We start from the raw sequence: 72,089 nt of genomic DNA on the forward strand, positions 1-72,089 counted from the left end.
AAGTATAGACAAGCCATGAGGGCACCTATGAGAGTCAAGAAAAATCTGGAGAACAAGCTAAGAAAACAGGTGGAACTTGAACACCTCAAGGGATACAAGTAGCAGGAATTATTGGCCAGGCTGTTTAGGCTTTGTATGGACGTTCAAAGGAAATAGAAAGAGGCTGATTATTTGAGTCAGGAGTCCATCCTTGGCCTGGAGAGAGAACCCACCAAGAAGACTATGGCCAATGGCTGGCAGATCGCTCTGCAGAGCAGGCACTAAGTAGTATTGCAATTAGTAAGGTTATTTCAAGCCTCCATTCACTGGTTTACCTTTCTAGCCTTGTTTATTTATTAGAAAGCCCAATGCCCTAGGAAAGCCTAGGCAAGCTGGGACATGTGGTCACCATTAGAAGCAACAGGGTGGTAGGCTAGAATTGGTCAGTAAAAATCACCAAAAGTATTACTCACAAGTAATACTCACAAGTGTCTAATATTCCATTTTAAGATGTTTGATCTGCTGAGCTGGAATTAATTACCTTTCTGGTTTCTTTAAACAGTTACTTTGGTGTTCAACCTAAAGAGGAGGCCAGAATGTGAAGTAAATTGAACTGACTGAATTTGAACTAAATCTACTGGATGAAGTCAGAAGGGCTTGGTGTCTTGTCAAATGCCATACAGACAAGTCAGAGGGTAGAGCAAGGGGTTGGAACTAAAGTCTAAGTCATTCAATACCTGTGCTATCCACCATCCTTGTCCTGCTCTGTCCTAATACTGACAAGACCCTTGATACTACAAAAGTCTGTGGAACTTGATTTCCCAGAGAGTACTTCAGGAGTACTTCTATACCAGGGAGAAGGGAAAGTTTTCAGAAGCCAGAAAGAGCTATCTTTCAATCCTGCTGACATCAATCCATGACCACTCTGAGAACATGAGACAGAGATGTTCAGAGTACAAAGCTTCTACTGGCAAACTTCCTTTACTTCCCCCACTCCTCAATAGAGATTTCCTGGGATGGGCTGAATGAGGCCCCATAATTCTCCCTTAGATGTTGGCTGTGGTTTAGTAAGTGTCCACACTTTCAAGGACCATGTGTTAAAAGTCTTTGTCCTTAGCTTGTGGCACTTTTGGAAGTGATAGAACTTTTAAGGGGCAGGGTCTAGTTAGAAGTCTGATAGTCATTTTGGAGTGTGGCTTTTGAAAAGGATATTGAGACTCTAGCCCCCCCTTTTCCTCTCTTTTGGACCTGGCCATGAAGCAGTAGTAATCCTTTGCCTTTTGCTTCCTCTGTGGTATACTGGGCACCACAGGCCTTAAACAAGAGCCAATTGATCATGGGTTGAAACCTCCAAAACTGGGCCACTGTGAATCATTTCTCTTCATCTTATGGAGCCTTGTAAGTTGGAAGACTTCCTTCCTACTTAGGAAATGTGACTGTAATGAGGCCAAGAGCCAGGTCAGATCATCCATAGAGCTTTTTCCTCTGTCACGTTTGGCTCTGAGAGGCCACCTTTGCCATAACCAAGAAAATACGTCACCAGAATGAGCCAATGGACAGATCAATGGAGCTGGTCTTTAGCTAAGGCCCAAAAACTCTGGGAGGATGGCTGGCGGGACTCTTGAATTGGAAAGAGGGAGTAGGCAGTGAGTTGTTCCATGATATGGCACAGATATGGCAAGGATGGTTATTGTCTGACTCTGGTGCTCTGGAACATTCAACGTGGCCTTTAGAGTAGGTTCACTAGAGGAATTCACTTGTTAAAAGGTCCCTTTAGCACCCTTATGTGCTGGTCCGGTTCTACATTGTACTCAGGTAGGCATTTTCTTTCAGTAAGAATCCAGTCCCCCTCTGAAACATCCAAGGACTCAGGGCTGCACTGAGTCTGACCTGGGAATTGTTCCCGGGCTCCACACTTGAGCCAGGCCCCCCTGAAGAGAAGCAATCAGCCTCCCATTGACCTCTTCCTCTTTGGTTAGCTATTAGTGACACAGTCACTAGACTGGCCCCTAACTTGCTGGAGGAGTCTGATACGGAAGTTGGGAAGCTAAATAGGTCACTTCTCAGACCAGTTTGAGTGTCTGGAAGGTGCCTGGCAGAAAGTTTGTATCTTGCTAGAAAGAGCTTTCATCAGGTAGTACCAAACCTTCGGAGAGCACCTTTACCCAGAGGCTCAGGCTTCAGCCCCAGCACAGGAAATACGATCCAGGAGAAAAGGCCCAGGACAAAAATAAGGCTGTGTGTGGGAGGGCTGGGGGAGGCTGTCAAGGCTAAATCCAGAACTACCAAGGTGAAAACTTTACAACCTTCCTCCACTTGGAAGAATCTTTGTGGCAGTTGTTTCAAGACTTGGCAGGATAACATTCCACATGACCTTCCTTGTAGTCCCCTGCTTCCTCTACCCTCCCACTCCCAAATGTTTTAATTTGTGAACAGTATTCATATGAGTGGACTGTAAGCCATCAGAGCTCATGTGGTGGTATGCATCTATAATCCCAACTAGAGAAGCAGAGGGCAAGAGGGTCACAGTTCAAGGCTTGAAAGGTTCTCCTTGAAAAGTTTTGTGCTTGTGTTGAAACACATGATTTGTGAAACTCTGTACTCAGGTGCATGTCTGTAGTAGTCTAGCTACTCGAACAGGAGGGTTGAGACAAAGTGTATCATTTGAGCCTAGGGATTTGAGGCCACCCTGCCCAATATAGTGAGAGCTTGTCTCCAACAAGAAAGAAAAGAAAAGAAAAAGAAGAAAAGTGATTTGGTAAATTCAAGCTTTCCAACTGGTTGGCACCAAACCTCTTTGGCGGGGAAGGGGAACAGGGATATAATGGCACCCGCAGGAAATGGGAGAACACGAGAGAAATCATAGGTCCACATGGTGCAGTGCCTGGCTGCAGTAAGTACCTGTGGCTATAGTACTAGCAATGGAAGAAGCCATGGCTGCTGTTAAAGAAAGACCTAGCTCCTTGGACCTCAGATTAGTGGCTTCCTTTTGCTGTTCCTGTTTCCCTGCCATCAAAAAGACAGTCTAAGCTGGGTACCAATGGCTCACACCTGTAATCCTAGCTATTCAGGAGGCTTAGAGCTGAGGATCTTGGTTCAAAGCCAGTCAGGATAGGAAAGTCTGTGAGACTCCTATCTTCAATTAATCACCAGAGAACCAGAAGTGGCACTGTGGCTCAAAGGGATAGAGTGCTAGCCTTGAGCGAAAAAGCTCAAAGATAGTACCAAGGCCCTAAGTTCAAGCTCCACAGCCGACAGAGAGAGAGAGAGAGAGAGAGAGAGAGAGAGAGAGAGAGAGAGAGAGAGAGAGAGAGAACAAACAAAAAAAGACAGTCTATTTGTTCCTTGCATGTATCAGAGCACAGTGCACCCTTTTGAGATGCCTACCCCAGAAAGTCAAGGCTATGGTCCTTTCTTCACTCTTGTTAAACATTAGGGCTTGGTAAAGACTAGGTAGATTTCAGAAGATACAGACCCTTGCCCTTAGCTCTCTTGGGGCATTTATCTCAGTGCCTTATCCTTGGAAGGTCTCTGGACTTGGTGAGGGAGAGGTAGAAAAGGAGTGGAAGAGAACCATCAAGAAAGAAAGGGTTGGGGATATGGCCTAGTGGCAAGAGTGCTTTCCTCGTATACATGAGGCCCTGGGTTCAATTTCCCAGCACCACATATACAGAAAATGGCCAGAAGTGGCGCTGTGGCTCAAGTGGTAGAGTGCTAGCCTTGAGCGGGGAGAAGCCAGGGACAGTGCTCAGGCCCTGAGTCCAAGCCCCAGGACTGGCCAAAAAAAAAAAAAAAAAGAAAGAAAGAAAGAAAGAAAGACACCTACTTACTGGTTAATTAAGAAGTTCTGGGGGGGGGGGGGCTGGGGATATAGCCTAGTGGCAAGAGTGCCTGCCTTGGATACACGAGGCCCTAGGTTCGATTCCCCAGCACCACATATACAGAAAACGGCCAGAAGCGGCACTGTGGCCCAAGTGGCGGAGTGCTAGCCTTGAGCGGGAAGAAGCCAGGGACAGTGCTCAGGCCCTGAGTCCAAGGCCCAGGACTGGCCAAAAAAAAAAAAAAAAAAAGAAGTTCTGGGGAGAGGGAATATCAAAATCAATAGACAAAGAACAAAAAGACAAACCATTCAAAAAGCAACACTTAGAAACCATTTGGTGTAAACCAACTGCACAACTCTTGGGGGAAGAGGGGAAGGGGGATGGGGAGGGGGGAAATGAGGGAGGAGGTAATGAAGTGCCAGACTTTGAAGTCAGGTCCCACTTTACCACGTGAACCCCACTCTACCACGTGAACATGAGATAAGCGGCCCTGTGAGCAAACCCAGGACAAGCTTATTAGGGCCCAGTAGGTCAAGAACTCTAACCACTGGGAATGCTTAACTCTAACCGCCCCCAGAATGCCTCGAGCCCTGAGCCAATCAGATTTGTACCTGTGTCCTAATCTTGCTTGCTTGAACACCTGATTGTTGTAACTTTGTTTTTTGCCTTTATAAGCCCTGTGTAATCACAGCTCGGGGCTGCCTCCTAACCTCCACTGTGTCGGTGGGTAGGACGAGGCCCGACTTGCAGCTCGCTTAAATAAAGTCTTGCCTTGCTTTTGCATTTCGGAATGTCTGAGTCTCTGTGGCCTTCTTGGTGGTGGTTTCACGACTTGGCACAACAGTAACAAGTAGAACAAGAAATGTACTCACTGCCTTTCATATGAATCTGTAACCCCACTGTACCACACTTTGACAATAAAGAAAAAAAAATTTTAAAGTTCTGGGTTCCGAGGGCCTTGTCTCTTACCTCTTTTTTGAAGCTTCATAAAGTAGACTGCTTCATTGTTTGCCTATAACATGCTTGCCTATAAATAACTCTTTTTTTGGCTTGAACTCAGAGCATCTCCTTCTCATTTGGCCTTTTCACTTATGGTCGGCCCTCTACCACTTGAGCTATATCTCCAGTCCAGCATTTTGCTAATTACAGTCTCCTGGACTTTTATTACTAGACTTTGAACTATAATCCCCAGGTCTCAGCCTCCTGCTAGGATTAGGGGTGTGAGCCACTGGTGCTCAGCTAGCCTTAGGCAAAGCTAGCTCGTACTTATAAAGGGAAAAGCTTTCAAAGAAATGAATATGGTCACGTGAGTTGGGACAGGAAGAAGCAGGGCACTTTCCTGGTAGTTTGGAATACTGCCATGTTCTCTCACCTGGCTACAGCACAGGATCCAGGTCATTGGGTTTAGTTGAGTAGGCTGAGCAACTTCTAAATCCTCCATCCTCTTCCCAGAAGTAGTTAAGTTGGCAGGGGCCTAAGGTGGGGAGGATGGGGAGGTGGAGAGAGCAGATATACCTAATGTAGGGAAAGGACTCCCTTCCTCCAAAGGCACTCCTTCCTTCCTTCCTCTTTCTTTCTTTTTTTCTTTTTTTTTTTTTTGTCAGTCCTGGTGCTTGAACTCTGGCCCTGGCACTGTTCCTGAGCTTCTTTTGCTCAAGGCTAGCACTCTACCACTTGAGCCACAGCTCCACTTCTGGCTGTTTCTGTGTATGTGGTACTGAGGAATCGAACCTAGGGCTTCGTGCATGCTAGGCAAGCACTCTACCACTAAGCCACATTCCCAGCACCCAAAGGCACTTCTGAAGGAAAACAACAATGCTGCTTCTTCTAAGTGAGGCTTGTGAGGCAATGTAAAGGCCTCTTCGCTCTTTGAGTCATCACCAGCTTCCTCCTTTAGGCCCTCTCACCACATGAGACGTCCCAGGTCACAGTGTGTGTGTTCAAAGGGAGCTCATCTTGTGAGCATGCAGCCAACCTACATCCTACCTTGGAGTCCTCATCCCCTGGTGACTTAGGACAGAAGGCCTGGACCAGGTCCTGCTCTACATGGACTGGGGATTTTGTGGAGTAGATTCAGGTCATTCAAGAGGCTCAGAACAAAATTAGTGAGGACTAGCAGGGAGCACAACAGTCTCACATCTTCCAGGAGCCCTCCCCGAGTCAGGATGATGTCATGCAGGATGGGAAGGGTCTGGCCCCTCCAGCAGTCCCTGGGAGCTCTTCAGTGGAAGAGATGGGTCAGAGTCAGTCTTTGAACACAACACCAGTATATTTTATGTGCACAGATATGAAACAAAAGAGACAGAGACCAACAGAGACACAGCAGGCAATGGATTCACAAACCAGTCATGTGCCTTTTTCAAGAGCTGACTAGCTGGGGATGACAGCCCCATTCACCTCAGAGGCTCCCTCCCAAAGTGGAGGCCTGTAGCTCTGCCAGGTCTGGGTGGCCAGGGCCCAGGCCTCTGGCTGCCTCCTGCTCCCAGCTTCTGGACGGCCCAGAGCTTCAAAAACACACATTCTCACTGACCCACCCAGCAACTGCCTCCCTCAGAGACCCATACAGAGCAAGCTAGCAGCCAGCACAAAGGGCCCTCCCTACATATTATTGCTGTGAATAAGCATAGGCCATTGTGACTGGCTGGCATTGAGGAAAGGACAGGGCAGGAGGCCTAGCAGACATCCAAAGCAGCTCAACCATGCACGTTTGTGATATGCAACTCGGAGATTCTGCCATGGCTCAGGATTACGGAGGCTCATAAAAGGCCAGCAGACTGCACCAGTATTCCCCAAATGCTACCAAAGGCAGGGCTAGCATCACACTGAACTTCTAAGCCCTGGGCACTAAGGAAATGGAGCCCAGAAGATACACAGTAGTGTTGAAGTCTAGGCTGCCTGTTTAGAGATCCAAGCCTACAGCTCCTGTGGTCAGGCCATGGATTGTAGCCTCCCCTAGCTGGGGAGGGGGGGGGGGGGTCCAGGGGGGCGGGAGGGGCGCTCTGTACTGTGCTCCATATGGAGTCATAGGAGCAATTGTGTGTGGGGGGGAACCTAAACGAAGCAAATCCGTGATGCTAAATGTCACCAGGCACACAAGCCCACTCTAGAAACTCCAGGGCTTGGGATTTCTAGGCCCTGGAAAGAACTTGGTGCCAGGGAATGCCCACCGGCAACTTCTTGAGTAGTAGAACCTAGTGGGCCCTCCCAGGACTTTTGCCCTGGCTGAGAATTAGGGAGGTCTTATGCTGGCAAGAGCTCAGCAAATTGATCACCAGATTCATCCGTAGAAGGAGGTTGTTAACACAGGAGATTGCAAGAGATTGGTAGCACAGAGCTGGGGAACGGAGCCAGGAAGCCACTGTCCAGTGGAAACTAGGGATCCTCTCCATCTACAGATGGGAAGCAAATACCCCTTCCATCAAGAAAATCTGAACATTAGAAGCCCTAGACGCCCAGGAACTGGGGTCACAAAATCAAATGCAGGGCTAGCCACCCATTGTGTGCAGTTTAAGATTTGAGAAACAGACTGAGAACCACCTTGCAAGCTGTCCCCAGAGAGAACTGCAGGGGGAAAAAAAAACACGCTACAAAGGCCAAGTCTCCAAGCCTTTCCCTGGATCCAGACACCAGTTGGTAGCTGTCTCTGGCTGGTGTGGTCTGTATGACCCAGGCAGAACAATCCAGAAGGAGATTCTTAATTATATAAATTTTAAAAGAAAGGGAAGCTTAGCTTTCATCTCCTAATCCTAGTGTGACCAAGTGAGCATGTCTCACAAGATGGCCCACCTTCTTGATGGGGTCCTCCCCTCCAAGAATGAAGGACAGAGCCAGAGAGGGCCTGGAATGAAGATCTCGCCTGTCCACTGCCAGCAATGGACCTGTCATGGAGGAAAGGGGGGCCAACCAAGATGACACTACCCATGAATATCGCAGGGCTAACACTGTTAGAGGGACAAAACTCAGTGGGTCAGCCTTGCCAGGAGAACTGGGAAAGGGGCAGCCCTGAGGTTTCTCTGTAGAGCTGGGGCCATTGTAGAATCAGAACACATCGAGTCCTTTTTCTGTTCCTCATTTCCATTGAGCTCCCACACTGGCTATCTGCTCCTCCAGCCCCTAGAAGGCTGATGGGCTTGAAAATCAATCAGTTAAAGTCAAATATGACCTTAGAGCTCTGCCTTTTCCCCTATGGAACTGATTTGTCTCTAGGTTCCCATTGGGATCCACAGGGTCCCTCTAAGCTGAGCTGTGCACTGGGGAGTGAGTACTATTTTCAGTAGGGCCCCAGCAGGGAGAAAGCACTACCTCAGCCCCCTCAGACCAGGGCTGGAGACAACACAGAACCTGCCGTGGGCATCGGGCCAGTGAGAGAATGAGGGGGGAGGGAGGCTCCAGGAAAGCAGGGGTGGGGATCTGTCTCAGGGCTTCACCTATGGCAGCTGCTGTGTTGGTGAGGGGGTTAAGAACATGGTACAGTGACTGACATGGAGAAAAGGGCAGCTAGTGGCAAAGGCCTTGAACGTAAGAGAGACGGGGAAACACCACCGAACACACGGGGATGAAAACCTCCAAAAGCCCAAGGTTGGTGGGAATCCAGCACCATGGGGGGTGGGGGCGGGAGGGGGGCCCAAAGGGCCAAAGGAGCAGCATGGGGCCCTGGGAGAGAGAGGAGCAGAAGATGGTTCCCCAGCCTTTGCACACCATCTCAGCCACCAAACAGCCTCTGGGCTGCCCAGTCTGTCTGAGGCTGCAGCATAGAGGCCCCCAGGGAGGTATTGGTTGCAAGCAAGCACCTGAATATTGCCTAATGGAACCAGCCAAAGCCCAGCAAAATCCATATGGGAGGTGGGCAGGTGGCTGCAGCAGCAGCCATGGCCTCCTTGGGCTTGCCTCCCACCCCAACCCCAGTCTCAAAGTGTCTGAGCCAGTAAAGTCCTGCTGCTTCTGAAGTCCATCCTTGTAGTCCCAGCGTTGCTCAGCCACAAACCTCTGGCTAGCAGGCTCAGTGTGGGCTGGGCTGAGGTTCATAGCCCTTCCCCAAAGTCCTTCTGTGGGCCCCACACCTGGTGCCCCAATATTATCCCTCCATTGAGAATACGGGGGCCGTTTGCTCTACGAGGCTAAGGCCCAGCGGGGGCACAGGGCTTGTGCTGAAGAGAAGGGGTAACCCCACCAGCTTGGCCTCTCTGTCCATGAGTTCCATGAGAGACCCCACCCCCAGGCTCCCCCTTACTAGTCAGACCCCACCCCTCCTCAGTCAGTCTTGATGTGGCCATTGGCCAGGGCTGGGGGGCCACTGGAGTCTCCAGGCTCAGCATCCTTGTCAAAGCGCAGGCGGAGGGTGTTGCGAATGATGAACTGCTCCATGATGAGGGCCCCACAGAACCAGGGCACGGCGTATTCCAGGGTGATGAGGCCCATGAAGTCAAAGTCGAACTGGGAGTAGTCCCAAGGGCAGGCGTTGAACTGGCGCAGGATGAGGCCTGTGGTGAACTCCCACAGGTAGGTCCAGAGCGTGTAGATGAGGCAGCGCAGCAGCAGCGGGCAGCGTGCGCGCAGGCGCAGATACATGCGCTCCACGATGAGGATGGAGGTGCCGTAGATGAACAGGGCCCAGACACTCGTGACGCCAGGGAACTTCCAGTTAAAATTCACCACGAACTCCCAGGCCGCGGTGAACATCACCTCGCAGAAGTAGCCATGGATAGCATACAGGTACCAGCGGGACAGCGCCGTCAGGGGCTCTGCAGAAGCCATGGTGCCAAGGGAGGCCTGTTGCTGGTGACACAGGAAGACATAAGGGAGGGTGTCATCTGGTTGTCTTCCCTCAGCCGGTGACAGGAGATTTCAAACCCACCTTTACCTCTCCATCATCCCACACAGGAACTCTAACTTCCCACACCCTCTATCCCTCAGTCCTGTCCATTCTTTCCATCTTTGAGTACCCCACATACACATACATGGAGCACCATGTCCTAGAGGTACATCCATGTTGCAGTCATGTGTCTGGATGAATCCCCTCTCCTTTGTTGTTGTTTTTTTCTGGTACTAGTATTGGGGCTTGAACTCAGGGCCTCATCCTCTCCATTGCCTTTCTCAATCAAGGCTGGTGCTCTACCACCGACATTGATCTCCACTTCTGACTTTTTTGCTCCTTAACTGGACATACCAGTCGCATGGACTTTTCTGCCCCAGCTGGCTGCGAACTACAAACTACTCAGCTTCTTGAGTAGCTAGAATTGCAGGTGTGAGCCACTAGCACCTGGCTCCCCTTCCTTTAGAAGGCTGATTAAATTCCACCAGATGGAATCAACTATATGGGATATCTTGTTTATCTGCCTATCTGCTCATAAATACCTGGATTGCTTGCTTCTGCCTGTGAACTGCTTAGAATAATGGTACTGTGACTATGGGTATACAAACATCTCCTCCAGACCAGAACCTTTGATCTATGTCAGAAGTGGAATTACATCATAAATTCTATCGTTATTCTATGGTTGCCTGTTTGAAGAACTAACATACTGCTTTCCACCGTTGACATCCCAGGACCAATGCACAAGTATTCCTGTTTCCTCCACGTCCTTGCCAATATTTGTTTTTTGTTCCCCCATTTTGAAAATACCTAAAGTAGCAGCTCCTTTCCTTCACTTTTTTGTTGTCTTGTCTTTGGACAGTTGTGGGGCTTGAACTCAGGGCCTGGACGCTGTCCCTGAGCTTTTGTGTTCAAGGCTAGCACTTTACCACTTTGAGCCACACTACCACTTCTGGTTTTCTGGTGGTTAATTAGAGATAAGAGTCTCACAGAGGGCTGGGAATATGGCCTAGTGGCAAGAGTGCTTGCCTCATATACATGAAGCCCTGGGTTTGATTCCTCAGTACCACATATATAGAGAAGGCCAGAAGTGGTGCTGTGGCTCAAGTGGTAGAGTGCTAGCCATGAGCAAAAGAAGCCAGGGACAGTGCTCAGGCCCTGAGTCCAAACCCCAGGACTAGCAAAATAATAATAATAATAATTATTATTATTATTTTAAAAAGAATCTCACAGGGGCTGGGGATATAGCCTAGTAGCAAGAGTGCCTGCCTCGGATACACGAGGCCCTAGGTTCGATTCCCCAGCACCACATATACAGAAAACGGCCAGAAGCGGCGCTGTGGCTCAAGTGGCAGAGTGCTAGCCTTGAGCGGGAAGGAGCCAGGGACAGTGCTTAGGCCCTGAGTCCAAGGCCCAGGACTGGCCAAAAAAAAAAAAGAATCTCACAGACTTTTCTGCCTGGGCTGGCTTCAAACCATAATCCTCAGGATCTTGGCCTCCTGAGTAGCTCGGATTACAGATGCGCCACCTGTATGTAGCATTTCACTTTTGTTTTAAACTGCAATATTGGGTGAAGTCTTAGTGTTACGTTTCAAGCGTTGAGGGGAAGCAGTGGGCTTCCCTTTTTCTCCTTCCCCTTCCTTTTCAAACCTCATTAGTTTGCATGGTCAGGCTCCCATTTTATCCTGTTTCCCTAAAGTCTGTGCTGGCCAACTGGCCTCTAGCTCTTGTGTCCTCTATCCTGTTGGGTCTGGACCACTCATCTGACTCATTATCAGAGGCCACCAATATGTACTGAAGTGTTTTTATTGTTGTTGTTGTACTGGTCCTGGGGTTAGAACTCAGGGCCTGAGCACTGTCCCTGAGCCGCTTTGCTCAAGCCTAGCCCTCTACCACTGGAGCTCCACTTATGGCTTTTTGGTGGTTAATTGGAGATAAGAGTCTCATAGACTTTCCTGGCTGGCTTCCAAGAAAAATCCTCAGATCGATCTCAGTCTCCTGAATAGCTAGGATTATAGGTGTAAGCAACTGGCACCTGGAGATACTGTATGTGTTGTTTGTTTTTTAAAGACAAGGTCTCATTAAGTAGCCCAAGCTGGCCTCAAATTTGAGGTCCTCCTACTTTAGCTTCTGTGTGTGTGTGTGTGTGTGTGTGTGTGTGTGTGTGTGTGTGTGTGTATTTAGAGACAAGTTCTCACTATGTAGCTCAGGCTAGCCTTGAACGCTGAGTCTCCTGCATCAGCCTTCCTGTTACTAGCTAAAGGCATGTGCAAACATACCTGGCTACTAGTATCTCTTTATTTCTACTTCAAAACCCACCCCATTGTATATAACTGCTCATCTCCACACCAAGTATGCATCATGTCACTACTGTACTCAGAAACATTCAATGATTGCTCTTCTAACAAATCCCTACAGCATTCTTGGTCTGGCATTGAAGACATCATGATCTTGCCCTAGTCTAACGTGGGTCCTGTTCATTCTGTGTGATGTGCCCTCTCCTCTCACCTCCACAGGTTCAAACCCAGTGTCTAACTGATCTTCAGAACAAAGGGTCTCCTCCTCCCTTAGCCACAAATCCTCTCTTCCTCCTGTAAACTTCCACATCACCTTCTCTGTCTCTCTTTGGTACAGGTTATTTTGTTATATTATATTGGTAACTTCCAGTCTCAAGCCAGACCTTTCATTCTGTACTTACAGCGTATCCTGCTCTTTTTTGGATACCTCCACCTGGATGTTCCACAGGCACCTCAACTCCTAGCAAACTCAGTCTTTCTCCCTCTGATTCCATCCTGACTAATGGACTCACCAAGCCCTCAGCTAGAAACCAGAGACCGTGAATAACTCCAGCCTGTTCTGTCCTTTCCCCACTCTAGAGTAAGGACCTGTCTGTCTGGTTCAGCGTGGAATCTAAGTGCCTGGCATGGTGCCCAGCACACACATACACATTCAACAAAGGAAGGAAGATGTTTCTCAACAAGTTACCAAATGCCACCTGACGGATCATCTTTGAACTTGGTGACCTGAATCGCCTATTATTTACTATTCAGATCACGTGTGTGTAGATTAGATCTTGGCTGGCGTGATCGTGAGAATGTGAGTCATCTGAAGCTCTGTTCTATGCTTTGCTAGGGAAGTTGAGCTAAGCAAGTTGAGTCCAGCCCTCTGTTCCATAGGTCTCTCAGTACACCGGGTATTCAGCATGTGGCAATAACAGCAGCGTCTGAGAAAGCCCAATGAGGAGTGCTTTCAACACTCTAATCAAGGAGGGAAGGAGGGAGGAACAGAACATGGTTAATGGGTACAGGAATGTGTGTGAATAGAAAGATTGACTTCTAATGTTCTGTAGCATAGTAGGATGACTATCATTGACCACAATTAATTGTATTATTTCAAAATAGCTAGTAAAGAACATTTTGAATGTTCTCAAGGAAATGATAAATGTTTGAGGTGATGGGTATGCTAACTACCCTGATCTGTTCATTACAAATAACATACATACATCGTACTGTCATGCTGCACCTTAGGAATATGTACAATTAATACAGATTGATTACAAAAATTTATTTTTTGGAGATGAAATTCTCTCAGATGTATTTGCCTGAGCTGGCCTCGAACCTGAATCTTTAGATCTTAGCCTCCTGGATTACAGACATGAGCCACCAGTGCCTAGCTGATGAAGAAAAGATTAACATTAATTTCCTTTACAAAAAATCTCAATAATAAAAGACAACTCAATTTTTAGAAAATATTCCCATTAAGGCATACCCACTAACATCTCCTGCCCTTTTTTGCTCTTAAATCATTTTGGAATCCAGCTCTCCATTGTTCTCTTCTCGTTGCTGCTGCTCTGGTTCAAGCCCACACTCATCATGCCTCACGTGGCTAACTGTATGTCTCCCAGCCTTTCCTTCCCCCTTCCTATTCAAATCACAGGACAGAGTGTATTAGAAAAAGTATTATTTCTGGGGCTGGGAGTATGGCCTAGTGGCAAGAGTGCTTGCCTTGTATACATGAAGCCCTGGGTTCAATTCCGTAAGACCACATATATAGAAAATGGCCAGAAGTGCCGTTGTGGCTCAAGTGGCAGAGTGCTATCCTTGAGCAAAAAGAAGCCAGGGACAGTGCTCCGGCCCTGAGTCCAAGGCAGGATTGGCAAAAAAATAAATAAATGAAAAGAAAAAGTATTATTTCTAGTCAGATATGGTGGCACATACCTATAATCTCAGAACTCAAGAGGCTGAAGCAGTACAACCTGAGACTCTGTCTCAAAACAACAACAGCAAAAAGAATTATTTCTAAAATGCAAATCTGATTTCTTTCTCCTACTTAAAGCCCATTAATGGGCCTTCAACATCTGTATCTCCTAGGGAGAGTTGGCAAAGCCCTTGTAGACCCTTCTGCCTTAGAACCTGTCCTCTGGATCTTGACATTGTTGTCTCTGGTCCCTGGGATGACCTTTCCACCTGCCACAAACCCTGGTGATCCATGACCCCACTGCACACCTCATTTATCTGTGTGACACAGAGTACTGACTTTGCTATGGTTTATCTGACGCTAGCACTAGCAGCTGTTGGAATACTTCATATAATGGTAAGACAATGAAGAAGGACTCAACACATGACTGATTTTACAAAGGTGCACATCCATGTAAAGATACAAAAAAAAATTAGCAACAGATACCTCCAAGTGGTTGTTACTTTTTTTTCTCTGTGTACTTTACGTTTACCACGCACAGAGACCTAAAGAGACCTGAAGTCCTGTAAAATAAATGCATGTTCTTCCTTCCAAGTCATCCTAACAGCAAACAGTGACCAAGGGATGGATGTGGACAAGCATAGAGGCCCAGATCCTAACTGCCAGGGCCAGAGTCCTGTCTGATACCCTCCTTCTGTGGGATCTTTTGGGGAGTTACCTGAATATCCCGAGCCTCTTTTTCCTTACAGGAAAAGCACAAGAGGAATAAGTACCCCCATGGTTTTATGAGGCTGCAATGAACTCACAGACACATTCTATTCATTAGAGCAACTGCTCCCAAATGGTACTAGCCCAGAACCAGGCATCTAGACAGCCTTTCCTGCTTCCAGGGCCATGTCCTGTCTGAGGAAGGGTCAATGTGCTCTTGTCTTCTCCAGCCTCGGGACAGCCTTCCCTGCCAGCTGCAAGGTCTGCACCTTACACGGAGTGCCAAGCCAGTCAACCAAGCAATACCGTGGAAACAGTCACCTCACACACAGCCTACTTGAGCAAATGTGAACTGCCACTTCCCTGTGACTGAACTGAGGTGAAGGGCCAGCCCTGAGGGTCAGGAAAAGAAGCTAGAATAAGAGGGTGGGTACACCAAAACAGATTCTCAAATGCTCACTTTATCCTGAAACCCTTCCTCGGGCAAGGAGACAACAGATCAGCTCCAAGGAAATGAAGAAGAGGGTGACAGCCATGAGACCTATGTGGCCCAGGTACAGTGATACCGAGATCCACTTGGCCTCCTGCCATGACTTGGCTCCTTGGAACTTAGAGCTGCCTGCCTGCCCTATACCCTGATCCCTGGTCCTCCCTGGGCAAGGGAGAGGGGCTCCCAGGATCCTGGGTTGGAAAGGGGGGTTCCCAGTCAGTATTCTGCAGCTGGGCATGACTGCATTGATTTTACTCAGGCCAGCTCCCCATCTTAATGCTGACTTTGAACCCTGCCCTCCTTGCCTCTGAGCTCATCTTCCTAGCTGGTGAGAAACCACAGGCTTGAGTCTTTCCCAGATGACCTGGAAGAGCTGGACTCCAAAACCCTCAGCAGAAGCAAGATGAAAGGGTGAAAGAGAGTAAGCTCAGAACAAAAGGGAGGAGTAGAGGAAGAACAGGGAGAGCCTCAGGCCTGGGTTCTTTTCCTGGACACCAGGAAGCACTTGGGAAGATGAGAAGGAAGCATACCTAGGCAAGGTCAGATCTTGTCTGAGGGGTTGTGCCAGGAAAACACAGCTGGTGCTCTCAAGACGAATGAGGTCAGCTGAAAGACCTGGCTGGGGACAGAAGATGGGAGTTTAGACAAAGGAACGTGAGTCAGTATCTAGGGCTGGGATGCTCAGGGGGTGGGGAGTGGGGGTGGGAAATACTAAGATTAGAGCTAGGATGCTGACTTGGAGGGTATGTTGATAATCCAACTCCCAAACCTATTCTCTTTTATTCCCCCTACCTCTCTTTGTGCTAATTTTGAGGTTTGAACTAACCAGCCATGATAGTGCCTGGCAGTAATCGATGAGGAGGATGAGGCCGGAGGACCACGAGTTTGAGACCAACCTGAGGCTTGAACTCAGGGCCTGGGTGCTGTCCCTAATCTTCTTTTTTGCACAAGACTAGCATTCTACTGCTTGGGCTGCAGCTCCATTTTCAGCTTTTTGGTAGTTAATTGAAGATAAGAGTTTCACAAACATTCCTGACAGGAATTACTGGCTTCAAACCTCGATCTTCAGATCTCAGTCTCTTGAGTCAAGGATTACAGGCATGAGTCATAGGCGTCCAGCTAGCCAATCTTATTTCTGACCATCACAGAAGCCATGCCTAAACCCTGAGCTAGGACAGGCTCACCACCCTCTTCTGGGCCCTAGTCTCCTCAAACCTGACCCCTTTTACCCTGGGCCCCTTCCAATACTTCCTTACTCAGCCCTGGAATCAGAGTCCTGGGAAATCCTACAGCAAGAGGAACCAGCGGCTTAGCAGGTATTGACTTCTTTCTCCTGGTAACAAACACGGCCATCCTGAGGACTGTGATACACGGAGGGGACAGCTCAGGAAAGAAAGTTCAAGTGGTGTAGGCATGCGTGGACACGGCTGGGAGCAAGGGAAAAACTTTTGGAAAGCAGTGATGACAACACACAGAAGTTTGGGAAATAACGATTCTGAGACAACCTCACTGACGAAGGGCCTGGGAACAAGCTCTGTGAAGGGCCAGAACTCCAGGTGACTTGTCAGAGAACATACTGTGGCAAAGTGGGGATGTCTCTAGGAGAATTACATCTGCTGCTCTTAGAGCCTGCTAAGCTCTGCCACAGAGTAGCAGAGAAAACTGAGGGCAGAGCAGGCAGTAGCAACTGATGGAGAGATGGCCTTCAGAGACTAAGACAAGCTGCAGGCAAAGCCAGATGGAATGATTGCCTTTGTTTTTTGCCAAAAACTCTCATCTTGTTCCAGGAAGCTGAGCACCCACAACACAATGACTCTGGGAATTTCTGTCCCAAGATGCATCTTCCTGGAAAAATAGACTTGCCTGCATGCAGTTAGGTTGGGCACACCATTCATTTCCCTCCCCATCTCCAGGCACCCAATCACTACAGTTACATGTTCTAAGGAGACACACAGCCCTCCTAAAGGCCCGGAGGACAAGGCAGCGAGAGTCAGCGTCAAAGACCCCAAGTCAGTCCCTAGATAGGTCTGTGCTTGGGGAGAGGAGAAACAACAAGGGAAGGACAATTACTCCATATCTGGGGTAAGTTAAAAGTTCTAAAATTTCTGGGTGCCAGTGGCTCATTCCTGTAACCCTTGCTACTCAGGAGGCTGAGATATAAGAATCATGGTTCAAAGCCAGGCTAGGCAGGAAAGTCTGACTTTTTTTTTTTTTAGAATTTACTTTATTATTGTGAGACTCTTATCGCCAATTAACCACCAAAAAGTGAGATGTAGAACTATGGCTCAGTGGTAGAGTGCTAGCCTTGAGAAAAAGAAAAAAAAACTTAGGGACAGTGCCCAGGCCCTGGGTTCAAGCCCTGGAACTGGCACAGAAAGGAAGGAAGGAAGGGAGGGAGGGAGGGAGGGAGGGAGGGAGGGAGGGAGGGAGGGAGGGAGGGAGGGAGGGAGAGAGGGAGGGAGGGAAAAGCTCTGAAATAATTCTGAGTTCTGAGCTAGACCTGCAGCAAAAGTAGTGAGGGAGGAAACCAGCTTTGCTCCAGGGCCAGAAAGGAAGCAAGGAAAGGAAAACCTGTGACCACTGGCTGGGTGTGCTTGCTGTGAGCATTGCTGGGACAGATTTAAGGGGGATCCTCCCCCTCATCTCCCAAGTTACAATAATAATAACTAGGAACTCTTCAACACTTACTACACATCAGCTTATTTTATAGAGGGTGGAGAACATGAAGCAGAGAGAGGCTAACTAATTAGACTACATTGTTAGAGCTATACATGGCTGGGCTGAGAATTAAACCCCACAAGTCTGGCACCAGAACCTTTACCCCTAGTCAGCACACTGCACTGCCCCAAAGGTTGACTAAAAGCTCCTCTATGGACGCTACCATTTCTGAGTTTCTGCTTCTGGAAGTTTCAGATGGCATCTAGGGAGACAACAGGGGTGAGGAGAGGGGTGTGTGGCTCCAGCTGGACCATCACTGAAGTTCAGAACTGGGTGTCAGAGATACTGAAAGTTCTCAGCCAATTCCTCAGGCCAAGCTCTGACAGAAACCACACAGAGGTCTTCCAAGGTCAAAGCTGACCCTCACAGGACCATGGCAGCCACCAGAGCCTCAGAGTAGGAGCCATTCTCGCCAAGGGCTCATTACCCAGAGCCTTCCTTACTGCCAACCCTGCTGTGGAAATGCCAGCCAAGAGCAATGGCTTGTGTGCAGCTTCCCAGAGAAGCCATCTGCACAGAGCAGTAGCAGCCAGAATATCAGAAACAACTGTTCCACACAGGACTTTAGAGGGACTCAGACAGTAACCAAATACCTGCCTGGAAGCATGGGCAAAGAGGGCAAAAGGGCTTGGCAAGCAGAGCCAATCCTAGCCCAGAGGTCCACAGGGCTGAGAGTGAAAAGGGCACCCTGAAGGTGGGATACACAGGCTGAGCATCTGAGTATTGACCAGAATGCTCTTCTCAGTCCTTCACGTGACTACCTCCCTGTCGTTACTCTGGTCTCAGCTCAGTTGTCACCCCCAAGACCTTCTCTGGCTCCCCAATCCAACATAGCCTCCCTGTCACTTCTTGTTATTTGTTTTTGGAGACAGAGTCTCACTGTCTATCCCTGGCTGACCTGGAACTTGCAATCTTCTTACCTCAGCCTCCTAAGATCTGGGATTACAGATATGTACCACCGTGCTCAGCGATACCCTACCATCTTATTTTCTTCACAGCATTTTGATGCTTATGGTCTATCCCAAATTGCAATGGGGGGCAGGGTTTTGTTTTCTTCACTACTGGGTAACTTCACTGCCTAGAATGGTGCTTGTAAACAATACCTAAAAATACTTGTAGGATAAAAATACTTGTAGGATGGATGGATGGATGGTTGGGCTTAAATAGGCCCAAACCCTTAAACACTGAAGAGGGCAGTTGTAAACCACTACTAGCTGACTCAGCCGTTCTCCTTTCCTCATCATAGGGAATATAGCCCCTAAATTTTTAATTCTAGAATTTTAAAATAGCTTTATTTTTTAATTACTAAAACAACATGAGTCCACAACTGAAATTTAAACATTATAGAATGGAATGACTTAGCAAGCAAAAGCCTTCTTGATCCCACATCTTAGAGCAAGTCACTATTAATGACTATAGTCAATCCGATTAAATAGCTTTAAAAGAATCCCATCCATGCACCATAGAAAGGCAAAGCACTCATCACAACACCAAACTAATAGCCACCATCATTTCCTCTGTACAATTCTTCCCCATGTATGAGTTTAGCAGTATCACAATGTGCTTATTCTGTAACCTGCCATTTTTTACTTATAACCGTTTTTCCAATTTGTAATAGAGCCTTCGTGCTCATTATCAGAATGGCTATGTGATATTCTACCAAGTCCAAAACTGTAATTAACCAAGATACTCAAAAGAAACAATTATTTCCCATTTCCACTATTCCACTATTTCCACTGTTACATATGACACCCCAGAAATGCCTTGTGTATCTGCAAAAGCCAGTTGCTTTGGGGGGACTATTTCCTACTGAAAGATTTTTTTTTCATTTTAAACAGTACATCATTATGTATCCCAGGTGACCTCAAAATTACCATCTGCTTGCCTGAGCCTCCTCAAGTGCTGAGATTACAGATATGTGCCACACCACTCCTGGCTGTATTGAAATATACTTAATGAGTTAGTCCAGGCGTGGAATCACTAGATCAAGGTGTACAACAGTCTTAAGGACAATGGCGTAGATTTCTCAGAAGACCTCTGTCTTTGGGGGAAGAGGAGGACATAGACCTCATACCTGAGTCTCTACCTTCCCTTTGTGGCCTCATGGCTGACTCCCCACTCCAATGCCCCTCACATCCATGCCCGTGCATACCACTCAGGCTTCAGGTCCACACAAGAGGACCTTCCTGAAAGACCTGCTCATCACAAGCTGATTTTGGAAGCCCAAAGATGATCATGAAGCAGCTTCTTGTCCTGTGCTGCCAACACTTAGCTGGAGAGTCAAGACCTACTCACAGCTGAGAAGTAACCTTATGACCCCTTTTCCATTTCCCTGCAGGCTCCCACAGAGGCTCTGGGCCCCCATGGACCAGGCCACAAGTTCCCTAAAGCCTGTTTATGTAAGACCACCAAAGCACTAGCTCTGTTTGCCCTGCCTTGCAAGGAGCTCCTTTCCTGCTCGTCTCAGACCCCACTGTTAGGTTGTCTGCTCTGTACAGACATAACAGCCTTCAGGCCAGATGGGCCTCTGGGGTTTGGGAATACAGCCAATTGTTAGGTGTTTTAAGCATCAAAGAAAAGTTAGAGGGAAAGGCTGGGGGCAGGGAGGGGAGAGAAGAAGACAGGACTGGCTCCTTGGTCAGGGGCCTTTCACTGTACATGGGGTTTCTCTGGTCTTAGGAAGAGGTGCTGCTGACAGCAAAAGGACTTGCTCCTCCTGGCTTCCTGGGAGATCATTTTCATTTTATTTTAGTTTAGTTTTTGCAGTACTGGAGTTTGAACTCAGGGTCTCTTTCTTGCTGGGCAGGTGCTCTACCACTTAAACCATGCCATAGCCCTTGTGTGGAAGCCATCTTTTTGGCAGTATGGAGGTCACCTTTTTGGCAGCTATGTCTCCACAAATTGCCTTCTATCTAGGAGAGACACTGAATGTTCTACTCCAGGCCTCGTGGCCTTCACTGTAAGAATTGCTCATAGCGTTGGAAAGACTCTCCATGCAAGGACAGGCATAATTATATCCCACATCACGGAAGTAAAACCTGATGCCCTAAGTACACAAGAGCCTATTGATAAGAAAGAATGTGGCAATGGCCTCTCCCAGGTGCTAGAGCCTGGCTTCACTTAGGTCAGCCAGTCTGGGCCTGACCCAGTTTTTTAGATGTCAGGTGGCTGTAAGATGGCTCCAACAGTGACATGGCCTGAAATGCTCAACTCTGCCTAGCCATTCTAGAACTGTAGCCATATGACAAGCCCTTGGATAGGCTCAGAACTGGGATCCCTGGACTCAAGCCATTTCAGATAAAGTGCTGGATGGATGAATAGGCAGGGCCATTTTTCGTGTTTTGGTGCCAAAACATACTCACTTATCACAGCCTTGAGTGAGTGGCTCAGAACTGACATCAGGATCACTGTGCAGGCCAGCCCTGGCTTAACCTTTGTCCTGGCGCCACACTGGGGCTCAGCAATGTGGGCAAGCATCAGCCCCAGGGCTCAGCTGATCCTTGGCTTTCATGCATCCCTGGGAACAAAAGAAGAGGCCTTTGTAAACTTAATCTTCCCCAGCCCTGAGCCACTATAGCAGCCAGAGATTCAGGTCCAAGGCCCAGGGCTCTGTAGCGGGCCACCAGCAACTGTCCTCTCCTGAAACTGGCATCTCTTGTCTGCTGTCCTATCTGCTCATGGCTGGTGATAATCACACCATGAGAGCCTGAGCTGGTTCTTAGCCAATCCACACATGGGGTCAGGACTTAGGACCTCTTGTGTGAATGAGTGTGTACACACTTGTAAACCTGAGACAGAATATAATTTTAGAATCTAGCTTGATTCTCAGCTTCACATGACCCTCACCTTCACCCGCAGTAGGGTATCTGTTAGCAAGGGCTACTGAGAACCTCATGGAAGGCAGACACTGTAGGACATCTGTTTTAGAATTTGGGTAATCACACACAGAAAAATTAAAAAGACAAACAAAAAATGTGCTAAAACCCTTGCCTGCAATTTGCCATCCTAATATTTATCTCTCTGTATATATTAAGACTGTTACTATTGATATTAACAACTGGCTACTAGCTGATATAAATCTTACTTCATAATGCCCTTTTACTTACATATGTTTTTGTTTGTTTGTTTTTTGCCAGTCCTGGGCCCTGAACTCAGGGCCTGAGCACTGTTCCTGGCTTCCTTTTGCTCAAGGTTATCACTCTGCCACTTGAGCCACAGAGCCACTTCTGGCTGTTTTCTATATATGTGGTGCTGGGGAATCAAACCCAGGGCTTCATGTATACGAGGCAAGCTCTCTTGTCACTAGGCCATATTCCCAGCCCACTTACATACATTTTTAATAATATCTCCATGACTTGACCATTTGTTTTTGGGTTTTTTTTGGTGCAGGTCCTGGGGTTGGAACTCGGGGCCTGGGTAATGTCCCTGGACTTTTGCGCTCAAGGCCAGCTCTTTACCACTTGAACCACAGCTCCACTTGGACTTTTTTGGTATTTAATTAGAGGTGAGTCTCATGGGTTTTCCTGCCCAGGCTGGCTCCAAACCACAAATCCTGAGATCTCAGCCTTCTAAGTAGTGAGGATTGCAGATGTGAGCCACCAGTACCCGCTAAGACTTGGAGAGGTCACCATTTCTTGTATCTCATACGCAGTTGCAGACATTCCCTTGGGAACACCCTTGACCCAGAGCTTGCACAGATGCAAGGAGAGGGCTCAGCCCAGCAAAGGTAGCTTCAGGGAGAACAATGTGTGGCTGGTGGCAGACCCTCCCCCCCACGAAAGTCCACTCAGAAAGGTAGGCCACAGAGGTGCCAGCTTGCACCAATGCCCAGCTCCTGCCCTCTCCCTCCCCCAGGCTTTGAAAAGAAACAAATCTTCTCCTTTTGTCCTTTTGATAACCTGTGTGGCAGGAGAGCCAAGAAGTGAAAGGAAAGGGGTTGAGGACCTAAATCTCACTATGTCAGATGTGTTCTGGAGGGTGCCCATGGACCTCCCCTGGGGGCCTCTGTGCAGAGAAAAGTGAAAGTCAGGTGTGAAGTGCAGTGAGTGGCTGTGCTTGGCTTAGCCTGTCCCTGTCCCTCCCCAACCCTCCCACAAACAGGAACCTCCAGCCCACCCCCACCTGTTCATCCTCCTCCCCTCTCCCAGACTGCCAGATGAGGAGCAAGGGTCACCCTGGCACATATCTATCGGCTGGAAGAAAGGACCTTAACGAAGTATGTCTGATAGCCCCACTACCAGCACCCCTGTGACACATGGCCTGAGATGTTTGGTCTCACTCATGAGCCCTTCTCCTTCCCCAGGGCCCTCAAAAGGCCACAGCAAAACACAAGACAAAACAGAAACGGAAACCAAAGACCACATCCTGCCGGCGGAATCTGGTGCTGCTACAGTCAGGCCTGGAAGCCGGCTGTTGGCTGAGCTGTTGTCCTCAAAGATGAAGACACAGTAGTCATAGTGGGTCTCTCCAGGAGCCAGCCTCTGGCTGGAGATCTGGCTACTTCCTGGCCTGCAAGCCTTTGCCTAGGGGGTGGATGAGATGCTAGTGTAGCAGGGTCCTCACCTTGTCCTGTAAGAGCACAAGCTGTCCCTACCTCCCTCTGACTCTCCCTGACCCTCAAGAGCCAAGTGCCAGTGGACAGAGCTCACGAAGCTCCTGGTGGATCACAGGACCCCAGCCAGAGGTCTATGGGGAATAGGAATGTGTGATGAGTCCTTTAAGCAAGGAGCCCGTTGCAGAACTTGAGCTTTTCAAGTACATCAGCTCTTATAACACACAGCATTCACATATGAGTGACAGTAATATCTGCAAGATTTGGCTTTGTGTGTGTTCCATTTTAGGAACAAATACACAGGTTCAGGACAGCAAGAGATCTGGCTAAGTACATACATTCAATTCAAATCCCATTCCTTGGGCTCCATTTGCCACTCTGGAGCCCTGTACAGAACACCTTTCTGGTGTGCCCAAAGGATCCATGCTTCCACTCATCCACTGGCCCATCTGAAAATCACTCCAGGTGATGAATTCCTAGAGGCCACAGAATTTCAGTTGGGGGCTGGGGATATAGCCTAGTGGCAAGAGTGCCTGCCTCGGATACACGAGGCCCTAGGTTCGATTCCCCAGCACCACATATATAGAAAACGGCCAGAAGTGGCGCTGTGGCTCAAGTGGCAGAGTGCTAGCCTTGAGCGGGAAGAAGCCAGGGACAGTGCTCAGGCCCTCAGTCCAAGGCCCAGGACTGGCCAAAAAAAAAAAAAAAAAGAATTTCAGTTGGATGGACAGATAATCAGGGGGGACAGGGCCCAGCTAAATTCTTGGATGGTGAGTAATGACTGGTGTTAGTCTCTAATTTCTAAAGCATCATGTAAGGGCTGTCTCTCACAGAAAGCATCAGAAACATACCTGCAATAACCAAGGCTGTCTCTGAAAATTTCATCACACTGGCTAAGGTAAAGAGAAATGGAGTACATGGGTTGGGACATGAATAAACCACACAGGGAGGACTGGAGGTGTGGCTCAAGGAGCAGAGCACTTGCCTAGCAAGCACAAGGCCCTAAGTTCAATGCAAGTACTGCCAAAATCATACAGGGAGGACTGAGGCAGGAACAGAGTACCCCAGACAGGCATCCCTTGGGCCATTGCAGGTTCCTAGATGGGCACGGGTCCAGACCAGCTCAGATTGAAAAATAATAATGCCTATTCTGTTATTTCTACAATGAGCAGGCAATCTCAAAAGGCACAGACAGTTTTCACTCACAAGGATTGATTTCCCAAAGAGACTTAACCAGCAGCTGCTGGCAGGAAATTCCTCTGCATCATTTTTTTCTCCTCTGTAACTATTTAGGGTAAGCTGGGCTTGCAGGATTCAGTCCAATTCTCTGACAGGAACTTAAATCTTCCCCAGCCCCCATCTCTATGCCCTGGACCTAAGACTGGAGCCAGAATGGATACAGGCAAATACCATCCTGTTTACCTTCCCATTCTCCTCTTCCCAAACCTCCCAGAAAAAGATAAAACACTCTCCCTCACAACACTGAATCCTTCTGAAATGTATGGGACTTCCCACATACCCCCACCCAGTAGCTATCCAAGAAGACAGCTGCTCATCCCAGAATTCATCATGACGGATGCTCCCACCCTAAGATCATGCCAGATGCTCCATTTTGAGGACTCAGTCCCATAATACTGCCCCTCCAGATGCCAGTCACAAGCAGTAATAGGTTAACACGTGTATTTCTGATAGGCTGAGTGCAAATCAGAGTTCCCATGACCCCTGTTTGGATCCCTACTTGGTTGTCTGGTTCCTGGGACAACCTATAAGAGAAATGTATGTAGAAAAGTATGGGGACAAGATTTACACTCTGCCACCTCCTAGTATCTCTCTGTATTCAGCCACTGGGAGCTCAATAAGCGTTGATATTCAAGAGTTCATATTCTTAAAGGTGGGGAGATGGGGCTAGATGGTCCAACCCTCTAATCGCATCCTTTGGTCTTTTGGTGACTGGCCCAGCAGGCTAGATGAGTTCCAACCTAAGTGCTTTATTTGTAAAAACTCAGGTGTGACCAAAAGATCCCATTACACAAGACTCTTCCTTCACTCAGGAAATATCAAGGGTTTAAGGCTTCTGTGACAGGATCCTGGACAAATAACAACTAGATCTCTTATTATACATACTTCCCTATCCAGGTGCCCACAAAGAAAAGAGAAGATTCCCAAAGACCCATTAGGGAGCCTTCTGGTTCCTCAGAGCCCCTAGTTCTTCTCGAATGACCCAGAACAATTGCTTTTACTCATCCTGGTAGTAAAACCAGCCCTGAAGTCTAATGGAGTTGGCAACTTCACAAACCACAAAGTGACCACACATGGCTGCAAATGCAATTGGTCTTCCCTCCAGAGGACAAGTGATCTGTGGCCAGGCCCCCCTTAGAAACAAGGAAGAGACAGGGAGGTGGGTGGACAGGGCAGATGGGGTCCCAACTGCACTTGTCCTTGTCCTTCTACTTGATCCCCTCATTCTAGGATGGGACTGTGGATTTCCCTGCCTACCCCACACCATGCTTCTAACTTCTTCATTTGAAGGCCACCTTGTCTATCACCTTCCACTCCTTCCTTCTTCTTCCCCATCTAGCTTATTGTATCTACTGCCTCTTCCTCCGCTCTGAGTAAACCCTGAAGGGCCAACTCCTACACCTGGGAGGCTAGTCTCTGGCTTCTTTCCTTCCCCCACCCCATCCTACTCCCTGGCACTGAGTTGCTCCTGCTTGCTGTCTGAAAAGCTGGACAGCTGCTGGGCTCTCTAATTAGCTGCCTGGCCACTTTCCCAGAGTGAGGCATGTGTTACATTACAGTAAAGAGCTTCCTTACCTCCCTTCAGCAATAATCCCCTATGCAGATCCCATCAGCCAGGGGCCCTAGAAGCCTCCTCACATGAGACCAGCAAACTTTCTCCTGTCAGCCAGAAAACAGGAGAGAATGGCCTCACACTCTTATCGACAGTGTGACCTGGAGTTTATCTGGGAAGACCTAGGACTGGCCATGACCTTAGGGTGTCCTCCATCTTTAGGAACAACAAGGACTCTGCCCTTTGTTGCCTCACCAGAGCAGGCAGGAAGCCTGAGGGCCTTTGGGAATATAAAGCTGAACTGGTACAACAGTATGGCATGAATGCTCTGCTTATACAATTAAGCCACTCCAGAGATTTCTTGAACCTAGTTCAAGAACCTTGTTATTCAAAGGTGTTGAGTTCCAGCAGTACCATGAAAGGACAGACACAATACAAGGTGTGAATAAGACAATACTCCCACCCTGCCCCCCCCCATTCCTCCCTCGATTGATGGAAACGGATGAGGAATGAGTAAACAATCTATCACATACCAGAATTTCTGATATTATGCTGTGAAGAAGAGAAAGGACTGGATTCTGGAAAGCCTTTTCCCCCTTCCTTCCCTTCCTTCCTTCCTCCCTCCCTTCCTTCCTCCCTCCCTCCCTCCCTTTCTCCCTCCCTCTCTCCCTCCCTCCCTCCCTCCCTCTCTCCCTCCCTCTCTTCCTTCCTTTTTTCTTTCTGCATTGGCTGTTAAGCCCAGGGGCTCACACTTGCTAGGCAGTTGCTCCAACCTCTTGAATCATGCTCCAAACCCTATTTGAAGGATCTTCTAATTTTACCCTGAGCCAGCCTGGAACTTTCCATCCAGTTGCCCCTACCTCGTGAGTACCTTGGATTATATGTAAGTGTTCCACCATGAACAGCTGGAGAGAAAGAGATTGGTAGCATTCAGGCATTGACAGGAAAGATGAGAAGAAATCACTCAAGGAGCTTAGGCAAGAGGGAATAGTAGGTGGAGATTCTTTTTTTTCCCCCTCTTATTTATTGTCAAAGTGATGTACAGAGAGGTTACAGTTTCATACGTTAGAAGAGATTCTTATGTAAGTGAAAGGTAAACAGTTTGAGAAATAGTAAGGCCCAGTGATAAGAGTGTGTGCTATGTATAAGGCCTAGCTTCAGAAGAAGGAAGGAAAAAAATAGAGGAAGGGAGATAGGGAGGGAAGGAGGGAGGGAGGGAAAGAAGGAAGGAAAGAAGGAAGGAAGGAAAGAAGGAAGGAAGGAAGGAAGGAAGGAAGGAAGGAAGGAAGGAAGGAAGGAAGGAAGGAAGGAAGGAAGATAGCAAGGCCTGAGCAGTTGGTGTCAATGTGGCTCTAATATCCAATAAGGGCAAGAAATGGAGCATAGTCATAGGAAAACATCAGACCATCCTGGCTGGCTCCATGATTAGGCTAGATATGTGCTCCAATTGGAGCCAACTCTGGAGTTTTGGTTGGAATGAATGAAAGAATGCTACAAGAAGCTACTGCCATAACTAAACCCAACTCTAGACCCAACACACCAGGCTAAAAGTCAACATGAGATCATTCATCGGAAGTTCCTCAGTACCAAGCGGTAATTAAACTGTTTGTAGGAACTTCAGATAAATCAGGATTAGAGATAGTAGTCAAATTTCTCAACAAGGCAAGTTTAATTTTTGGTCTTTTTGTTTTGTTCAGGTTTTTTGTTTGTTTTTGTTTTGTTTTGTCTTTTGCTATGTTGGGGCTCCAACCCTAGCTTCACCCACAAACAGGCCCATTTCAATTAACATAATGGGGTCCCCTACTTTAATACTTTCATTAAAGAAGTTACCTGGGATGAGGGGGATTGTGGCCCTATGTATTTATAGAGCCCACTTCCCATGTCATGTCAAGGTTAATCTGTGAAGGGCAAACAAGATACAAGGGAAAAGGCAACAAGGACCGAATATATAGGTAATGCCTTTCCCTACCCACGCAGCCTCAGTGCAATGGCCATCTAGGAGGGCCACAGAGGAGGGTCATATGCTTTATATTTTATCCCCCACATCCTCCCCCTTCCCAAATCCCCCTCCCCATCCCAAGATCCCACAGTTTCCAGGCAGTCAATCTTTACCTGAACTGAAGGGTATTAGTAAACTGTGGGGCATTGGCTGCTAGATTTTTATTAATTTATTTTGTGGTTCTGAAGATCAAACCCAAGGGCTTCACAGATGATAGACTGGTACTCTACTACTTGAACCACACATCCATGTCTAGCTTTTTGTTGTTTAACTGGAGATATGAATTTCACAGACTTTCCTGCCAGGGCTGGCTCTAAACCATAATCTTCAGATCTCTTCCTCCTGGGTAGATAGGATTACAGCCACTACCACCCCTCTCAATTAGAAAAAAAAAGAAAGGAATAAAATTAACAACTCTATAACACCTATTGATGACCTTCTATGTGCCAGGCAGCCTTTCAAAAATGGGCTTTTCAACTAACCTCTTCCAAGTGGATGAGACAGAAATCCCAATTTACAAGTGAAGTTCAAAGATGAGGGAACAGCTAGGAAATGAGAGGACCAAGGTCTTTACCAGTGCTTTTCCCCCTTACAGCACTCATGACAGATAGGGAAGTGGAGGCAGGAACTAGAGGGACTTGATTTGCCTATGTCAATAGCCTCTTACAGCTGACAATTGTTCCTCACACAGTCTGTCCCCTTCGAGTCTTTTGGAGCTCATCATGGGCTGGGAAGAGCCTCCCCTGAAGGGTATACCCACCACAGCTTGGAAAATCCCACAGGAAGGCTACAGACCCGAGATACACCTGGGAGTGTGGTAGGAATCAGAACAGGAATGTGTGACATTCTTCCTAGGCAATGAGAGGAGGGGTGTCATACATTTATTTTAGAAAACCATCCAGACCCTGCCCTCCTTTTCTATGCATATCTATGTCCCCCATACTACTTGACTGAAGGGCAGGTGTCCTCTGGGAAAGATTGAGGAATGCCAGTTGACCTGGGGGAGGTGTGAAGGCTCCACCTGACCCACCCAAACTGTCCCTTTCCTGTCAACAAGGCCCACAGGAAAGATTAGCATACACTGCGCTGAGCCCTGACACCAGCCATGCCAGGCACTTATACCATGATCCAAAGCTCAGCAACCCTGCTCCCCACTCAGCCACTTGCGGGTCAGCCCCATCCACCTAGAAAACACCCGGCCCTGCAACATGTTCAAATTATGGCTCCAAACAGCAGTTAGGCAAGAGTAATTAAAGGGAATGTTATCTCAGTCTCTCATTAGCCACATAATTAGACTGCTGAAAATAATTAACATTCCTCTTGACAAAGGAAACAGAGGACCCATTAGATTCATTAGGCCAGCCTCATCAGCCTGAGGAAGGCTGAGAACTCATCGCCTCTTAGTCTGACAGGTGACACAGCCCATTGGGTCAGCCCTGGGCCAGGCTGACGCATGTGACACACCTAGTGTATCTATTACAGATAATAACAACACATACACCTATAGCATGGAGAAAAATAACTGGAAGGAAATGCAGGCCTGCGTCAGAATGGCCAAGGGCATGCAGTTGCTTCTCCCAAAGCCCTAGAAATGACAGAAAAGACATCTAGGAAGAATAAATCTATTGTAGCACTAGAAAACTGGAAGGAATTATAAGACAGAAAGCAGATGAGAAAACATAGAGAACTATAAAATGATAAAAAAAAATAGCAGTGACCTCACATACACACATGTGACATTGTCCTAAAGAACTTGCTCTGTATTATCTCATGTAGCTCTTACAGAAGTGTTTTCAGTTGCAGAGTATAATTACCTTCCTGTGTAAATAAGAGTCAAAATGGTTGCATACTTTATTAATGTCACAGTGCTAATAAGTGGGTGGGCTGGTAGGCTAAGATTTGAACCCAGTCAGCATGATTGTGAACACTGTTCACCACCCAAGAACAGCTCCCAGGTGTCCACATATGGAGCAAGCAAATACACCCAGAGCACAGCAGAGGCTGAGACAGCAGTTAGGTAGAGAGGAGACCTGGAACAGCCAGGCTAGTTGTTCTCTCTGCAGCCTCTCCACCATGCTTGCGTCCCAGGCACTGGAATAGAGAGGCAAGGGATCACCTAGACTTACCTCTGCCACTACCCAGCAGACACATCCCACCCACCTGTCTACAACTAAGGAGCGAATGGAACTAGTTCTCATAACTAGAGAGATAACCTGAAAACCCCAAAGATACAAGGAACACAGCTCGCAGGATTTACCCAACACCAGACAAAAACCAGAGCTGTGAAACAAGACCAAGTTTATAAATGGAAGTTCTAGCTAGAAAAAGAAAACACAATTAACAGACACAACAGAATGAAAATTTTAAACTATTATTCATGCCAAGGGTGGGTGGTTCATGCCTGTAATCCCAGCTATTCAAGAGGCTGAAATCAGAGGATCATGGTTCAAAGCCAATCCAGGCAGGAAAGTCCATGGAACTCTTATTTCCAATTAGCCACCAGAAAACTGAAAGTGGACCTGTGGCTCAAAGTGGTAAACTGCTAGCCTTGAACAAAAGAGCTCAGGGAAAATGGCCAGGCCCCAAGTTCAAGCCCCATGAGCGACAGAAAAAAGAAATATTATTCATATCCTGAGGGACAAGCAGGGCTACTATGGCAAACAAGGCTGTTAAATAAGCTATTTTAGAAATGAAGGACATAAATTTCCTATACTCCTATATTGAACATGTATACTATCAGTATTATAAAGGTTATTATTTTTATTTATTTTCTTTTAGCTGGAAGTCAAACATAGGAGGGAGCTGATTGTTTCTCTTTTTTAATGCCTACTACAAATAGGTATTCATAAGGTTTTGGTGAGTGAACCATGTTGCAAAGCTAAAGGTAAGATACTGGTGGCTCACACCTGTAATCCTAGCTACTCAGAAGGCTGAGATCTGAAGGTCCAGGTTCAAAACCAGACAAAACAGACAAATCTGGGAGTGTGTTTTCTCCAATTAACCAGCAAAAAAAAAACAGATGTAGAGGTGTGGTTCAGGTGGTAGAGTGCCAGCTTTGAACAAAAAAGTTAAGCAAAAATAAAAGGCCTGAGTTCAAGCCCCAGTACTAGCACACATGTACGTATACATTCCATGTATACACACACACACACACACACACACACACACACACACACACACAGCCAAACATGGTGAGTCCTGTCCTCTGTACTAACCTGTCTATGTGAACCATAACTTGCTGGCCCCTAAGCACACACATTTGTCTCTTCCCTCTAGTCCTCGGCTTAGAATTCCCTCCACCTGCAACGCCCAGCTCTCTCCTCTGTTGACTACATCAACCTGACCATCAAGCTCTCAAAAAATGACTCTCCAATGAGATGAAAAAGAAAAACATTATTCTTCTTAGGAAAAGGTCCTTGCATCCAAATTAGCCCCCACAACCCCCCTTATCCCTCTTCCTTCAAACTCCTAAGACACCTTTCCTCAGTTGCCTAAGAGGCATCTTTCTTCCAGGGTTGTGGGCCAGTTCTAGGGAACTGCCCTGTGCAGGCACAATATTGCCCTTTACCTTGCAGTGAGTCCAAGTCTTGTCTCCCCCACTCTATAGTAGGCAGCTTAAAGGCCCAGAGAAGACTCTAGGCTCCTTTTTATACCTCCCCACTGTGTAATAAAGCTGAGTAGTTTGCGCAATGACACTCTTCTATGTCATTTGCATGCTTGACAAATAAGTGTTTGTTTCTCGTGACCAGGAAAAGGAAAATAATTGTGGAGATGTGGTGATACACCTGAGCTGAGCTCAACATATCCAGGTTCTTCCACATGGTTGATGTTCCCCAAATGAACTTGCCTGCCTGACAAGTGCAATGCCCTAAGTTCAAACCCCAGTTACTGCTAAAACAAACAAAAGCAAAAAGGGCCCCAGTGCCAGTGGCTCACGCCTATAATCCTAGCTACTCAAAAAGCTGAGATCTGAGGATCACAGTTTGAAGCCAGCATGGGCAGGAAAGTCTGTGAGACTCTTACCTTCTATTAACCACCAGAAAACCAGAAGTGGTACTGTGGCTCAAGGCAGTGGAGTGCTAGCTTTGAGTGAGAGACAGCACCCAGGCCCTGAGTTCAAGCCCCATGACTAACAAAACAGACAAAGTGGATGGTGGGGATGGAAGGGAGCTAGACATGAAGAGCAAATCCAGGGAGAACAATAGCACTCATCAGATGTCTTCAGTGGATGCAAACCTTTCAGCCATGGGGCTTCTACCTGTCAAAATGTTCCTCAAAGGCATATTTCCTCCCTCCCTTTTCTTGCTTCTCAATCATTTTATTCCTTTCTCTTCCCAAGATGAGCAGTGTTGCAGGAGGCCTCCATCCTAATGCCAGAAAAGAGGGTTAAACTTTGAGGAGTATCGCTACTTAGTGTCTTCTCCAAGCATTGGTACCTGTTTTTCCCTAAGCCCTAATGTGTCACTGTCTACTTGTTAAACCACAGCTTCAGGGTTTTATATGCTATTGGTTAAAAACAAACAAACAAACATGGTCCGGGCCATATTTTTCTCTCTGAGATGTCGCACAGCCTTTCCAGGGCAGATGTTCCATTTCCAACACCCCACTGTCATTCCCATGACCTAACTCCAGAATAACTCCCCCACTGACACAAGCACTGTTCCTCTCCTTGGGCTCACTGCTCCAGCTGTGTGTAACCGTGGCCGTGTGTGTGCGTGTGCGTGTGCGTGTGCGTGTGCGTGTATGTAATATGGGGTTTGAACTTAAGATTCTACACTTGCCTGGCAGGTGCTCGGCCACCTGACTCACACACCGTGCCAAAATCTGGATAATTCTATTGTAATATCAAACACTTGGAAAACTGCCAATGACTTACATTCTCACAGTGCTTTTTACCTCAATAAGGCCTTCCAAGTTCATCTTACTATTCATGCATTCATCTACACGTTCATAAAGTAATTACTCATTCAGTATCTCATTTGTGTTCCCAAGTATATACAAAGCATATAGATTCAGAGACCTCAATCCAGGGCAAAGGCAGCTAACCCACATTCTATGGTCCTGATTGGCTGCTGGCACACTATACACATCAGGGCACCACCTATGATAGGGCTCCAAAGAAAATTATTTTTAAAAGGAAAGGAGGGGGGTAGCTAAGTGGTACAGGGTTTGCCTAGCACATTTGAGGTCTTAGTTTCCATCCTCAGCACTAGGGAAAAACAAAAGGAAAGAAAAGAAAAGAGCATGAATCAAGAAGAAGTAAGTGGCCTGGCAACCATATAAATTGTGCTGTTTCTCCAAACTGTTATTTAGAATGCTATTTAGTTGGTTTTGAGACCCTAATGAAAGGTCTTCATCCAATCCAAGTAGAACATTAGGAGTTTAGCAGACACCACAAATTAGTGAAGACTATTAAGAAACGCAATAAATTAGTGCAAGGCTATTAGGAAAGCATGACCGATAGGACTCGTGAGGAGGGGGCCGGGGGAGAAGCTAAGGCTGACAGACAGACATCTGCCTTGGGCAATGTCCTGCCATGATAAGAGGACACAGGAAAAGGATCCACAGTGAGCTGCGTTTCAGATGCACTAAGTTTGGACTGCCAGCCCAGGGCTGGAGACAGGCTTAGGGCTCCAGGTGGACGGAACATTGCAGAAAGAGGAGCATGTGGGGGGAGGCACAAGGATGACATCCAGTGCTGGCAGAAGATGAGGTGCTACGAAAGGGCCTAAAGAAAGACAAGAAAGGCAGAAGGAACCCTGGGGAAGAGCCCTGGGACACCCAGGAAACAGAGGGAGGAGAGTGCCACAGGGCAGGGTCAACTCAAGAGGCAAGTTACACAGAGATGGAAAAGACTGGACAGCACAGAGGCCCTGGCGACCACAATGTAGAAAGGAGGTCACTGGGGCAGTGTGGTCAGGGGACTCGAGAAATCAGCTTGTGAAGGGAAGGGAGAAAAGCGGCTAGACAAGTAAACATGAAACAGCTGTCTTCTCCCCCTTTTCTTTCCTTCCTTTTTCCTTCTCCCTTCCTCACTTCCTTCCCTCTTCTCTTTGAAGAGATCTAAGATGTTTAAGAGCTAAAGAAGAAATCACAGCAAGAAGAGCTTGTGGATGAGCTGTTCATTGTTGGGCACACAGGATATTCTGGGGTGTTCTGAGTTTGCAGGCAGCACAGTGGGCCATACTCCAATAATCCTAAGGTACTTTTCCCCTCCCTGTGCCAGTTCTAGGGCTTGAACTCAGGACCTTGTGCTCTTGCTTGTCGTGTGTGTGTGTGTGTGTGTGTGTGTGTGTGTGTTTAATCAAGGATGGCTTTCTACAACTTGAGTCATACTTCCACTTCCAGCTTTTGCTGTTTTTTCGAGATAAGAGTCTCTTGAATTTGTCTGTTCTGGCTGGATTCAAACTGAGATCCTCAGATTCCAGCTTCCTGAGTAGCTAGGATTACAGGCGTGTTACTGCTAAAACAAAGGAAAGCAAAAAAGGGACGCAGTACCAGTGGCTCACACCTGTAATCCTAACTACTCAGGAAGGTGAGATTCCACAATGGCAGTTTAAAGCCAGCCCAGGCAGGAAAGCTGGTGAGATTCTTATTTCCAATTATCCACCAGAAAACTGGAAGTGGCACTGTGGCTCAAGTGGTAGCGTGCTGCTTTAAGCTGAAGAGCTCAGGGACAGTGCCCTGGCCCAGAGTTCAAGCCCCATGACCAACAGAAAAAAAAAATCATGTGGTTTTGTTGATGGAACCCAAGACATCACACATGCCAGGCAAATGTTCTTCTACACACTGTATCCCCAACCCACATTGGGATTTTAATCTCCTTCACAGAGAAGAGACTTGGGCATATGAAATTAAGTATAACCTACCTAAGGTCATACAAATATTGTACTATGATAAGCCTGACCTAGAACACAAGCTCCCTGTTGCTAGTCCTTGGCTATTGAAGACCAGTAGGGGAGAGACTAGGGGAAGCTCTGTGAACCCTACAGTAGGTGGGGAATTCTCCAAGTACCCAGAGGTACAATGCCTGACATTCTCTAATTCTCACATGGGGCCTGCATGAGTGTAGAATGCTGAACTGGGGGGAAAAATAAGCAAAAAGCCCATTATTATTATCTGTGTCAACTAAATGTAAATTATTTTTATGTGGCTAAGCTTTGCAGTGCTAGGATTTGAACCCAGAGCTTCATGCACACCAGGCAAATACTCTACCACTGAGTTAGAGCCTCAGTCTCTTTTGATATATTTTGTTGTTGTTTTGTTTTTTACTTTTGTTTTTGGCAGTATTGAGGTTTAAATGCAGAGTCTCGTGCTTACTAGACAGGTGCTCTACCACTTGAACCACACTTGCAACTCTTGTCATGTTTTTCTGAAATAGTCTTGCATGTAGTCAAGCCTGGCTTTACACTTGATTGAGAGCCTCCTCTAGAGTGATGTAACTTCAAGCCAGGATTCTGTGTAGATGCTGAATTGTTTAGGAATACCATTAGTATGTAAATTGAGGAAATATTGTACTCTATGTTCTTTGGCACTTTATCAAGAAAGGCACGTCAATTTTGATAATGACAAAACCACCAGCAGCACATTTGGAATTTAAGTCACCCACACACAAATAACCTGTATCTCATGGGTATTTGTTATTGTTTCACTCTGAGTGACTCTGTAAAGGTTTAAGCACCTGCCTTTTTACCTTTTTACTGTGTGGTTGTGTCCAAGCAATAACATATCAGAGTACATGATACTTTTAGATTATATTGGTGGTAGATCTGTAATCATAGAACTTGAGAGGCAGAGGAAGGATGATGAACAGTTCAATGCAAGTTCAATACATAGAACAGTTCAATACATAGAAAGACTGTCTCAAACACACACACACACACACACACACACACACACAAAATGAGCTAGGTGGCTCATGCTTATAATCCTAGCTACTCAGGAGTCTGAGATCTGAAGATCACAGGTAGAAGCCAGCCTGGGCAGAAAAGGCCTTGAGACTCTTACCTCCAACAAACTACTCAGAAAAGGCTAGGAGTGGCCTTACGGCTCAAATTGTAGAGCACTAGCCTTGAGCAAAAAAAGCTTAGGGACAGCACCTAGGTCCTGAATTCAAGTTCCAGGACTGGCGCGCGCGCACACACACACACACACACACACACACACACACACACACACACACACACACACACACAGAGGCTAGGGATGTAGCTTAATGGTACAGCATTTTTCTAGCATGTATGCATGCTCGGTCTGATCCTCAGTATTATCAAAATTAATTTTTAAAAATTAAAGTGAATGCATATAGGCATGCATAGTATGTTTGCTTTTCAGAGTACTTAGAAGGCATTACAATTTTTTTGCTAAATAAAAGGAAGGTACCAATGCAGATCATGTGCTTTTGGAAGCAAGGAAAACTGCAGTGCAAAAAGGGCTGAGCAAAATCAGGATGAATTTGAGTGATAAATGACCAAGGAAGACAATGGTCTGTGAGTGACACCAACAAGAAATTCCCAGATGAGTATATACATAATGTGGTCAAACTATTGGGGCTCATGAAAAACTATTCAACTGGCTGCTTTTGTGAATTTCATGTTCCTGGTTTAATGCAAATTATTACCATATTGTAGCATTTTTTCCAGCATAATAACTATAGAAAGAAAATCCCAAGTCACCTGAGGGGCCAGGGAAATGATAAATGGTTCAATATCTGGACACAGAGATGTGTTTAGAAGATGGCAAAGAAACAGGTGCCAGGCTCTATCTATGGCATATCCTCCTTAATGGATGAGAAGATGAGTAAACAGTATGTAAGAGGATGCTTAAGGATATTTATGGAAAAGGCTATGTCGTACCGAATGGTGGACAGGAAAGATAAAGAAGTGGGTGTCCCAGAGGACCTCCAATAGGTTACAATAAATATTCAAGGCTCAGAATCAGAGATGGCCTGGTTATTTAATGAGAGAAAGGTAGCCTAAACTCTCACAGGCCTGTCCATCACTGTGTATATGGTGTGTGTGTGTGTGTGTGTGTGTGTGTGTGTGTGTGTGTGTGTGTGTATACCTGAGGCTTGAATTCAAGGCCTCACACATTGGCTTGGCTTTCTTGCTCATGGCTTGTGAGCCACACTCAACCACTTGAGCCATGCCTCCAGCCAGCTTTTTGTTGGTTAATTAGTGATGACAATTTGTAAACTTTTCTGCCCACGTTGGCTTCAAATCATGATCTCAGATAATGATCATCCTGAGTCGCTAGGATTACAAGCATCATTGGTGTCCAGTTCTGGCTATCACTTTTCTTTTTGTTAACAAAAACAAAGTAAAAATAAAAAAGATGTGTCTTTTGCTCAAGAAGGTACAGGTGACTCATAGGTTCACTAATCTGAGGAGACATGGAGGTAGGCAGGGAAGAAAGAGAAGAAGCAGTCTCCTATCTCATGGAAGGTCTGTCTATAATTAGAGCTCTCCTAGCCTAGCCTCTCCACTAAAATATGCAACTCTGTGTCATTGCTCCTCTTAGTTTCCTCAAATAACTAAACATAAGATGAAACACAATAGACTACCTTAGATTTCATCATTATTACATGTCTGTATTGTTTTCAAACTTTTCTATGTTAAACCAAAACACTACCTGCTAAGAAGTAAGCCCCCCACCCCTTAAAGGACACACTAGTTTATCCCAGAGTCACAGCCCAGGAAAAAGGAAAAGCTCTGTGGTTTAAGAATCCAGTTGCAGGCTGGGAATGTGCTTGAGTGGTAGAGTGCTTACTTAGCGTGCATGAAGCCCTGGGTTTGATTTCTCAGTACCACATAAACAGAAAAAGGCAGAAATGGTGCTGTGGCTCAAGTGGTAGACTTCTAGCCTTGCGCAAAACGCGATCAGGGACAGAGCCCAGGCCCAGAGTTCAAGGTCAATTTTATAACCAAACTAAGTGTTTAGCAAGCTTGTTTAGAATTCACCACTAACATTACATGAACAAAGTATTTCCTTGGGAAATATAAGATGAAGCCAGGTACCAGTGGCTCACACCTGTAATCCTAGCTACTCAGGAGGGGGAGATCTGAGGATCACCGTTCAAAGCCAGCCTGGTCAGGAAAGTCCATAAGATTCTTATTTCCAACTAATCACCAGAAAGCCTGAAGTGGATCTGTGGCTCAAATGATAGAGTGCTAGCTACCCTTGAGCAGAAAAGCTCAGGGACAGTGCCCAGGCCCTGAGTTCAAGCCCCATGACCACCACCACCACCAACAACAACAACAAAAGTCACTCACAGCTGCGAGTAGTGGCTCATACCTGTAATCCCACATTTGGAAGACTGAAGCAAGAAGACTAAGAATCCTAGGCTCAAGCTCAGCCTAGACTTTTTTTTTTCCTTTAAAAAAAACACACTCATTCTTTTTAAGTCCAAAATTTAAGAAGGTGATAAAAGAAATTTGTGTCAAAATAAATTATATTTTAATGCAATATTTCAAAAATCAAGCCATAGCCAAGGATTATAACTGTAACCATAAACCATAGTCAAGGGCTATAACTACATAAAAGCCAGGGCTGGAATTAAAGGGATGTCAACGAGGCAAGTTCTGTGTAATGTAACGTTCCATGATGTCCAAAAACCTGGCCCACTCCATACCAACAACAGCTCTGTTAAGAAATGTTATATACCATCATAATCCTTGTTCTGAATCCTCAGAATTCAGAATATTTTAGAGTTTTATAATGTAGATGGGTGCTACTCAAGAGGTTGAGATGCGAGGATCAAAGTTCAAAGCCAGCTCAGGCAAGAAAATCCATAAGACTTTTATCTCCAATTGACCAGCAAAAATGTTGCAAGTACAAGTGTGTGGTAGAGTACCAGCCTTGAAGGAAAAAGCTAAGGGACAGTGCCCAAGTCTTAAGTTCAAGCCCCAGTACCAGCATACACACACAAAAAGGTAATGTAGAGCACCTATTGACATAATTCCCAGAGCAGGGGCTCCTAAATTAACAAAATAACATTGCTATAGTGACCAAAAAGCCAGAAGTGTAACTGTGGCTCAAGTGGTAGAGTGCTAGACTTCAGCAAAAAAAAAAAAAAAAAAAAAGCTCAGGAACAGAGCCCAGGCCCTGAATCTAAGCCCCAAGACTGGTACAAAACAGAAAGAAAGAGGAGGGAGGGAAAGAAGTAAGGAAGAAGAGAAAGGAAGAAAGAAAGAGAGAGTGAGAGGGAGAAAGAGAAAGAAGGAAAGAGAAAGAGAGAGAAAGAAAGAGAGAGAGAGAGAAAGAGAAAGGAAGGAAGGGAGGGAGGAAGGGAGGAAGGAAGAAAGGAAGGAAGAAGAGAGGAGAGGAAGAAAGGAAAGGAAAGGAACAGAGGAATTTTCCCCAAAGACAATTGGGAGGGAATGCTCTCACAGTTGCGGGAGAAGGAGCTTGGAAAACCCCATGTGCATAGCCACGAGGTAGTCAGCATTAAATACCTGCCAGGTCCAGGAAGCAGAAAACCTGGAGACAACACGGATGCAAGCCTTTTCCCATCACTCCCAGTCCAATGACAAAGGCTTGGGTGTGTGTGAAATACTGAATTGAGACCATGTTTGTGACTTAAGGTAACTGCCACACCTTCTACTGCCTGCAAACGAACAAGACATCCCAGGACAAAGGAAGAACCAATTCCACTGAATAAGTATAAAGGGATAGTGGGACACAAAATTAAGTTTGATTGTGAGTACAGGCCAATGAGTCATGTTTCTTTTTACTCAAAAACATAGTTATGATAATAAAATTTTTGTTTCCACATCAATTAAATCTGTCTTTCATACACCTAGTGGTAGAGCAAGCAGCATTAGAAATGACTGGTATAGAGCGATAAAGAGCTAAGACAGGCAGGGACAGAAATGATTGATTTGGATTGATTTGGTGGTTTTGATGGGAACTTGTTTGCTCTTCAACCCTGGGTATGATGAAATGAAAACAGAAGGTACTATAGATAAACGAGAGAATCCCTGAGTCAGATGGCTTTATTCAACGGGAATTCCAAATAGCCCTATCCCATGAATCCTGGACTCCTGGGCTAAGCTTATGGCGTGCTCTTCATTTTCAGGTAGAGGCTGGGCAGGTAAGAAGGCATGCTCTCGCTAACATCAGATCACCCAGAAAGCATCAACTGAAGTCCTCAAGTCTTAAAGACCTGAGTGGTGGCAGGGGAGGGGGGAGAGTTAGAAGCTTGGGTTGCTCCAGGCCTTGGAGTCTGCCAAATTCAAATGCAAAATGTGAAACAGGCCCCAATGCACCATTTGACTTCTGCCTTCACTCAAGGGCTTTTCCCTGAAGGACAGTGAGAAGAGGAAGAGGAGGTGATGTTTAAAATAAGATAGGAAGGGGGGTGTTCTTCATGGTGGAGGAAACAGTGAGTAGAAAGGTAAGCAAATGCCACCTCTCTACTGTGCCACTAGAACAAAGGAGGAAGGAGAGGATCCACTTCCTCTTCACAAGAAGCTTCTTACTCTAGCTCTTCCTTCTTCCATGGTAGCTTCCTTCTCCTTCAACTCTACTTTTCTCCCAGCTCTGACTTCTTACAATAATTCCCTGTGAATTGAGTTCTTTCCTGGGAAAAACCAGAACCATCCAGAGTCTACTGGACCATTCAGAATAATTACTTAGAACAGTGGTTACAGAATATCTCTTTCAGTACTTCTTATTTTATAGATAAGGAAATTAAAAGCCAATGAAGTCACATGGCATGCTGAGAGCTGTTGGAGCTGGGCAGAGCAAGGGCACTCATTCACTCACTACATGATCTATGTGCTCATGTTATCTTGCAGAGGCTTGGGTTTTTAGCAGGAGACTTGTCTCCTGGCCCCTATCACATGCTCCATCATTCAGCACCTTGGTAACTCTAAGAGAAGAGAGCTCATCTCCTCCACCATGCCCCTCAACCCTCATTTCTCCTCCACAAACACCTCAAAATACTAGAAGAGGTATGTAGCTAACTTGCCTTGAAGAAAAATGAATGGATTTCAATGAACTAGCTGGTCATCTCTAAATAGAATACTCAGTGGCCAGAAATACTTTCCAGACGAATAGAGTAGTCTAATTCTTTCTGTCCTTTGCAGAGTGTACCTGGTATTGGAGTCATAATCAGGTCTCCCAGATTCATTATAGTGATAGGCTAAAGGATGGCCCAGAAACTAGGCTGGAAGAGGAAGACTGGAATCAGAAATCTGAAAAGATAAGTCATTAGGATTAGTGATAACAGGGCAACAGAAAGGAAAATGCTACCCAAGAACCTGGCTAGCAAGACACAAATTTGGCATCACAATAAAATAGGGTTTATATGATAACCTTCCTATGCCAAGCAAAAATCCTGTTCACCTTATTAAAAAAACAAAAAACACTCCCAGGCCATCTGGCCTACTTCCCTGCTACAGGCTACAGATCTTGCCTGAACAGTCATCGGGAAGCTGTTTTCAAATAAAAATCTGTACTTCTCCCTCTACCTGGCTGTGTTTACCACGTCAACCTTCCTTATACATTTACTAATGCTACTTACGTTTTTACCCTCTCCCCAACATTTATTTCATCACCTACTCAATTCAACACTCACAACAGAATCAGATTTCTATTCAAATCTATCTAAATGCAGTCACTTTAGCTTGCAAAGGCTCAGTTTTTCCAACTGTCAAGTGGGGAACATCAATGGTAGCTTGCTCTTTGCTGTGACATAAAGAATATATATAATTCAGCCCAATGTCTGGTATTTAGTAAGCATTTAATAAGTGATGATGGTCAACTGTGAGGCTAGAACAAGTCCCAGGGGACTGAATGGGCGACACAACATCACTTAAGTGAGTAAGTCAGGGAGGAACCCCACACTTCCTGATTTCTGTTTTGTTTTGTTTTGTTTTATTTTTTTGCCAGTCCTGGGCCTTGGACTCAGGGCCTGAGCACTGTCCCTGGCTTCTTCCCGCTCAAGGCTAGCACTCTGCCACTTGAGCCACAGCGCCGCTTCTGGCTGTTTTCTGTATATGTGGTGCTGGGGAATCGAACCTAGGGCCTCGTGTATCCGAGGCAGGCACTCTTGCCACTAGGCTATATCCCCAGCCCACACTTCCTGATTTCTGAGTGTGTGTGTGTGTGTATGTGTGTGTGTGTGTATGTGGGGGGGTGGGGGGGTGGCTTGATCTTGATCTTAGTGCTGGTACACTGCCCCTGATGTCCCTAAGCTTTTTTTTTTTCCCTCAAGGCTAATGCTCTACCACTTGAGCCACAGCTCCATTTCTAGCTATTTGATGGTTGATTGGAAATGGGAGTCTCATGGACTTTTCTACCAAGACTAGCTTTGAATACTTCTCAGATCTCAACCTCCTGAGCAGCTAGGACAACAGATATGAGCCACTGGTGCTCAGCTTGATTTCTGAAATTTGTCAGTCACTAGCTCTCATATAAGCAGATTCAATGCCCAATGACCTAGAAATCTGGGCATATGATCACATTCAAGAGCCACTGCTGATGATTTAAGAAGCACTCAGATGTGCTAGACACTGTGTGGGAATAAGAAGGCTCAATAGCATCTACAGGTCAGTATAAAAAGATCATCTCGGCTGGGCACCAGTGGCTCACGTCTGTAATCTTAGCTATTCAGGAGGCTGAGATCTGAGGATCACAGTTCAAAGCCAGCCAGAGGAACGAAAGTCTATGAGACTCTTCTCTCCAATTAACAACCAGAAAACCAGATAGAGCACTAGCCTTGAGCAAAAGACTTCAGGGACAGTGCCCAGGCCCAAAGTTCAAGCCCCATGACCAACCCCCCCCCCAAAAAAAAAAATCATCTCATTGCTTTTGACAAAGGGGGGATGGGGAAGGAAGGCAAAAATCCAGAATCATTGCATGCATGTGTTGCAATATTTCTTGTCCTTATTTATTTTAAACTGTAGATTAAAGTATGACCTATACACTGGATGCCTTATTCCTGGCTTTGGATACATTTTTATTATTATTATTTATTTTTGTCAGTCATGAGGTTTGAACTCAGGGCTTACACCGCCGTGCCTGAAGTCTTTTGCTCAAGGCTAGTGCTCTACCACTTTGAGCCACAGCTCCACTTCCAGTTTTCTGGTGGTTAATTGGAGATAAACGTCTCATGGATGTTCCTGCCTGGGCTGGCTTCAAGCTGCAATCCTCAGATCTCAGCCTCCTCAGTAGCTAGGATTGCAGCTATGAGCCACCAGAGCCTGGCTTATTATTATTAATAATATTATTACTATTATTATATTAATATGAGGAGAAAGAGGAGGAGGAGAATGATGATGAATGAGAGGGAAGGAAACATAAGGACTAGGGACAAAGGCAGAATTTGGCCAAGAACAGCAGTGGGAAAGAATAGGGATTGCCAGTGGACTAAAATCAGGTCCCTATCAATGTTCCAGAGAATGGCAGTTATTAATGTACAAGATGGGCTTCCTGTATTATCTACAAAGACTTCTCCAGAGCATTCCCTGCGCTGACTATGCAAGCTATGAAACCACAGAGCCCCAGGAAGTGCACTGTGGCTCAAAGCCACAGTCTCTCAGAAAGTCCAGAAGAGAATCCTCTCTTGGTAATCCCTCTCAGTCTCCTTGGATGGTATCCCTAGTCCTCTGGCTGGTGTCAAGGCCTTACTGACACTCAAGGTGAGTGTATTTCTCCTGATGGAAATAGTCTACTCCAGGGGTTCACATGGCAGAGGTGCTTCTTACAAACTAAAATAATGAACAAATGAAGCACTGCAAGGCTCCCATCACTCAAGTCCAGCTTTGAGAGAAGTCAGAAAAAGATCATTTCTTAGTATGTCCTAAGTGTGTGGCTTTTGGAAAGGAGTGCCAGAAAATGCTTTCTACATACATCTTCTTATCATCTAGTAGATATGCCTATATTAAGTGGTAGGTTACATCCTGAATACTGCCACACTTCCAAAGAAAGAAGCAATCTGAAGACCCAAGTCCTGCCCACTTCGCCTGAGTGCCCTAATTTTAGTGATGTTAACCCTTCTACAATACCACAATCACAACCTGGAGCCCTGAGAGGATCTCAAACTCCTGGGAACCAGCAGAGTAAAGGATCTTGGAGGAGGGGTGAAGGGAGGGGGTGGGAGAGGGGCTGGAATCAGTAATGACTGTGGTTATTCTTCTGCTTGCCAAACTGAATTGTGTCTGACCCCAGCACAGAAGCACCAAGATGACAGAGTTTCCTTTTAGATGCATCCTTCAAAGGAGCAAGGGGACTGGTATCATTGTGCACCCTTGACCCCACTAAGTTTATAACAGGGGAACTGATGTTGAAATGAACCTTGAGTGGGACTGTAAGAGTCGCAGATGGTGAGAGACTACCCCTGAAGCTTGATACATGTGTGCGAGCAGAGGGAAGGGAGCCAACAGAAAGGCCTTCATTTCTATCCTGGGAGTCGGCTGGGTCACTCAACCCCTGGTCTATCTATGGATGTGTGTGTTAGGGCCAGAAACCACTTCCTTCTCCTTGGATTATAGAAGCCTGGAGCCTCCCACAGCACAGCCTCAGGTCACTGTACATCTTAAACCAAACACAGGTACTTAATGTCTCTCCATGACTCTTTATCTCATAATAAAAAGGTATAACTCTTAAAATGCGTATTCACACATGCCACAGCTGGTGTGGTGATTCTCAGTATGACTCAGTTTCCCTCAAGGAGAACTAAATTTTTTTAATAACCTTTCTTCCCTTTCCTCCTGAATCAGCTTACACTTTACTTTTCAAATGTAAATCCTCTGACTTCTGAGAAATGGAAGGGGAGGGAAGGGCAAAGAGAAGCAGAAAATCTGGTCAGAAAGTCTGGTTTATAGGAACCTTTTCCCATATCTCGCCCCCCCCCCCGCCTCCCCCCACCCCCCACTGCTTGGCCAGATATTACTACAAAGGGAGCTAAGAGTTTACCAAGGCAGAAATTATCCACACCTTAAAAGGAATGTTCCTGAAATAAAATTTAAAAAACTAATGCCCAAACCACCTTATCTGTAATTCGGGGGGGGGGGGGTGAGAGAAGAGGGAGGAGGAGTCAAAAGGACACAAATTTGAGAGCAGTCTGGCTGGGGAGAGTTAGCTATCCCTTTTCTCCTTCAAGGACAGCCAGATCTGATAGGACTGCTGATGAGGCCAGGCTGCCCCAACAGTATCCATACGTCAGAGCCCCCACCCCCCGCTGGCATCATCAAAGACCCTTCAGAGCTTCTAAGGTGACATCCTGGCCTGATGTTTCTCAGGGAAATCCCACCAGGGAGGAGCACCAAGACATCCTGAGAACAGAGGCTGACAGAAGAAAAACAAACAAAAGCCAATAACAAACACTTGCTGCCTGTGTACCTGGGGCAACAGCTTTTCTGATAACAACTACACTTTTAAAGCCAACCAGGGTTGTCTTTCCATATCACAAAAAGCTGTAATTTAGCCTTTTCCTGTAAAATGACCCCTTTCCCTTTAGACACAATATGCAAATCTGATACAACTGAAATAAATACAGTATAAGGCTCACTAACTCATTTACTATCTTTCACTTCAAGGACCCTGGGCTCTTAAATCACTCTGTAAATGTAAGAATTCATGCCTCATCACTCTCAAAGAGGGAGTCAAAGGAGTATCATTAGCCCATACATTTGAGTTAACAGTCAGTCTGTGGAAAAGCCAGGTCTCTCACCCTCTCCAGTGGGGCAGTCAGGCCTCCATATCATTATCCTCAGCTAGGAATAAACAGCTTGGGGGCAAATTCAGTAGGGGATCTGAGCAATAATCAACCCTACTCAGCTAGAGTGGAAAGGTCCACTGAAGTGGCTGGGTGCCTGTAGGGGACCCTGACTCTAGCAATAAGGTCCAGAGTGACAGATCTAAACTTCAAGACATTTCATTTTCTACTCTTACGGGTCCAATCAGCTTTTCAGCAATCAGCTTTTCCAGGACAAGACCCCCACCCCCATTCTCCATTGCTCATCTCTGTCTCTAAATGGGAAGTCTCAGGGATGGAAAGGAAGCTTCATCTCAGTCCACCCCTCCATGTCTCTGTCTCTAGTTGTTCCTGAAGGCCCCAGCCCTACAACCATTTGTATCATCAGCTCACTCACAGGAGGGGCCAGCCAGTCCCCAGAAGTCCAGAGCCTCCTGTGCCTTCTGTGTCCACAGGTCAGGAGAGGTAGCTCTTTCTTTCCAACCAGAAAAGAGGGAAAGAGGATCAGCTATGGGGGGCTGTCCTGCCACGGGACAGGAGTCACTGGTCACATGCACACCAGCAGCAAGCTAAAGGCACCTTGCTCCTAGAGACACAAAGATGGGAACTGGGGTGGTGGAACCTGGTCTGTTTTATAGCCAGAAAGACAGACAGACAGACAGACAGACAGACACACACACACACACACACACACACAGAGAGAGAGAGAGAGAGAAAGAGAGAGAGAGAGAGAGAGAGAGAGAGAGAGAGAGAGAGTTCCCCTTTCCCAGGTCACAGCAAAGAACTGAGGCTTCCAGGTGGAATAGCAGTTTGTTACCGGGTGCTGAAAACAGGTCTATGGATGAGCTGAACCCCCAAGGTTACCTGGTAGACAGCTCCCCAGAGTCGCTCTTTTTCCCCAGCAACATCAGAGCAACCTGCCACTGGTAAACTTTACCTAAGGAAACCAAACAAACCCCCCTAAGACACCCCAAAAGGTAGGCAAGCAGGTCAGTTCTAATTGGACATAGAAAGAGGGAAAGGAAGACACCTGGGAAGGATGCCAGCGTCTCCCTGCCCTTGCCGTGAGCATCCTGGCCCTGCATCTCCCACCAATGACCACAGATGGGCCAGCACAGACGAAGAGCCGGCAGCCAGGGGCTGGGCTGGGGCCCTGGCTGTGGGTTGGGCATGGCCCTGGGAAGAGGACACCCAGGTGTGCGGCCCACCCTCACCCACTTTTCTTCATGCACATGGGGGAGAAGTCCCCAGTCTCAAACTCAAAGAGGGTCCGTGGTCCCCACTCCCACGCATGGCTACTGGCTCTGCCCAGCCCGGTGCCCCGCTCTGTCCTCCCGAGGCAGCCTCTGGGGTGCTCTTTGCCTGGGGGAAGAGATGCCGACCTGAGATCCCCCACCACCACCACCACCACCCCGCTACTCCACTGCATCTTCACCCTCGTCTCAGCCTGGCACCTCTTTGTTTCCGGCGGGGAAAGTTGCCAATGCATGCGCGCCCCTTTGCCCAACACGCCCCCCTGTGCGCCCACCCCCAGCGGGAACCCCAGCCCCGGACGCCCTCGAATCTGCCGCCCGCCCTCCGCGCTCCGGCCCCCGGGAGGCCGCCTCGAAACCGAAAGCAAAGCGGAGGCGGGGTCCGGCCGGGGTCCCCCTCGCGGGGCCGCCGGCTCTGCCCTCCGCGCGCCCCGGGGCCCGCGAGCTCCACTGCCCGCCCGGCGCGGCCACCGCTCCCCGCCGTGGGAAGGCCTGTCTGCGGGCGGGCATCGCGGGCACCTACCGATGCGGGGCCGGCCGGGGCCGCCGGCAGAGCCCGGACCGGGCCGGACGGACGCAGGTGCCGCCTGGAGCGCCGTGCCCCCCACCCCAGCCCCAGGCTGGCTCCCGCTCCTCCACCCGCGCCAGGACTCGGGGCGCTCGCCGGCGCCGCCTGCTCCCCGCCCCCCACGCCCGGCGGCCCGCCGTCCCTCCCCCGCGCCGCCCGGCCGGCCCGCGCGCCGCGCTCAGTCCCGCATGGCCCGGCGGCGCCCGGGGGCGGTCAGGGGGCTGCGGCCGCCGCTGCCCGGGCGGAACGGAGCCCCCGGTGGCGGCGGCGGCGGCGGCAGCGGCGGCGGCACTCACCCATAGTACGGATGCGGCGCAAACTGCACATGCTCGCGTCTGACAGGCGCTCTGCCCCCGGCCCTGATTAACTCCTTGTGCGCCCGCCTGCCCGCAGGGCCCGCTGCCCCGCGGCCCCCGCTGCTCGCCCTGACCCCAGCCACCTCCCAGGGCCGGGAGTCAGCCCTGCCCGGGGCGCCCCCAAAGCGCATCTCCAGCCCTGATGGCGCAGGTGGCGCTAGGCAGACTCTCGGGCCCTCCCGGACCGTCCCCCTCCCCCTCCACCCCGCCTGCTTTCGAGGTGTCTGCGCCACCCCCTCCCGCCTCCCTGCTGGTGGGAGCTGTGCGGATGGACGCGTGTACAATGTCATGCCTGGGCAGACCCATGGGGTGCCAATGTTGTGTCCCATGCAGTTCATTCAGTGAAACAGCCCCACCAGTTCTTTTGCTTCTTTCCATTTCCAAGATGAATACACTGAGGCCTGTGAAAACTAAGCAGTTTGCTTATAGCAAAGGCCTGAACCTCCAAGGTCCACAAAGATGAAACGCATAGACTGTGAAAGACATAAAGAACTATGTTCCTTCTGGGATCAACCCAGGATCTTTGAATGGGAGATGAAAAATGATGAATGCGTCTGGAAACCTTGGAGATTCCAGGATATGGAAAATAGGAAATTAGGGGGTGCTGACTTGAAACAGGCCCCTCAGATTGTCCTGGAAAAGGCCTTGTGCATGGGCAGATAATGAGAACAAAAGTCCCCATTCCCACTCCTATCCTGGGTCCTGGAGCTGGCTACCTCTGCCAAGAAGAAGGGACATCAAAAAATGTGTAACGTCACTAGTGGGAAGAGGGTTTTTTTGTTTGTTTGTTCATTGTTTTTTAAGGCCAGATCTCCTAGTAGTCCAGGTGCTAGCCTCGAACTCGAGTGTGTAGCTCTGGTAGACCTCCTTAAACTCAGGGTCTTCCCACCAGCTGAGGGCTAGAGTCACTGACCTGTGCTACCACCCAGGAGGACTCTCTTCTAATTCTCTCTCTCTCTCTTTCTCTCTCTCTCTCTACACACACACACACACACACACACACACACACACACACACACACACACACACACACACACACACACCAGCCTACAGAAAAGAGAAACAGGGAGTGGGATGACAAAAGTCTATTTCCATTTTAATAATGTGCTCTGGGGACAGAGAACTCAGAGGGGGTTAGGGATTTAGCTCAGTGAAAGAGCACCAGGCCCTGAGTTTGGACCTCAGCTCAGAGGTCCAAGGCAGAATCAGTCTCTTAGAAAAGGAACTGGAGGCTCATCGAGCCTATCTTGTCCTTCTCTGGATAAGATGCCAACCTGCTTTCCTCTTTTTGAACCTAATCTGCCTTATTAAAGTTGTATCCCCAAACGAGGATTGACTGAGAGTTCTAAGCTCATCCTCATGTACATGCCACTCTGCTACTGGCCAATCATTCTTTTGTTGTTGTTGTTGATGGTGATGGTAGTGGTGGTGGGGCTTGAACTCAGGGCCTGGGCACTGTCCCTGAGCTTTTAGGCTCCAAGCTAGAGCTCTACCACTTGAGCCACAGCTCCACTTCTGGTTTTCTGGTGGTTAATTGGAGATAAGAGTCTCAGGAACTTTCCTACCCTGGATGTCTTCCAACTGTGATCCTCAGATCTCAGCCTCCCGAATAGCTAGGATTATAGGCCGGAGCCACCATTGACTGGTGTTTTCTAAGAAAAACACTGGCATAAGGCTGGGGATGGAGTTTAGTGGGAAAGTACTAGCTTAATAGTCACAAACCCCTGGATTCAATCCTCAGCACCACACAGGGTGAAAAAGCAAGTAAACAAACAAGCTGCAATCCTTTTCCAAGAGGGACAGAGGAGTTATCTTGACTTCTTCAAACCAGTATATGAAGTTCAAGGTTATGAAGTGTCATTGAGAAGAGGTTGTTCTTTCTTTCTTTTTTTTTTTTTGAGGTTGATTTTTTTTGTGTGTGGCTTGTTTGGGTTTGTTTTTTTCCTCTCTGATACTGATGATTGAATCCAAGGGTCCCATGAATGCTGAACAAGCACTCTACTACTAAGCCATATCTCCAGCTCTTGACAACAGCTCTTGACCTTCATTATCCTTTCTCTATGTAATGGAAATATCACATACTCTGTAAGTATACTATGATTCCAGCCACTGTGTGTAAAATCCTCAGCATACAGTAGGCTTTTAGTAAAAGGGAGCTGTGTCCTACTAGAGGTAAAGGAGAAAGTAGAAAGGGTTAGGGATACAGGCAAGTGTGTGTTGTGACTACAACCATCAGAGAGAGACAGAACAAAGTCCCCTCTCAGGGACACCTTGAAAGAAGCTACATCACTAAGTCTAGCAGCAAGGTCCGGATGTTGAGGGAGGAGTGTCCCACTCTCCTCTTTGTGGCCTTAGCCACACTGCTCCTTGCACTGCTCCTTTCCTGGCTCTAGGGAGCAGCATTGAGCAGATCAAAGCATAATGGGCTGGCAAGACAGCAAGATCTGAATTCACCGCAACTTATCCATTAGGTTCACTAGGCACAATACCAGGTATCAACAATATTTTTAGAACCCCATAAAAAATGAATTTCTTCTCAAATCAGAGGCAGAAAAATAAACCTGAAGTTGAAGAAAATCTTTTCATATATAATAATGCTATCTTCCCCTTTAGTCTAGAAAGCAAGATGGCAGTTAGTTACCAACTCCAAAAGAAAGAGGAGGGTGTGGGATGCTAGTGGCTCATGGCTGTAATCCTAGCTACTCAGAAGGCTAAGATCTGAAGATGAAAGTTCAAAACCAGCATGGGGATGCAAATCCATGAAACTCTTATCTCCAATTAATCACCAAAAAATATGAAGTGGAGCTGTGGTTCAAGCGGTCGAGTGCTAGCCTTGAGTAAAAAAAAGCTCAGGGACAGCGTCTAGGCCCTGAGTTCAAGACTGGGAAAGAAGGAACGAAAGTAAGAGAGAGAGAGAGAGAGGAGTTTGGAACTGAGACACAGGTTTGGCACCATCAGTGTCTCTCCAGCTTGCATGCAAGCCTGACAATAAGATGAGGAGTTTTCCTCATTCCTCCATCAGCAATCATCTCCTAACAATAATTTACAGAGTCTTACAATTGCAGTATTTTTTTCTCTTTGGGGCAGGGCAGATAGTTCTATCCTCAATTATATAAATGAGAAAATCAAGGCTCAGAGGGTTTGTATACTTTGGTCAAGGTTACATTGCTAATAAAAACAAGATATAGTTCAAAGCCAGGTCCTTTCTATCTGCACTGAGAAGATTTAGAATAAAATCAGTCATGTATAAGGCACAGTAGTCTGCTGCATCATTGAATCTGATATCCTAAATTTATGGACTGCCTGCTTTAAATCTCATTCCTCAAAACTCAGCCTCCTGAGTAGCTAGTACGGACATGAACCACCATTGCCTAGATAAATTGTTTTTTGTTTGTTGTTGTTGTTTTTTTGTCAGTCGTGGGGCTTGAACTCTGGGCCTGGGCACTGTCCCTGAGCTCTTCAGCTCAAGGCTAGTGCTCTACCACTTTGAGCCACAGCATCACTTCTGGTTTTCTGGTGGTTAATTGGAGATAAGAGTCTCATGGACTTTCCTTCCCGGGCTGGCTATGAACCGTGATCCTCAGATCTCAGTCTCCTGAGTAGTTAGGATTACAGGTATGAACCACCAGCACCCAGCTATGGATAGATATTTTAAGGCATTTCATCTACCTTTTCTCAGCCCATTTCCTCATCTGCAAAGTGAAATAGCAATACTCACCCACTAAGTGTTGTGAGAACAAGACAATGTGCAGAAGGCATTTTGCATAGTACCAGGCACATAGTACATAGGTAAGAATGGCAGTAGCTCCATACTGTCGTGGAAAGTCCCTATCACAGTGGGTAGTTAATATCAGTTCTCTTTACATCTATCTTCTACTACCTAGCAGTGGAAAGCAGAGTGTTTTAAGTATCTTTGTATTCTCTAAAATGACTTAAATATGTTAAGTTCATATTTTTTTTGAAGGACAAGAACTTTCTGCCTTTCCACTAAGGCAAACCATCCATAAAGGTCTTGCTTTTGTCTCCACCATAAGGAATGTTCTTGATGACTTTTGAAGGGAATCAGAAAGATTACTTTATGCTTGTTACAGAGGATTGGTTCCCTAGGGGTTGCCCTCTGACCACAAGTCAGGAGAGATGTGGCTCAAGAGAGTAATTTCAGTAAGGAACTGGCCGGCAGCCAGATGAGAAAGGGTCCAGGAGGGAGCTGAGTGCAGAAACTGGAGATCAAGAGACAACCACATACAGTCTGTCTCAAGTGCTGTGACAAGAAAAGAGCAATGAGCTAGAAGCATAAAGAGCATCAAAGTCTAAGTCAATCTTGACTTTGAAAGTCTGTGGATTGGCTTTACAGGAGGACAAGCTGGGTGAGAGAAAAGGAGAGGGATTATGTGGATATGGCCTTAGCTGATGGCCAAGCTAGCATATTGGCATTTGAAAATAGGAAACATCTCTGTACCAGCCTCTTCTCAAAATAGGAAGAGATAGAATCAGAAAGAAGCTAAAGATATCTATATCATTTAGAACTCTGTGCAAGCAAAAGAAACTGAGTTTAGTTATCTTTTTGTGTGTGTGTCTGCAGGTCCTAGGGCTTGAATTCAAGGCCTAGGCACTGTCCCTGAACTTTTGTGCTCAAGACTAACGCTCTACCACTTTGAGCTACAGATCCATTTCTGGCTTTTTAGTAGTTAATTGGAGATAAGAGTCTCACAGACTTTCCTGCCTAGGCTAGCTTTGAACTGTGATCCTCAGATTTCAGCCTCCTAAGTAGCTAGGGTTACAAATGTGAGCCACCAATGCCTGGCTGACTTTGGTAATCTAAAAGAATTTATTGGAAGGATATATCTGTAATCAGGAAGCTCATTTATTTCAAGGAATGCTGATTAAAAGAAACGTGAGAAGACCAGGAAAGCTTTGAGAGCCTAGGTCAAGAGAAATAATGGAGAAAATCCCCAAGGCTTTCTACCACCAGAAAATCTCCAATCTTTTGATCATTCCTGTTCCTATATACAGAATCAAGTTTCCTTTGAGTTATACATGTACCTTCCCTCTGGGCCAGCAAAGGCTCTGCAGGAACTGCCTGGGGTAAGAGCCATTCTAGTGCTACACACTGCAAGAGGTAAGCAGGAAAGAGCGTCAAGGCACTATATAAAAACACAGGGAAATCTACTAAATTGATTCCAAACAGCAAATGTCCAGGACCAGGGAAGCAAGTAGCATAATAGAATTTATACCTGGCTCAGGGCCCCAGTGAGTTGTTGTTGTTAATTAGTTAATTAACTATTTTGTCAGTCATGGGGCTTGAACTCAGGGCCTGGGCACTGTCCCTGATCTTTTTTGCCCAAGGATAGTCTTCTACCACTTTGAGCCACAGTGCCACTTCCAGTTTTCAGGTAGTTAATTGGAGAGAAGAGTTTCATGGACATTCCTGCCTGGGCTGCCTCTGAACCATGATCCTCAGATCTCAGCCTCTTAAACAGCTAGGATTACAGATGTGAGCCACCAGTACATGGCTTGTTTTATTTTATACCTATTTTATTTTAAGAGGCAGAGTCTCACCATGTTACTCAGGGTGATCCTAAACTCATAGGCACACGTGATCTCCTGCCTCAGCCTCTGGAGTAATTTGGACTACATGCATAAAGTTGGCTCTGGACTTTGTTTGGGATTGTTTTGTTTTGTTGAGACAGGGTCTTGCTATGTAGCCATGACTGCCCTGAACTTGCTGCATACACTAGACTGGCCTTAAACTCACTGTATAGTCCAGTCGGGCCTCAAACTTGAAATCTTCTTGCCTCCAGCTCTGGTTCCTGAATACTGAGATTACAAGCATGTACCATGACATCCCTTTGTATGGGTGTGGGGGGGGGGGAATGAGGAAGTGAACTCAGGGCCTCACATATGCTAGGAAGCAAGTCCTCTAGGCTACTACTCTAGCAAGTACTCTGAGCTATACCTCACACCCTGCACTTTATTTCTTGAAGCACTTTTAGGCTCACAGCAAAACTTAGCAGAAGGCACAGAGAATAACTCACCCCTGACTTAACACATTCCCCATCATTTACATCCCACCCCTGGAGTATAACAGTCCACGGACCTACATTGACACATTATCATCCAAAGTCCCCAGTGTACACTAGAGTTCCTTTGGTGTTATATATTTTATGGGTTTGGACAAATGTATCCACCATATAATACCACACAGAGTATTTCCATTGCCATAAAAATCCTCTATGCTCTGCTGATTCATCTCTTTCTCCCGCCGAACCCCTGGCAACCACTGAACTTTTCACTCTCTCCACAGTTTTGTCTTTTCCAGACTGCCATATGGTTGAAATCATAACATTTGTAAGTCTTTTCAGATTGGTTTCTTTCATTCAGTACTATGCCTTTAGGTGTCCTCTATGTTATTTCATGCATTTAAAAACTACTGAATAATATTCCATTGTCTGAATATACCACTGTTTATTTAATCATTCACCCACTGAAGGATGTCTTGGTCAATTAATATGATCACAATTAAGATAAAATTAAGGGCAAAACTGCTAGTGTTGATGATGTAGACCAGTGATAAGAATGTATGCTTTGGGCTGGGAATATGGCCTAGTGGCAAGAGTGCTTGCCTCGCATACATGAAGCCCTGGGTTCGATTCCTCAGCACCACATATATAGAAAAAGCCAGAAGTGGCGCTGTGACTCAGGCGGCAGAGTGCTAGTCTTGAGCAAAAAGAAGCCAGGGACAGTGCTCAGGCCCTGAGTTCAAGGCCCAGGACTGGCAAAAAAAAAAAAAAGAATGTATGCTTTATATGAGCAAGACCCTAGTTTTGGTTTGATTCTCAACACATCTGTAATCTTGAATTCGAGAATTCAAGGCCAGGGGCTGGGGATATGGCCTAGTGGCAAGAGAGCTTGCCTCGTATACATGAGGCCCTGGGTTCGATTCCCCAGCACCACATATACAGAAAATGGCCAGAAGTGGCGCTGTGGCTCAAGTGGCAGAGTGCTAGCCTTGAGCAAAAGGAAGCCAGGGACAGTGCTCAGGCCCTGAGTCCAAGGCCCAGGACTGGCCAAAAAAAAAAAAGAATTCAAGGCCAGTTTGTGCTACTACATACTGGAATGCTGTGTCAAAAACAAAATACATAGCTGCATGCTAATCATGCCTGTAATCCTAGCTACTCAGGAAGCTGAGATCTGAGGATCATAGTTCAAAGCCAACCTGAGCAAGAAAACCCATGAGACTCTTATCTCCAATTACCTACCAAAAAATCTGGAAGTGGAGCTGTGACTCGAGTGGCAGAATGCTAGCTTTGAGCCTGGACAGAGCCCAGGCCTTGGGCTCAAGCCCCAGACACATAAATGAAAAGAAAAAAGAATGAAGCTGTTATAAACTGTGTGCAGGTTTTGGTGTTGTTATGAATTTTCAATTCTTTGGGAAACTACCAAGGAGCATCATAGCTAAGTCAGATGGTACTAGGTTCAGTTTATGAGAAATCTCCAAACTGCCCTCTCAAGTGTCTGGACCATTTCACATGGATCAGAGTTCTTTTTTGATACTGGGATTGGCCTCTGGGCCCTTGCTAGGCAGATGTTCTACCACTTGAGCCACAACTCCACTTTCAGCTTTTTGGTGGCTCGAGATAAGAGTCCAATGGACTTTCTTCCCCACTTTGGCTCCTAACCACAATCCTCAGATTTCAACCTCCTGAATAGCTGGGATTACAACACAAGCCACCAGCTCCTGGCTTGTCTTTTGAACTTTTATGACTGGGCTGGCCTTGAACCATGATCTACCATCTCCACTTCCCAAGTATCTAGGATTACAGGCTTGAGCCACCATGCCTGGCTGAATGAGAATTGCTGTTGCTCTACATCCTTACCAGCATCTGCCACTGTCAGTGTTCTAGACTTGGCCAATTATAATGGGTGTATAGTGGTGTCCCACTGATGTTCTTTGTAAGGTTTTCAACTATGCGGGAAGGATGGAGGTAAGGCTCAACAAAGCAACAGGAGGCTCTGAAGATGTAGAAGCTAAGCAACGTCATTTCTCTTTCAAAGGCTGGTATGAAGCTAGGTGATATATCTGCTACCATCCAAAGCCCATAATTTATGTAAGAGTTAAGTCCATAAATACCATTACAAAGGTAGGATTTTGTGAACTTTGCACAGCAATGAACTATGATCAGGAGGGAGTGAATTGTGATAGAGGAAGCAAATGTAAAAGGTTATTAAAGATGTCCTTAAATGTTTAGAAAATGTCAGAGGGATGGAAAGTGCTCTCAGAGGAATAACCACCACAAAAGCCAGAAATGGGTCTGTAGTTCAAGTGGTAAAGCATCAGCCTTGAGCGAAAAAGCTGAAGGACAGTGTCCAGGCCCTAGGATCAAACCCCAGTACTAGCCCGCACACATGAACACACACACACACACACACACACACACACACACACACACACACACGGTAGTAAATTAAGAGGAAAAGGCCAAAGCTAAAGAAATCCACGTGAGAATATGACACACATTGGAAAGCACACCAATGAAACCATATCACTGAGTCCTTCTAAGTGTGGATTTAACTGTGAGGGTTGTTAGGATTTGGGGGGATACAGTTGACTAGGAGTCCTGAGAATCATGGGGAACACATCATTCCCTGTCCCTACACACCTCCACTCCACCCCACTCTTCTGCTCTCCTAATTTAGCAGTCAATCCAGGTTCTGGGCATATTTAAAAGAATTTCTGCCCTAGAGATTAAAAACTAAACTCCAAGCTAGTCACCTCCCTCTGTGCCTCTCTTTGCCCGGATACAAGGAGCTTAGTTGCCTGAGGAAGGACAAAGGAGTATTGTTAAAAGGAGCCTAGTTACAAGAAGGCTTTGCAACTAAGAGCTTTTATGCTGCTATCTAAGCCATTCTCCATCCCCCCCCCCACCAAAGGGGGTGTTGTGAGCCTCTCCCAATCCTGTCCCATCATATCAGTTCAAAGAGAAATTTCAGCCAGGCGCAGTGATTACAGGAGAATATGTTAAGACTTGGCAACATCCATAGGCTAAGAATTTCTATCACATCTCATGCAAGCCCCATTTCTGGCTCTACTTGGTCCTGGGATGGGGTAGAGTTGGGGGGGAAATCTTTCCGTTTGTAGATTTGAGTCAAATGGTTTCTCTCATAGATGCTGGCTAAGTGACAGGCTGGCCTGAAGCACAAGAGTGTGTGGATTGCATGCTAGAAGGTAGGGGTAAAATTTATCTCTCCTCTTTTACCCTCCTCATCCTGGCCCTTTTAGAACTCAGCCATTTTCAAAAGGCTGTGTAAGCCCAAGGGATTGATAATCCATGGAATCTACTTTTGCCTTGGGAATTCATTCAGTTGAAGTAGTCTATTATCTTTAGGTGCTAATTAAATAATATATGTGTATTTAGTGTTTTCTCTTGCCTAATACTGTGCTATTTGAAGGCCAAGCTCCTGACTTCAAGGAATTTGTTCCATTCAACCATCACTAATGTATCCTGTACTATGCTAAGGATTCAGATCCTACAGGTAACAAAGCTTTACATCTACCAGTATGGAAGATGAGAATGTTACAGGAGGGTTTGTAATGAAGCATCAGCCCATACTCCAAGAGACTGCTTTAACTTCTGCACCTCCCATACAGCTCAAGGTCTGTGGGTATTTGTGTTCTACAATGGGGCTGAGTCTATGGCTTGCCTTTATCTCTACTACATTTTATTTGCAAAGTAAACTCTGCTTTGACCTCAACATTGACTGATATTTTAAATTGGCACATACTTCTTTCTGTCAAAAGACTGTTACCCTGTTTCTTGCCCACAGCTTAGGTCAAGATCAGCCGTGTCCTTCAGCACAGGACAGATGTGGGGAAGGAATAGGAACAGTAACCGCACTGGTGGAAACTTTTCTTACTCCCCCTTCCCATACCCATGGGTGATAATGGCGGGTACATAGAGCTATGACCTCTCCAGGGAATATAATAGCAAGGTCTATGGTCAGGGAGGGAAAGAGGGTAGATTTCTAGGGATACAAACAAGAACACAGAAAGGACAGGCCCTTTGTTGTAGGCCTGCATGACTGCAGAGAGGAGAGGCTTTGAAAGAAACTGGTTGTTTAGGAGCCCATTTTTGACTCCGAAATGCCCTTTAAGTTGTATAATGAAAGACTAATATTCTAGCCTTTGATCTTCTACTGTTTTAATCCTTATTTGTGTTCTAGAAAGACATTGGATGCACTGGGCCCTCATCCCTGGCCTACTTGATACATAGCCCTTGGCTGAAGTGAGCTGGATATTGAAGGAAAAGCCATGACAGTCTTTGGTGCTGCAGTGAGGAATGTGGATGAATGTGGGTGGCCATAGAAGGGTGAGAAGTGGGGGCTGGGAATATGGCTTAGAGGTAGAGTGCTTGCCTAGCACGCATGAAGCCCTGGGTTCAATTCCTTAGTACCACATAAACAGAAAAAAGCCTGAAGTGGCGCTGTGGCTCCAGTGGTTGAGTGCTACCCTTGAGCAAAAGAAGCGAGAGAGAGAGAGAGAGAGAGAGAGAGAGAGAGAGAGAGAGAGAGAGAGAGAGAGAAAGAGAGAGAGAGAGGTGAGAAATGAGAAGTGAGAGAAGGAAAACTTGGGACTTCATCTTGGAACCACTGGTCATGGCGTTCCCACCCAGATCTGCATACAGCCAGGCCTCTGAGCCACACCCAGTGAGCTCCGTGTTCCTTCTTTGCTCAAGTGGAGAAAATGACTGAAAACGTCATTTCCCTGACAGGATGTGAAATAGTCTTGGATTAGAAGTTGAAACCCAACTTAACTCTGTCCCCAGACTTGTGTCTGCTCCTTCAAGGCTTGAACAACTGCCAGACCACAAGAACATACTGTATAAGAGGAATCGGTAATGCTATTGTGGTCATCACTTAATTGCTTTGAAGAGTTATAATACAGATACAGACAATATCAGAAGCATGTGGGTCCCCTTTGATCTGAAATTGATCCCCAATTCCCCCAGGCCCCCATTGCCATATCCTCTCCAGGGTCACATCCAGGACACAAAGGGCCAGCACTAAAATTGAGGGATGGTGGTAGTGGGAGCACATTTGGGCACTTAGATTGGCCGCTTGTGGCTTTATTGAGTTGGTTATCAACTTTCCTGAATCTCAGCTTGCTCTCTTACTCATGAGATCAATACTTTTAAAACATTTTGCTAGCTTTATTAGAAAAATGATTCATACTCCTTAAAAAATGTTCATATAATATTAAAAAGAACAAAGCAGGAACTAAAAAATAGTATATCAAATTTCTATACCCAAATATAGTCACTGTTGGGGGAAAAATGTCTGGGGGGGAAATCTTTTACAAACTTTTAGATACATGTAGGTATATGTGTATATTTTTTATTTTTTAATAAAAAATTGTATTTACTTAGAAGCATTCAGAATGTCAACAAAACAGCTGCAACTTTATTTTTCAATTACAGACTGGTATTCAGTTAACAGAACAATTATTTTGTATAAGCTGCATTAGACAACTGAAGGTGAAAAAACTACCATCCCCATATATAGCTAATTTGTGCTGTGCAAAATAAACTATATCGATAGAATGCATCCTCCCATGTTAATAAGTAGGATTCTTCATCTTGAATTTTTATGGCTGCATAGTGTTGTATTTTCTTGATGAATTGGCATAATACTGCTTTACTTATGAGGGCCCAATTGATGGACACTTAAAACATATCCTTTATTTTTGTTTTATTGCTGCTATAAAGATTGTGAAAATCCCTTCATCCTTCTCCTAACATGACATGAGAAATTTTCAATGATGTAACTCAAGAATAAATACAAAGATCATAAAATGCTATATCAGCAAAACCAGGGATTTGGAGTGGAGAAGATTCTAGACATTTTTCATCTATTCTCACCTCTATAAAGAACTTCCAGTACAAGCAGCCTTTCAGTACAGGTTCATGCCTGTAATTCCAGCTACTTGGAAGGCTGAGATCTGAGGACTGTAGTTCAAAGCCAGCCTGAGCAGGATAGGCCATGAGACTCTTATTTCTAAATAACCACCTAAAAACTAAAGTGAAACTGTGGCTCAAAGTGGAAGAGCATTAGCCTTGAGCACAAAAGCTCAGGGACATGCCCAGGCTCTGAGTTCAAGCCCCATGACTGACAAAAAGAACTTCCAGTTTTATGTACAATATTACTATTTCACTGACTTAAGTGACAAATGCATTTAGGAAAACAATTTCAGTATTTCAGTGGATTTATCTCAACACTAAAAATTGTGCTTCCCCAATGAACCACCCTTTTCTCAAGAGTGGGTTTTGTTATGAGACCCTGGGCCAGTGTAAGTATGAACCCTTGTGCCAAGGAAATTTATGCTTTCAGGATCAGACAGACCATTCAGAAGCCATCTGAATCTCCCCATTGGCTGGTGGTCTTTAGAAGGAGCATCTGCCTGTGCCACCACTTGAACAATGCCTCTTGGGGTTCTATTCTAGGAATCTGCCTAATTCTGCTCCATCCCCAATCTCTCTTCTTCTGTAGGACACCTGTTTTGCATCTGCACCTGATTCATTAGGCTGTTTCTATCTTATAAAGGGACCCAAACTAGTATTCTTCTTCTAGAACTGGACCAGGAAGTTTGAAATTTTAAAAGAGATATTTTTTGAAAAAATTTAATTTATTTTGGGGGCTGGGAATATGGCCTAGTGGTAAAGTGCTTGCCTTGTATACATGAAGCCCTGGATTTGATTCCTCAGCACCACATATATAGAAAAGGCCAGAAGTGGTGCTGTGGTTCAAGTGGTAGAGTGTTAGCCTTGAGCAAAAAGAAGCCATAGACAGTGCTCAGGCCCTGAGTTCCATCCCCAGGACTGGCAAAATATATATATATATATATATATAAAATAAGATATATATATAAATCATATATATATATATATTTGTCAGTCGTGGGGCTTAAGTTTAGGACCTGGGCGCTGCCCCTGAGCTTTTTTACACAAGGTTAGCACGCTACTACTTTGAGCCACAGCACCACTTTTGATTTTCTGGTAGTTAATTGGAGGTAAGAGTCTTTCCTGCCCAGGCTGGCTGTGAACTGAGATCTTTAGATCTCAGCCTCTTGAGTAGCTAGGATTACAGATATGAGCCACTGGTGTCCAGCTAAAATGATCTTTTAAAAGGTACGCTGTCATATAACTGCTCTAATAACTCCAAAAACAACTTCTACTTGAGCATGTGCAGAAGAATCTCTTCCTGTCCCCTGCCTGGGTGACATGTCTAGTTGACATGTCTTCCTGGAATGAGTGCTAAGTCGATGATGATTTGTGCAGACTTCTTTAGATCTTGTTTGTTGCACAATAGGGAGAGGCATGCATTACTTTGGAGCCAGATTGTGTGTGTGTCTGTGTGTGTGTGCATGCGCATGTGCACACACATACACACACACACACTCAGTCCAGTGGCTTGAATTCTGGGCACTGTCTCTGCTCAAACCTAGCACTCCACTACTTCCACCATTGCTAAACTTCTGGCTTTTTGGTGGTTAAAACTGGAGATAAGAGTCTTACAAACGTTCCTTCCTGCTCTGGTTTGAACATGATCCTCTGCTCTCAGCCTCCTGAGTAGCTAAGAGTACAGGCTTGAGCTATCAATGCTCAGCTGGAGCCATATTCTTAAGCTGAGAAGGGAGAGAATGTTCTTTTTATCTTTCTTTACTATACACTCATCTTATCCCCAGGCCGCCCACTCTCTGGGGCTGGAATTTGAAACCAGAACTTGGCATACACCAGGCAGGCACTCTAAGCTACATCCTCATTTCCACCCTAGTCTTTGAATATCATTAAGTTTTCCTGCTCTTTCCCTGGAATTATATAAAATTGAACAGGAGGGAGGAGGATGTTGGCTCAGTGGTAGACCACTTGCCTAGCATTGTGATGTGTTGGATTTGATCGACAGCATGGGGAAAAGAAAAAAAGAAAAAAAGAAGGCTGGGAACATGGCCTAGTGGCAAGAGAGCTTGCCTCATATACATGAAGCCCTGGGTTCGAATCCTCAGCACCACATATATAGAAAACAGCCAGAAGCGGCACTGTAGCTCAAGTGGCAGAGTGCTAGCCTTGAGCAAAAGGAAGCCAGGGACAGTGCTCAGGCCCTGAATCCAAGCCCCAGGTCCGAGGACGACGACGACGACGACGAAGAAGAAGAAGAAGAAGAAGAAGAAGAAGAAGAAGAAGAAGAAGAAGAAGAAGAAGAAGAAGAAGAAGAAGAAGAAGAAGAAGAAGAAGAAACCATGCAGTATTTAAAACCTCCCCTTCAAGTAGAGCTGAAAGCCCCATTAACCCCATACATTTGAAGGCAATCAAAGCATACAGTGGTCAGATCAGAAGGGAATGGACCTGCCCTTATTCATAACACGGAGTCAGAATGCTGGGGCTTCAGGCCCTTCAAAAAAGCAGCCATGTGCCAATGGCTTTATACCTGTAACCCTAGCTACTCAGGAGTCTGAGATCTGAGGATCGCAGTTCAAAGTCAGCCTGGGGGAAAAGGTCTGTGAGACTGATCTCCAATTAGCCACCAGAAAACTAGAAGTGATGCTGTGGCTCAAAGCAGTAGATAACTAGCTTTGAGCATGAAAGCTCAGAGACAGTGCCCAGGCCCAGAGTCCCACAACCGACCAAAAAAAAAAAAAAGCTAGAAGTAAATAGAAAAAAAAAAGTAGAAGTAGAGCTGTGACTCTAGTAGAGCCGCTAGCCTTCAGCACAAAAGCTCAGGGACAGTGCCCAGGCCCTGAGTTCAAACCCCAGGAACAGCACACACAAAAACAAAAATACATCCTGACCAGTAGATGGCGCTGGGAGATAGCCTCTATCTCTGCAGGTCCAGAACCTCAGGAAAGGGAGGATAGGTAAAATATGAACCAACATCCCTACCACCCACCACCAGTTAGAGGCTGGGGAAGAGTGCCTATGAGTGTGTGAAGCCAGAGAGTCTTCCTAAACCACCCTGAGCCTGAGTACAATGAAGGGGAAAGGTGAAGTCCTGACTGATCCTAACATTTGAAGCAGTGCCAGTGGGAGGATTTTCCCTTTTCGATGAGTCCCAGGGCACTTGACCCGAAAGGCTACAGGATACTTTCTGCAGGCCATGCTCGCTGAAGCAGGCTGGAAACATTGGTTAACACTATAGTCTTTGGAAGTTGGAAGGGGAGAGTTTGAGTCTGGACCTCATCACTTCCTTGCTACCTGAGCTTAGTCTTGTCACTAGGCCTGTACTCATCTTACTCATTTATACAATGAAGATAAAAGTAGCATCAGGCTGGTGACTCATGTTTGTAATCTCAGCTACTTAGAAGGCTAAGATCCAAGAGTTACCACAAGAAGCTAGCCTGGGCAGAAAAATCAGTGAGACTCCATGCCCAAAATATCCAGCAAAAAGCAGAGCTAAACCAGCTGCTGGTGGCTCACAACTGTAGCTAATCAGGAGGCTTAGATCTGAGATCATGGTTCAAAGCCAGCCTAAGCAGTAAAGTCCATGAGATTCTTTTTTCTTTTTCTTTTTTTTTTTTTTTTTCTTTTTGGCCAGTCCTGGGGCTTGGACTCAGGGCCTGAGCACTGTCCCTGGCTTCTTTTTTTGGCCAGTCCTGGGGCTTGGACTCAGGGCCCGAGCACTGTCCCTGGCTTCTTCTTGCTCAAGGCTAGCGCTCTGCCACCTGAGCCACAGCGCCACTTCTGGCCATTTTCTGTATATGTGGTGCTGGGGAATTGAACCCAGGGCCTCATGTATACGAGGCAAGCACTCTTGCCACTAGGCCATATTCCCAGCCCCATCCATGAGATTCTTATCTCTAATTAACCACCAGAAAAGTAGAAGTGTTGCTGAGGCTCAAAGTAGCAGTGCTAGCCTTGAGCAAAAGAGCTCAGAAACAGGGCCCATGTCCTGAATTCAAGCCCCATGACTGACCAAAAAAAAAAAGACCAGAGCTAGAGGTTTAGCTCAAGGCATAGAGCATGAGCTGTGAGCAAGCAAGAACAGTGCCCAGAAAGCTCAAGGTCCTAAGTTCAAGTCACTGTACCAGCACACACACACACACACACACACACACACACACACACACACACACACACACACACACACACACACCTACACCAGCTTCAGAAAACTGAAAACTAAGATCATTCCTTAGAAAATATTTTCCTTTAATGTTTTCATTCTCTTTTTCTAATTCCTTATAAAATGTTTAATAAGTGCTTGGAATATCAGCCTTCAGTAAATATTGGCTTTACATGTTTTGATTTTCAATGACAAAATCAGAGAGACTCTACTTATTCTCACTGCCCTAGCCCCCCTGACTGTGTCTCAAGTATATTTGGTGAGGTTGACCCTTTTTTATCTGGCAATTCTTACTCCAGCCAACATGTGTTTTGCATTGAGTAGCTTTCCTTTCCCCAGATCCTGGCTCTCATTAAGTGTTCATTAGCTCTCCATCCACAGGACAAAGATAGTAGCCATGAAGGCTCTACTCCTGCTATATAGGATTTTCTGAGACTAGCCTGAGATCACTGTGAGAAAAGCTGAGTAGGTTGTTTGAAAGTTCCTGCTCTGGCCAGATGGCTTAGTTCTTGTTGATTATTCTGCTAAGCAAGTATCACCAAGTAAAGAAAGGAAAAGATGAACTGCTTTAGGAAAAGGAAAGCTTTTTGAAATGTAAGGCTTTGTCTTAACTGGTTGTTCCAAGATGGAACTAAGACATACTTCAGCAGATACACCTATATTGCAGATCCCTCAGAAATAGCAGATGTGTGTATTTTTTTAGGTTGCTAGTGTACTGTCAATCTTATTTCAAGGTCTTTTAAGGGTCATCTTATGTGAATACATCTTACCTTCTTGTCAACCTGAGCTCAACTAATGTGAGCCAAGGGGGCAGGCCCCTGCTGCAATACGAACTGCCTGCCTGCTCTGTGTGCTTGCTTGCCAGGTTTTTGGCTGATGGCACACCCTCTGTACAGAAGTAAATTTTGCCTTCATTTTTGTGTCTCTAGTATGACCCACAAGAACTTGCATTCACAGCCTTGTGTATTGTCACCAGAGGAAAGGAGACCAAGGAGCATGAGGGGGTCCTTCAAGGTCCAGTTATTCTGGACAGAGCCCAATTCCTACACACTTGCCCTCTCCTGAAGCCTGGCCCACAGTGGACACGCAAAAAAAAAAAAAATAGGTTTCAGTGTCTGAGAGCAGAGCCATAGCTCAACCCCAAGAGGAGTTGGGAGTGGGAAGGTGTGCTCAAGTGCAGTTGAGTTTGGAGTTGAGACCGATGAGGGAGAAAGACTTTGCTGACTTCAGCTTGAAATTATCAGCTGAAGAGATAATAGTAATGGTCAGTATCTGTTGAGAGCTTACTAAGTTCTAAGAACTGAGCCAAGTGCCAGAGATGACATTTGAACTCTGGAAGTAGGCCACCAGAAGCCACACACTGTCACCTTGAGAACCTTTGTATCTGTAGCTGTCACCTAGGTATCACAGAGAAGGAGCCAAAGACTATAGCCAGCTCACTGACTGGCCCAGCTTTCACTGGCTTCTTAGAACCCCAGAGTGTCTCCCCATATTGCCTTCCTGCCTCAGACTGCTAGAGAATCTACCACCTCCTTGGAGCTCTTCCCTCCTCTCCTTGATGTAAGCGGCTATCGTTTTCACCTTTGCTGAAATCTGATGGAGAAATAAGGTAGCCAGTATAAGACCATGAGCTGTTACAAGCTCTAAAATGATCTAGAATTACCTGATCCTCATCCCCATCTCAGCTCCTCTCCTACCTCATCACCCATCCTCCTCTCCCTGGCTCCCTCCCCCAGGCTCATTCTTCCTGCAGCGGCCACAGCTGGACAGGACAGCTCATTTTGCATGGTCATGTGTTGTAACTACAGCAATTCTACCCTGAGCTCCCCTCAGGGGCTTTTGCTCTCTGAGAAGATCACAGAAGTGTCACAGTGTGCTGTGAGGCCTACCAGTCAACACTAACTCCAAATGGGCCCTCAGGGGCAGCTCTTACCCCAAGGCCTGCTTATGCAAATGTCCGGGTGGGACCTGGAATCTATGCTTTTAGTGGATTCCTTTAGGATTTTATGATGTGAGGTTAGATTGGGATCACCCATTCTCTTCCCTCTCATTGGAATACTTCTTGACTAAACCCTCCTTTTACCCAACTTCTTTTTGGTAATTTCCAAGTCCCCAGTCTTTGGGTAGTTTGCTAGTTTTTTATACCTTTATTTCTCCAAGAGTCTTCCTACTCTGTATTACTACATATCGTCACTGCCCTCCTACCTTGACTTAGATGGCGATCCTAAGATTCTTTGATCCAACCCATGGTTACCCCAGCTTCTTCCAAAAAGTCAGCCATCAACAACCTCCTAATTTTTTCATCATCCAAGGACTGCAAAGCTCAGCCCCCCACCTCTGAGCAGAGGCTGGACAAGGGTTAACCTCAGGGTTCCTGGGAATCTGAGAATTCCCTCTCCATTCTGGTCTTCATGGGACTTGATAGTGTTCTGCCCACCTCAGGTCCTCAGCCCCTCCCACTACATTCCTACATTGTACCCCCCTAGCTCCACCCAAACTTGAACAACTCCCTGCCCTAGAGCTCCTGTTGGGATAGGTGGTCACTCCCACTGTCCACCCAGACCTACCTGTGTGTCCAGAGTACCTCCCCCTCTAGCCCCAGAGTTACCAGCTTCCATCTGGACAGGGGCAGATGCCATATTGCTCCCTTTTCTGTGGGAGACACGGCCCCACTAACAAACCTCCTTATAATCCTCCTTCTCCTATATGTCACTGTCTCTGCGTGGTCTCCTGGGATGGCTGGGATGGATTCTTATGGGACTGAATGGAAAGATAAATTGGTGAACATTTCACAGTTCTCCTGGTGTTATTCCTGTCTATCTAGTCTATCCAGTCATCTGCCTACCTATCTATTAGAGTCTTATAACAAAAAGCTCTCCCTGAGAGCAGGGATCAGGTCTAGACTCTCTTTAGATCCCACAGAGACCCAGTAAACAATCTGGCAAACATTTGTCCACCTGCTCCCCACCCCCAGTAGATATTTGTTCAAGAACTGAATAACTGAAGCAACCATTTATAGATCTGCCCCCACATTCAGACACCATCCTCTTTCAATGAATTCTTTCTACAACCCTAAGTGGCAAAAATTGTAATTATTACCATTTTCCAAATGAAGAATTAACTCAGAAAAGCTAAGTCATTGCCTGAAGGTCATTTCCTGGCCTATGTGGTAAAGCTGAGATGAGATCTGAAGTCTTGCCAGTTCCCAATTTCCCAGGCCTAAAACTAGGTCCAAACTACCTGCTGTCATATTGACTCTGTACTTGTTTTTTCTTTGTATTATCTTTAAGTGGTTGTTAAGGTGCCATTTCACAAAGCAGTTTATGAATACAATGCATCTTGATTGGTGAGGGAGTGTAAATAGAAACGGACTCCTCCTCCAACCCCTAGAGAGGTGAGCTAGGATCTGTAGTGGCCTAATCCAGGATCTGTATTCCACAGCATGGTTAGAGAAGTACTTCAAAAGCCATCCAAAGGGCAGGAATGTAGCTTAGTGGTAGAGTGCTTGCTTAGCATGCATGAAACCCTGGATTTGATTCCATAGCACCACATAAAAAAGCTGCAAGTGGCACTGTGGCTCAAGTGGTAGCGAAAGAAGCCCAGGGACAGTGCTCAGGCCCTGAGTTCAAGCTCCAGGACTGACAAAAGGGGGGGGGCATCGAAACTATATCCGAGGGTTTAATGTGCAGAAGTGATACTAGAAATCATCTTTCATTGGTGCAGTCAGTAGTTTTCACAATATGGAGTTAGCCAGGAAGATTACCTGCACCCACTACACTTGCACAAATGAGGGCTAAGATTCAGACCAGCCCAACGGCCCACCCCAAAATAAGCAGTTTATTTTGTGCTTACTTGCCAATATATGTATCTTTATCACAATAGAGAAATGATAAATCCTCTTTAATGCCCTGTAGTTGCTAATAAAAGAACCCACCACCAAAGGACTAAACTTACTCAGACCAGGTGACAATGGGAGCCTGCCCAGGCATCATTCCCATGATGTATGCTCTAACTGATCACTCAGCATATGGCATGGGACAGCATTCTTCTCATGCTCCATCCTTCATTGTTGAGTCACTTGCAATAATAAGCCAACATCCAATAGAAATGGTAATTTGGTGTGGTAATGGGTACCATTTCTCCATAGATTTTTTTTTCCTTTTTCTTTTTGGGGGGTGGGGTCATGGGGCTTGAACTCAGGTCCTAAACACTGTCCCTGAGCTTTTACTTAAGACTAATGATCTACCACTGGGAGCCACAGCTCCACTCCCGGTTTTCTGGTGGTTAATTGGACATAAGAGTTCCATGGACTTTCCTTCCTGGACTGGCTTCAAACCTGATCCTCAAATCTCAGTAGCTAGGATTGCAGGTGTGAGCCTGGCTTCTCCACAGATTCTTTGAGGGTTCTGGTGGGGGGGTCTTTCCAGCAAACTTTTGAGGATCCCAGCTCTCCCCCCATCACTACTTGCTTTGCTCCCTCTCCTACCACAGTAAGAGACAGTATCCAAGATGGTGTTTTTCTTTATTTCATATTAACATAATTCTCTTCAGCTGCAGTGACTATCCCATGATCCTGCATGTTTCTCCAACTTCCAACTATTATTCTATCCTCAGGGGGGAGTTGTGCTACCCTTCCATTTTATAATAGGATACACTGAGGCAGGGTGCAGCATGCAGTTCTTCTCAACTGATAGGTAGGGGCATCTAATAGAGGACTTGGAACAACGTCAAGTTACCACGGATGGATGCATGCATGGATGATGGAGGAAGGGGAATCAGAGAAGAAGAGAAAGCATCAATGTCACCTGATATTCTTGTCTGAATCTGGCCAGTGACCACAGTTTCATCCTTAGTCTCAGTTCCATTGAAACCTTATATAAGAAATGCCTTAAGAACTAAAAATTTCCAGGTATGGTGATTCATAACTATAATCTTCCCCTCCCTTTCCTCAGAAAGTAGAGATTTGAAGGGCCAAAGTTTGAAGCAGGCAAAAGTTTTATGGGATCCCACATCAACCAATAGCTGTGTATGTGTGTGTGGGGGGGGGGGTATGCCTGCCATCCTAGCTACATAGGAAGCATAACTAGGCTAATACCTGAGAAAACTGACATTGATCTCAACAATTACCACAGCAAAATAGGTTGGGAGCATGGCTCAAGCAACAGAGTGACTGCCTAGCAATCATGAAGCCCTGAGTTCAAACTCCAATAGCATTAAAGAAAATAGACAAACAAAAATAAGGAAGACAATGTCTGAGGGGTTGAGACATCCTGATCCTTAGTCAAAGGTTAAGTTAGTTGTGAGCTATCATGGAAGTCCACCGAGTTATTGCTGGGATGGGTTGGGGTACGGGCTTGTGGCTCAGGGGTGTCCCAGGATCTAGGCCTCTGTAGGGCCAGAAAAACTGCTTCTACTTTTTGGGACCAATGGAGAAAGGGGAAGAAATGCCAGAAACTCAAGCAGAGGACCCTTGGGAAGGAAGCTGCAGGTTCTTTCCATTTGATGTCACATAGGGTGACTGGAGTCAGATAAAGGAGATGGTCTCAGCAAACAAGGCTGGTGGGATAATCCCTAGGTTAGATTACAAACTATTCTGCTCTGAAGCAGTCTTGGCTGTGAGAGTCACCCTTCCCTGGAACGCTGTTGAGCCCATTCTTCTCCAGACATTCATTCACTGGGGTAAACAAGATAGGTCAGGACTAGTAATGATGAACAGAATGACACAATACAATACATCTATTAAAGACATCTAGGGACAAATTGGGAAGTGGGAATATGACTCCTGTAGGACTGGATGTGAAACTTCTTAACTGTGGTACTATACAGGGATCTTCCTTGATCCCAGAAAGCACGCGCTGACATATTAAGCATGATGTGCACAACTGTCAAATATACCAGGAAATATACACCTATAGACGCCCAGATGGGAGGAAGTAGAAATGTGAGGAAAAGTTAAATATGTCATTTTTTCAACTTTTGTAAATTGAAAATTTCAAAATGAAAAGGTGAGAGGAGAAAAACAGGTACCACTTATTAAGCAGTTTTTTGATCCCAAAATTTATGTAACTATGACCTGATTAGTCTTCAGTCCCAGAGAGATGATTATGATTTTCACATTAAAGATAGGGAAGGAAACCACTGGGTGTGGTGGAGCACATGTGTAATCTCAGCCCTCAGGAGGTGGAGGCCAGAAGATCCTGAGTTCCAGGCCAGCCTGGGCTACATGGACATAGCAAGTTCAAAGTCAGCCAGGGTAACACAGAGAAACCCTGTCTCAAACAATGGAGGGGAGAATAGGGAAAAAGGAGGGGAGGGAAGGGATCAAATGAAAATGTGCCCAAGTTACAGAGCTGGAACTAAAGGCAAGGCCCCCTGGAGAGGTGCTATTGAGACACACTAACACACTAGCCAGGGGCTTTCTGCATATTTAGTGTTTTAAAATCCTCTCACACATTCATTTATTTGGTTTTCCTTTTTTTTTTTTTTTGCCAGTCCTGGGGCTTGAACTCAGAGCCTGAACACTGTCTTTTCTTTTTGCTCAAGGCTAGCACTCTACCACTTGAACCACAGCACCACTTCCAGTCTATTCTGTTTATGTGGTGCTAATGGCTTCGTGCATGCTACCACTCTACCACATTCCCAACCCCATGGCTTTCCCTTTAAAAAAGGTTCGTATTTCATGCTAAATCACTTCCTTGGGCTAGCTTGCAGGGCAGGGTATTGGAACATATGGACAGAAGTGTAAGGCTGGTGGGGGCTAACTGACAGCTCCTACAGGAGCTTAAAATTTGCATTGATTTTGAGCCAGCAATGAAGACAGTGACACATATGAACCAGGAAGTATATACAAAGGCATTCACCATAGCAAGATATAGAAGAGGCAAAGTTTGGAAACATCTTAAATATTCATTATTTCAAATATCACTTTAAAAAGCAAGTGCAGTAATATGTCATTAGATATAGAGTCAACTAATGTTTAGGAAAAAAATCCAGGGTTGCTGACTTAAATACATATACATGAGCATATGCACACACACATACACATATATGAATACTTATATAGACATAAAATATCTTGAAAGGATGCACACAAAAACTTGGAATAGGGACAAGGCTGGAAAGAGACTTCTTTTTCATTATGACTTGAAGTTTATACTATGGACATGATTCTTTGACATTCAAAGTGAATGAATGAATTTCCCTTGGAAAAAATCAAGAGGACTTATGTTTGGGCTTCCAGAGGTTGCCTTCCAACTGTGCAAGAGGACAGGCAGATGGTTAGCTGAGGGCAGTGTCCCAAGGAATGGGGAGCCATCAAACCATTTCCAAGTTCAGACTTGGGATGTGGCCCAGTCTGATTTCCTCAGAGTATGGGTTCTTAATTTTGTGCCTGGGAAGCTTGTTCTCAGAGTCATTTCCAAGCCTCACCCCCAGAAATTCAGATTCAAACCTGGGGTGGGGCCAGGGACTTTTCTCTAGTGCCTGGAGTTATCGTTCAACTCCCACTTACAGAAAGTGGCCTTGACTAAGTAAGTCTACGGGACTGAAGCAGAAAGCTCAGTTTTTCCTTTTCTAAATGTGTGTGTGTGTGTGTGTGTGTGTGTGTGTGTGTGTGTGTGTGTGTGCCCGTCCTGGAGCTTGAACTCAGGGCCTAGGCGCTGTCCCTGAGCCTTTCTGCTCAAAGTGCCCATTCTACCACTTGAGCCATAGCTCCACTACCAGCTTTTTGATGGTTAATTGGAGATAAGTACTTGTCCAGACTGGCTTTGAACTGAGACCCTCAGATCTCTCAGCCTCCAGAGCAGCCAGGATTACAGGTGCCCTGCTGAGTTTTTTGTTGTTGTTTTAAGTCCTATTTCCTCTCAACCTTTTCTTGTCTTTTCCCTTCTTCCCTCCCTCCTTCCCTCTCTCCCTCTTGGCTCTCCCTTTTCGGTCTTTTCTGTCTATCCCTCCTCCTCCTCCTCCAAGAAAGTAGTTTGGAAAAGCTTATCTTTCCATTTGCTAGCTCCTTCTCCCTCCGCCCTAATCACACGAGTGG

At 46.2% G+C, this 72,089-nt stretch overlaps 1 protein-coding gene across 2 annotated transcripts; it reads right to left on the minus strand.

Annotated features, from left to right (window-relative positions):
• Positions 1-9,050: 9,050 nt before the first annotated feature.
• On the minus strand, positions 9,051-47,577 carry Tmem229b (transmembrane protein 229B). Of its 2 annotated transcripts, XM_048362056.1 has the most exons (4): positions 47,541-47,577; positions 21,085-21,239; positions 15,535-15,623; positions 9,051-9,575 (listed from the first exon to the last, which is right to left on the minus strand). In XM_048362056.1, the coding sequence occupies exon 4, from the start codon at positions 9,552-9,554 to the stop codon at positions 9,051-9,053; it is 504 nt and encodes a 167-aa protein (XP_048218013.1). In that variant the 5' UTR covers positions 9,555-9,575; positions 15,535-15,623; positions 21,085-21,239; positions 47,541-47,577. The 2 variants fall into 2 exon arrangements, with proteins under 2 accessions (XP_048218013.1, XP_048218012.1); XM_048362055.1 differs by lacking the exon at positions 15,535-15,623.
• Between the last annotated feature and the right edge of the window lie 24,512 nt (positions 47,578-72,089).

The sequence above is a fragment of the Perognathus longimembris genome, chromosome 14 (assembly GCF_023159225.1).
Source record: "Perognathus longimembris pacificus isolate PPM17 chromosome 14, ASM2315922v1, whole genome shotgun sequence".
NCBI lineage: Eukaryota > Metazoa > Chordata > Mammalia > Rodentia > Heteromyidae > Perognathus > Perognathus longimembris.

Coding starts and splice junctions, on each gene's coding strand:
- Tmem229b (XM_048362055.1), bottom strand. CDS start 9,554: ATGGCTTCTGCAGAGCCCCTGACGGCGCTGTCCCGCTGGTACCTGTAT.